General features: G+C 43.3%; 1 protein-coding gene across 1 annotated transcript; it reads right to left on the bottom strand.

Moving 5' to 3' along the window:
- Positions 1-14,701: 14,701 nt before the first annotated feature.
- TRA2A (transformer 2 alpha homolog) lies at positions 14,702-66,458 on the bottom strand. The gene is given in 9 exon segments (XM_073333721.2): positions 14,702-15,671; positions 15,875-15,942; positions 16,744-16,860; positions 17,388-17,503; positions 29,464-29,652; positions 44,126-44,297; positions 55,486-55,619; positions 66,113-66,394; positions 66,396-66,458. Coding segments are annotated over 9 exon segments (1,152 nt in total). The 3' UTR covers positions 14,702-15,660.
- Positions 66,459-72,089: the final 5,631 nt, after the last annotated feature.

Below are 72,089 nucleotides of genomic sequence, written 5' to 3'. Positions count from 1 at the left end.
TTGCATGTCCGAGAAGGAATGGAGTCAATAGAAGGGTAGGCAAATCACCCATTCCTCAAAGCTGTGTGGAGCTTTTAACAATCTGAGGCAAGATGCCAGTTTTCCTTCTTTGCTGCTGTCTGGATGTATAGATCAGTCAACTTTTAACGAGTGCACCCAAATGTATTTATTTTTTGTATTACCATAGCAGCACTTAGGAGCCCCAGTCAGGGACCAGGACACCGTTGTGCTAAATGCTGTACAAACAGCGATATCTTTCCTTTGTATTGCTATTCAGACAACAAGCAATATGTTTCAAGTGGGACCCCGTTGTGAGTAGAAGGGGCAGAATGTTGGCACTGATGTTCTGGAAGGTTCTGTGACATTTGGGATGGAAAGAGATACCTTAAGGAAGCAGAATGAAGGCAGCAGTCTCCACTCCCCCCTCCCCCAACCCATGGAGGAGACAGATCGGAAACAGGCAGTGAAAGAAGGTTCATAGGAAGCAGGGTGAAGTGTGTAGAGCAGCTGCATAAGGGAAGTGAAAAGTGCTCTGTAGCAGGGGAAAAGGAGAGGGACAGCAAAAGAAACAACCCATGGAACTAGGGAGGAAAGAGAACAGAGTAAGAAAAACAAAACTGCCCTACCTCCTCCCTGACCCCCAGATAAGTGATCTGCTCTTTGTTAGTGCTGGTTCATTGAGTGTATGAAGGGATTGAACTGCTGCATAACCACTCTTATTTAAATATGAAGGGTCAGCCTTAACTGCAGCATTAAGCAATTGCATATTGCATATAAAAACTCAGTGTTTTTTCACAGTTGAATGGTCTTGAAGGCAATCATTCATTCTGTGAGGGATAAACAGGTTTAGTGGTTATTACTACAAATTCTGAGGTATTTATGGATTGTGCTGTGGTTATTTGGGGCTGCAGCCATGACTCCTAGAATCAGGGACTCCAAATAATCTATTCTTTAATTATCATCCATCCTTAATTAAATGCATGTGGAATTCTTAAATGCAGGCAGGCACCTTGTCCAGTGGGCAGTAAATAATATTTGTCATCTGGACTAGGTTTTTGGGCTGTCGGGCTATCGTATATGCCTATGCCTAGCCTACCCAGACATAATCAAGCAGGGAGGAGGGTGAGTGTAGACTTATCTCCCTATCATGCTGTCCACCTGGTATTTAAAGGAAAGAGAGGATGCCTGCAGCAGAGGACTGAAACATTTTTGTAATTTGCACTCCACTCCTTGACTTGAGCCTATGCCCAGGCAAAATGAAGCACTGATTAGGGCATAGACTTCTGCAGCAAGCCCTGTATCAGCAGCAATTTCTGGAAGGCACAGGGCTCTGGTGACAGAATAATGGTGTTGTGACCTGTAAACTACTCTTCCCATGATAAGAACTCATTGGTCTGGAGGAAGAGGAACTGCTGGAAATAGTCCCAAGGAGTCACACAAATACTTGGAAATTACTGAACAATAAACCATTGCACACTGTATAACCCACAACCTGAAACTGCTACAATACATGGCAACTCTTACTGAAAGGGCAGGGTCTGTAGGACTGCTGGATTCTTGTTAGAAGACAAATTTAGAAATAATTGCCGGACAATTGTTGTGCCCTGGATTTTTAAATGCATACCAGACCAGCAGCTGGTTCTTGAGGTAACTTCCCCCTACCCCATTCTCGTACACAAAATGAGTTAATCTGGAGGAAGAGAAACTGTTAGCAATCAGAAAGCAGAAAAAAATGGAGGACAGATAAGAGGAAGAAATAGGAATATGAAGAAAGCATAGCACACTGCAAAATTCAACAAGTGAAAGACATCCACCTTATAGACAGCCATGTTGCTGCTGTCTGCATCATGTAATAAAACACTTTCTCATTGCCCATGTGGTAGCCACTGAACTAGCTGAATATGTCCTAATCCTTGATGAAGGAGTTTTATTGATCTTTTGTAAGATTAGCTGATAAAAAACAGTTACCTTTCCGTAACTGGTGTGCTTTGAGATGTGTTGCTCATGTCCATTCCACATTAGGTGTATGTGCTCGCCACGTGCACTGGGGCCGGAAGTTTTTTCCTCAGCAGTATCTGTAGAGGAGCAGCTCTGGCACCCTCTGGAGTGGCGCCAACATGGCGTGGTTAAGGGGAGCCTCTGGCTCCCTCCACCCTCAGTTCCTTCTTGCCAGAAACTCCGACAGTGGGGAAGAAGGGTGGGTCATGGAATGGACATGAGCAACACATCTCGAAGAACACCAGTTATGGAAAGGTAACTGTCGTTTCTTCTTAGAGTGCTTGCTCATGTCCATTCCACATTAGGTGACTCCCAGCAGTTCCTGTGGAGGCGGGTAGGAGTTCACAGCTGCGCAGATTGTAATACAGCTCTGTGAACCCAGCATTGTCTCTGGCCTGCTGAGGGATGGCATAATGTGACATGAACGTGTGGACTGAGGACCACATTGTGGCTCTACAGATGTTCTGGATTGGGATGTATGCCAGGAAGGCCACCGAAAACATCTGTGCTCTAGTCGAGTGAGCCCTGACGATTGGTGGCGGCGGGACCTTTGCTAACTCATAACAGGTCTTTATGCAAGAGGTGATCCAGATGGAAATCCTCTGTGAAGAAACTGGAAGGCCCTTCATCCTATCCGCCACAGCGATGAAGAGCTGGGTCAATTTACGGAAAGGCTTGGTACTCTCCAGGTAAAAAGGAAAGGCCCTCCGGATATCTAGCAAGTGTGGATGCCTCTCCTCAGCAGTCTTGTGCGGCTTGGGACAGAACACAGGCAGGAATACATCCTGGCTCATGTGGAAGGAAGAAGCCACCTTCATTAAGAAGGCTGGGTGGGGCCACAGCTGGACCTTGTCCTGATAACATTGTGTAAGGCGGTTCCGAGGTCAAGGCCTTAACCTCTGAGACTCATCTCACTGACGTCACTGCCACCAGGAAAGTGACCTTCCAGGACAAGTTGAAAAAGGGAGCAGGAGCCTAGCAGCTCGAAAGGCGGGCCAGTGAGTCTGGAGAGGACCAGGTTAAGGTCCCACTGCGGGACAGGGGCCTGTACCTGCGGGTAAAGCCTCTCAAGGCCCCTTAGGAAGCTGACAGTCATGTCATGAGAAAAGACCATCTGACCTTGGATCGGCTGGTGGAACACAGAGATGGCCACAAGGTGCACTCTGATGGAAGAGTGCACCAGATCCTGGGTTCTGAGGTGCAGTAAGTAGTCCAAGATGGACTGCACTGAAGAACGCTTGGGAGAAATGCCGCGTTCCGACGCCCAGCGAGAAAACCTCATCCACTTGGCCAGGTAAATTAGTCTCGTGGATGGCTTCCTACTTCCAAGACGGACCTGCTGGACCTCCTCCAAGCAGGTTCAACCACGGAGCATCCACGCCGAGAGGTATAGAGACTCGAGGTTGGGGTGTAGGAGCCGATCGTGATCCTGTGACAACAGGTCTGGGCAGTAGGGAAGGGGTCAGGGAGGGGCCACCGACATGTTAATGAGCGTGCCGAACCAGTGCTGGCGAGGCCATGCAGGGGCGATTATGATAACCCGTACCTTGTCCCTCTTGATCTTTACTAGGACCCAGTTGACCAGAGGGATCGGAGGGAATGCGTACATCAGACCCTCGGCCCACGACTGGAGGAAGGCATCAGAGAGGGAGCCCTTGCTCAGGCCCTGTCAGGAGCAAAACCAATGGCACTTTCTGTTTTACCTGGTGGCAAACAGATCTACTTGGGGAGTTCCCCACCTCTGGAAGATCATGCAGGCCACCTCCATGTGGAGCGACCACTCGTGGTGAGAGGAGAAGTCCCTGCTGAGGATCTGCCAGGGCAATCCTGATACGGGGGAGGTGACCAGCTTCCAGATGGATGCCGTGGCCAATGCTGAAGTCCCAGAAACGGAGAGCCTCTTGGCAGAGAACCAATGAGCGTGCTCCTCCTTGCCTGTCGATGTAGAACATCGAGGCCATATTGTCCGTCAGGATTCTCACCACTTTGCCCGACACGTGAGGCAGGAAGACCCCACAGGCCAGCTGGACCGCTCTGAGCTCCTTGACATTTATGTGTAACGTTGTCTCCTCTGGGGTCCACATCCCCTGGGTCTGGAGTTGTCCAAGGTGCACCCCCCAACTGAGGTCCGAAGCATCCGACACAAGCTCAACAGATGGAGTGGGACTGTCGAACAGGACTCCTTTCAGGACCTTCTCATGATCGGTCCACCACCACAGCGAGGTGAGAACCACCAGAGGAATGGTTATGATCTTTTCCAGGTGATCGCTGGATTGGGAATAGGTCGATGCCAGCCATTGCTGCAAGGGCCGGATGCAGAGCCTGGCATGGTGGACCACATATGTGCAAGCTGACACGTGGCCTAGTAGGCACAGGCACACTCTGGCCGTTGTCAGGGGAAACGCGGACACTTCTGCAATGAGGTCAGGACCTGAAACCTGTCTAACGGCAGAAATGCTCTCGCCCAGGTCAAGTCAAGCATGGCCCCGATGAATTCTATCCTTTGAACTAGAGCTAACATGGACTTTTCGTGGCTGACCAGTAGGCCCAAGGAGCGGCACGTGGCTTGTAGTATAGTGACATAGCATTGGACCTGACCCTTGGAGCTGCCTTTACCAACCAGTTGTTGAGGTACGGGTAAATCTGGATACCCTGATGCCTGAAGTAGGCTGTGACTACCACCATACACTTGGTGAACGCCCATGGTGCTGTAGCCAGACCAAACGGAAAGACCGCAAACTGGTAGTGGACCGAGCCAACCGTAAAACGGAGAAAGCATCTGTGTCCTGGGAAGATCACTATGTGAAAGTATGCATCTTTCAGGTTGAGGGCAGCATACCAGTCTCCAGGATCCAGGGAGGGCATAATGGAGGCCAGAGAAACCATGAGAAACTTTAGCTTCCTTAGGTATCTGTTGAGGTCTCGCAGGTCCAGGATGGGATGGAGAGCACCCTTGACCTTTGGGATCAGAAAATACCGGGAATAGAAACCCTTGTTCTGGTAAGGAGGCGGGACCTCCTCCATCGCCCCTAGCTGTAAGAGCCCCTGAACCTCCTGCTCGAGAAGATTCTCATGAAAAGGGTCCCTGAAGAGGAACGGGGAGTGGGGGTGGAAATAAATTGGAGAGCACAGCCGGGCGCCACCGTACTAAGGACCCAGCGGTCCGAAGTTATCGCCAACCATACCTGGAGGAAAAAGGAAAGGCGCTTGCAAAAAATTGGGAAAACTGGATCCAGGAAACAGACTGGTAGGTCGTCCCCGGGCACACCCTCAAAACGACTTTTTAGCTCCTTGCATGGAGCGGGTCGAGCCTGACTAGGCAGAGGGTGGGGAAAGGTGGCTCGTGCACCATCTGTAACCCTGTGGCTTTTTGTGCAGCTCATCCTGCCGTGGCTAACTCCCTTGTCCCTGGGGAAGTTGCAGTTTGAACCGCTTACGTGCCACGCCCAGAATGTAGAACCCCAGGGTTTTTAGGGTGGTTCTGGAGTGCTTCAGCCCATGTAACTTGTTGTCCGTCTGTGCCACAAACAGAGCCTGGCCATCGAAGGGGAAGTCCTGAATTGACTGCTGAGCCTCGGAGGACAACTCAGAGAGGAGCAGCCAGGACGCTTGCTGCATGGAGATGGCGGACGTCATGGTGCGGGCGATGGAGTCTGACACGTCAGATGCTGCTTGAAGGGCCGCCCTGGCAGTAGCCATGCCCTCATTGAGGATCGCTCAGAATTCTTTATGGGAACCTTCCGGGAGGGTATTCTCAAACTTGGCCGCGGACTGCCACATATTAAAGTCATAGCAGCCAAGGAGGGCCTGGTGGTTGGCCACTCTCAACTGTAAGCTAGATGAGGAATACATTTCTCGTCTAAACAAGTCCAGTTTCCTGGAGTCTTTATTTTTGGTGGTAGCTTTGGGTTGCCCCTAGAGTTCCCTGTGGTTAACTGCCTCAACTACTAGGGAATTTGGGGCAGGATGGGAATAAAGGTATTTGTTTCCCTTAGTTGGGACAAAGTACTTGACGCTCTGCCCGTTTTTAGGAATGGGGGACAGAGAGGAGGGGGTTTGCCACAAGGCGCTGGATATCTTCAATACCCCTTCGTGAAGGGGAAGGGCCACCCTAGCAGGGGCAGTGGAGGAGAGGATGTCAAACAGGGAGTCCACTTGCTCCTCCAACTCTTCCGCCTGCAGGCCAAGGTGGGACCCTCTTCAACAGCTCCTGGTGCGCCTTAGCATCACCCTGAGGAACCAGGTGAGGGGGCTCTGTGATGGCCTCGTCCGGTGCCAATGAGGAGGAAGCTGGTACCGCAGGTTCCATGGCACCCATTGGTGGTCCAGCAGGCTGTTCCCCTTGGTCCCCATGGACATGTGGGGTCTTATCCCCCGGGGCCTTAGGCACCGGAGGGGGTTGGGTCGTCAATGCCACAGGCCAGTCTGAGGCTCCCGAGGCCAAGCGGGTAGGCTAGGAGGACTGGGTGAACCCCCACAGGTGCCAGGGGTACCACGGGCCCAGTCACTAGGCCTGGGGCCATGGGGCAGGTTTCGGTACTGACGATACAGGCTGCACCAAGGGTCTGAGAGGCTGCCCCACCGATACGGAGACTTGCTCCGTACTGGAGCCATGTGCAGAGCGATTGCTGCCCAGTGACCTGGATCCACTGGAGCGGCGACCCCATGCCTGGCGATAATCTCGGTCGCGTCCAGAGGAGGACCAGTCCGAGCAGGACGTGCGCCTTCATGGGGACCTCGGTGACTGGCAGCTCTCACCAGATCCGCGACAGAAATCCGGCGATCCACACTTGTGCTTCAAGAACTGGTACCAGGATGAGGAGCGGGACTTGAAGATTATCGCAGGCCAGGCACTGCGGGGAATCTCCCCCCATATGGTGACACCTGACTCAGGGAACGTTGGCGGGGCTCCCAGCTGCGGTCCTCCAATCATTCCCGGGATCTGTAACGGCGTTCCGGTGACACGAAGGGCTGGTCCTGACATTCCTGCTGGGGAGTGCATGCCTCTGTGGGTCTGCGTCAGGTAACTGGCGAAGTCCGCTTCGAATCCCACTGCCAGTACCCAAGGTCTGGTGACCGTAGACGGCTCCAATGCGTCTGCCTCCCTAACTCCGAGGCATGACAGCTTTGAGAAGGTAAATGGTAGCAGGACATCCCTTGCGATGGGGAGCGGTACTGAGGCGAGAATGCACGGAAAGGTCCCAAGGTGGGCTTATCCTGAGGTCTGGGCACCGCTGGGGCTGGTGTGGGCAGGACTGGGAGAATCAGGATCTCCCGCACAGCCTGGAGCAGTTCAGGCATCAATGGCACCTGAAGCTGATGAAGGCCCGCTTCTGTGTCCAAGCTTCCAGGCAAGTAATGGGGTGGGCTGCATTGCTTGACATGAGCTGAGGCCCGACTTCCCAACAGGGGAGATGAGCCACCTGGCGCAGGTCTCAGCTCACCCCGAACCCTCCCCTTGCGGGAGTAGGTGACCATCCCCTACCAGCCTTCTTCGACTTCTTGGCCAGGGCCACGGATGAGCATCAGTGCCGGCTCGTCGATAGCACCGGCAGGGCACTACGTACTGATGCCGCGGTGCTGGGTGCTGAGTCGGACCTTTGCTCCGGGGCTGGAATGAGTGCCGACTCCATCAAGAGCACTTTGAGTCTGATCTCATGCTCTTTCTTGGTCCTAGATTTAAAGGATTTGCAGATTCAGCAGTTATCACTTATGTGTCCTTCACCGAGGCACCTGAGACAGCTACTATGTGGATTGCTCACGGGCATGGGCCGTTTGCAGCAATTGTAGGGCTTAAAGCAACAGGACAAACTCTAACTACTGCTAAGGGCCAACTAAGTCAATTACTATGTACGCTAACTTTACAAGAACTCTAGTCTGTACGAAGCCTAAGCAATGCTCGTAAGAGCAGCAAACATTCCATGCACCATCCCTGGCGGCAAGAAGGAACTGAGGGTGGGGGGAGCTGGCGGCACCCCTTATACTGTTCCATGAGGGTGCCACTCCAGAGAGCGCCAAGGCTGCTCCCCTATGGATACTGCTGAGGGAAAAACTTCTGGCACCGGTGTATGTGCAAGCACATACACCGAATGCGGAATGGACATGAGTAAGCACTCAAAGAACTAGAGTTCTCTCATAGGCAGATACTGTTTTTCATAAAAAGAGGTTACTTATAGATCCAAAGGCCAGAAGAGACCACTGAGATCATCTAGTCTGACCACCTGCATACACAAGCCACAGAACTTCCCCAAATTAATTCCTAGAGCATCTCTTTAGGAAAATACATCCAACCTTGATTTAAAAATTGCCAGTGATGAGAATCCACCATGACCTTGGATAAGTTGTTCCAATGATTAATTACTCTCACTGTTAAAAATGTATGCTTTATTTCCAGTCTGATTTTGTCTAGCTTCAACTTCCAGACATAGGATCGTGTTATACTTTTCTCTGCTAGATTAAAGAGCCCACTATTAAAAGTTTGCTCCCCATAGAGGTACTTAGAATGTAGTCAAGTTACCCCTTAACCTTCTCTTTGTTAAACTAAATAGACTGAGCACTTTGAGTCTATCACTGTAAGATATGTTTTTTAATCCTTAAGTCGTTCTTGTGGCTCTCTGCTGAACCCTCTCCAATTTACCAACATTATTCTTGAATTGTGGACATCAGAACTGGACAGTGTTTCAGTAGTGGTCACACCAATGCCAAACAGAGAAGTGAAATAACCTGTCTACTCCTCCTTGAGATTCCTCCATTCAGGCAGCCAAGGATTGCATTAGACCTTTTGGCCACAGCATCACACTGGGAGCTCATGTTCATCTGAATATCCTCCTCACCCCCCACCCCAAATCTTTTTCAGTCACTGATTCCTAGGATAGAGTCCCCAAGCCTGTAAGTATAAACTACGTTCTTTGTTGGCAGATATACGTTTACATTTAACCATATTAAAATGCATATTTTTTGCTTATGGCCAGGTTAACCAAGTGATCCAGATCTCTCTGTATCAGTGGCATGTCCGCTTTATTATTTACTACTCCCCCAATTTTGGGGTCATCTGCAAACCTTTATCAGTGATGACTTTCTTTTCTTCTAAGTCATTAATAAAAATGTTAAATAGGATAGGGACAAAAACAGATTCCCCACAGCACCTCAACCCAAACATATCTGTTTGATGATTTCCCATTTACAATTACATTTTGAGATCTATCAGGTAGCCATATTTTAATCCATTTACTTACCACAGTAGCTCTTGTTCTCTGTATGTATTGCCACCATAGAACCATGCTGTAGGGTTGCAGGCCTGGTCCCACAAACCTTTTATAACTGGATGGGCAGTTGGGCACTCACAAATTCCTAAAGCTTAACAGTGCATTGACCACAGATTTAAATATCCTACACACCCTCCAAACCGCCTTCGGTCCCTCTCTCCCTCCAGGAGCTTCCAGGCTTTAAGAGTGAAGCAAAGAGGAGGGTCAGTGTGGATCTGTGGAGGTGATGCTGTTGAAGAACATGTTGGTGCAGTAGACGACCCTTTTTTGCTTTCAACAGCACTATGCTATCGAGAACTAGCTGGCAGTGACAGGCGTCAGGAGGTGTGGGCTGAGACCACCACTTATTTGTTGAACGTTAGCTAAAGCACTGCCATTTTTGAAACCAGCATCTTGTTCTTTGTGAGAATAGTGATTTGTGAAGATGTGAACCAAACTCCATGGACTAGTGGGCTCTTGACATAAGATAGGGCCCCACCTCAGAAGCATTCGTCAAACAACAATTGATGACAGCATAACTGTACAAAACTCATTTGTTCTAATGAAACAAAATCACTATGTAAACAGGGTGCCTTGCAATGAAACTTTGGGTTTGTCCTGCCATGACTTCCCCGAAGCATCGTGTCATGACCAAGAGAACCCGGCTCCTCCTTACCCGTGATCAACCTAGCTGGCCACTAGATTGATCCAGACCCTGGCCTGGTAACTATAATATCGACTGGTGGGACAGTGTGTGTGTAGTGTGATTGAATACATATGCTAATTGTTGTATCTTCAGTAAATGCAGTGTATTGCCTTTTCCCCTGAAAAAAATCCTGTGTGCTGCTTATAAGCATAACAATGTGGGGACTGGGATTAGCCAAGATGAGCATACAGATATCTCCAGGAAGCAACAGAATCACAACATACGGGGCTGTAAGAATAATACAAGGCAATAAGAATTCTGCGGGCTGAGTCTGCTCTTCTTAGCTACTCATGCCAACAAAAGACATACACCAAATAGTCTATTTGAGTGAGAATACAACTCTCTGTAGTCTCTATATCAATGGTGGCCAACCTGAGCCTGAGAAGGAGCCAGAATTTACCAATGTACATTGCCAAAGAGCTGCAGTGATATGTCAGCAGCCCCCCAACAACTCCTCCCATCATCTCCCACCCACTAGCAGCCCTGTTATCAGTGCCTTCCCGCACCTACTGATCAGCTGTTTTGTGGCATGCAGGAGGCTTGGGGTGGGGCGGGGTGGAATGGGGGCAGGGCCTGTGGCAGAGCAGTGAGCACCCCCCAACACACTGGAAAGTTGGCACCTGTAGCTCCAGCCCTGGAGTCGGTGCCTATACAAGGAACCTCATCTTAACTTCTGAAGAGACCCATGTGGCTCCAGAGCCACAGGTTGGTCACCCTGCTCTATATCCTAGAGCCTTGATCAAGAAAAATGCAGTCTGATTATTGCTTGAGACAAATAAGTTGATTTGAGGCCCCCGCTCCCCCAGTTTCTCATAGATCTTGATCAGTACTGTATATTTCAACTCCAGTTCCCTTGTGGAAGAGTTTGGTAAGTTAACTAGTCAACTTGAAGGCTGACCTTGTACTTGACATCTGTATCCGAGACAGGTTTCCCATACACTGGGGATTTGCAGAGTAATATTTGATGGAATAGCTGGCTCATCTGTTGCTCTGAAGCAGGATGGAACTAAATTTCATTTGCAGGCTAAGGGTCTCCAACAGCATTGATCATTGCCCTGACTCCAATTTTTAATCTTGCTATGTTTCTTCCTGGTCCACCTACCATAATGTGTGAAGATCCATGAAAGTGCCTCACCCCAACACTGATGTATCCACAGTTATCTTTGTGGGCAGCATCTCTCGTCAGTACTTTCCCCTGGGATAAATCTATCTTGCTCCACCATCTCAAGGATTATAGTTACTTGTGGAGAGCATTACCTTGTGCCATGGATTCTTCTTGGCAATCCACTGTGTTAGGAAGGATTACAGGTCTGATGCAGGACAGCTAGCTGAATTTTGTCTGCATGCATTAGGTCCAGAAGTTTCAGCAGCTGACAATTTAGGGCAGTTGGGATTTTGTACAGAGGATCTGCACCCTCGTCCTTAATCTCCTGCTAAAAGGAATACAAGATCTGGATCACGAAATGGGCTGATGTGGTGATCATGCTACCACTCCTCTTCTGTGCCCAACATTCACAACTATTCTCGCTCTCTGTTGTGGCAGTGTCTGAAATGCCAAAGTTTGGAAAACATCCCCTTAAAGCAAGAAAGGGAGGATTTATGTATGAGATGGCTGCTCTTGTGACTGCCTGAGAAGCACTGTAATCCTCCTTTGAAAGCTTAAGTGCCTACCCTTCCACAGGGATTACTTTGGTATGGGAAGATTTATAACTTCGTAGGCTTTAGTAATATGGCTTTCTATTTTCTTTATATTTTTAGCTGTCACCTTTTTTAATGTTTTCCCCAAATAGGAATGTCTGTCCATTTGGATGTGCAGAGTATCTATTGGGAATGACTGTCAACCATCCATGATACAGCCACAATAGCCTCCCACGTGGCTAGGATGCAATCATTCTGCAGGGGGTAGCTTCTAATGTTTTCTCTATGGAATCCTTTGGTAAAAAGACTCCCTGACCAAGCTGATCATGTCTTTTGTCAGCAAGGCCACAGCTGTATTAATCTTAATCACCTGAAACTAACACAAGTTCTAAAATGGGTTTTTGTTCGGCCTTTGTTTTTCTAAGTGTTTATTTAGATCTCATAATATTCATAAAGTTGTGAAGGAAAAATCTGCAACCATCCTAGCCTGAATAGTAGACTTACCCTTGGTTTTGAGGCCTTCTTCCTCTATCACTAATGTGGCATCAAAATAGTTGGATGGAAAGAATCTGACCTGAGTATTTGATTCTGATTTGGACATGTCTAATATAGGCAACTGTGCAAGGGCAGGGTGTATGTGTGTATAAGAACTACCGCCACTTTGGGCTTTTTCAGTACCCAAGGCCTTTTAGTGTGTTTCAGCAACTCCTGCTGTCTGAAGAAGCTTGCGTAGCAGTGGGAGGGCGGTATCTTGTGCTGTTCAGACAAGGTTCCCTTAATTGCTCTTAGGTGGGGCAATGTATGTTGTACATCTTCAACTGGGGGCAGACCAATCCAATAGAGGCACTGGACAGTGTTCCTTTGGGGGTAGGAAGAACCACTAGGGAGTCCTGGGATCTGAAAGACACTTGTCTGCTTCCCTAAGCCAGTTAGCTCCCATTTAAGTACTTTGAGGGACCTAAGTATCCTAGGTCCTTTTCAAGTAATCTGTGTTTGGTACATGAGAAGGTTTTTTGCACTTAGTGTTCCTTGGGTGCCCCTGCATGAGAGCCAGAGTCCTTTATGTATCTTCTTCTGGGAAGAGGCCACCCAGAACAGTCCCTGTGCTGTGTGGAAATTGGGGGAGGGAAGGAAAAAGGCTCCTTTTGAGCCCTTTTGCCAGCTTGAGAAAACAGATATAGCCCCGCCCCACTTTCTGACGCAGCCTGTGGAGGACTTTGCAGATATTACATAGAGGACAGCATGCCTGACAGAAGGCACTCCAGAAGAGTCTGTGCTTAGGTCATTTGCCTAACAAATAAAAAATGCTACCCCTTGTAGGGAGCAAGGGAGAAGAATGGGTTTCACTTGTTTTTGTGCCCATCAGTTGTCCAGAAAACGTTAGTTCCAGAGAATTTGACTCCTACCATGTCACTGGAGAACTTCAAGGTAACATAAGATAGTGCTGTGACCAAGTGGAGTAGATAGTTAAGCAACAGTTTGAGTTTCCTCTGCAGCAAAGCAACAAGCCAGTATTGCAGACTAGTGGTGCCCTGAAGCAGAAATACTTGACATTTTACTAAGAACCTAAGAAACAGAAGAGGGGAGATGGACAGAAGGTTCAAGCCAAGTATTTCTGGAAGTGTTAAGCAGCTGAATGCATCAAGACTGCTTCATAACTCACATTGCTTCTGTTTTTAAAGCAACTTACTTGCTTCACATGTAGTGAGACAGGACATTGAAAACTCACATTTTCAAGCACAAAGTATGGGTATACAGTATAAATGACATTTTTAAAATGGTAGCTTCAGTAAAGCTATTTCCTCTCATAGCAAACACTTCTAAGGTCCAACTACCACCAATTTTCTGATTATTTGTAATAAGTTATACAGAAATTAACTGCCACTTGCTTTTCACAGTAAGTACTGAAAGAATCTACATTGGTTTAACACATATTTATGCTATCCTGGGTAATTAGAGGTTGTTTTGGACTCAGTGCCATTTGCAAAACATTTTTCACAACCAGTACAAAATACACTAATGAAACCTTTTCAGACTATCGTTAGGTGTTTACATAAAAATGGCACCTTCTATGTCTATTGTGGTCCTGCCCCAAAGCCACTGATCAAGGCCTCCTTATGCTAGGACTGGTAATGCATAACCATTATGCTCAGAAAAACTTACAACCAAAGCTCACTGAAAACAACCAATCCCTGATTAATGTCAGGTCTGCTTACTTTAGTAACAATACTTTTTACAGCTTTACTCTTGTTACCCTGTAGAATTAACATAGCTACTGGATATGGATTTGATTCCTTGTGCCTAAGAATTATTCCATTGTTACACCAATGCAAGTGCAATGAGAGTTTCACAGGTGTCACTGAACACGAATCTCTACTTTCTTTTCCGGGGCACCCTCCTCCCTACCTCAGTAAAAGAGGTTTATTACTTAATTTCTTCACAACAGAGTTAGGCTTAATTCTATTTTTTAAAATTGCTTTGAGAGTCTCAGTTAAAGCACTATACACATACAAATAACTATTACTGTGGGAAGTTTTGATGGTTTGGGAATTAAAAGGAGAGCTAATTTCAGCCTAAGTTTAGAAGAGTCAAAACCCTAAAATATGTAGTTAAAAATGCAATACAAATATTTTGAACATTCCTCCTCCATGCTGTTGCATCCAAAAATTTTGCTAGTGAACAAGATCATGTAAATGAGGGAAACTATTTTAATTTTCTAAATTTTGTCAATCATTTGGGATGGTTTCTTGGGAGACATTTACTTCAAATTGGTAAAGCTTTCTGCATGTGACCAGAGCTCCAGCTGTGCATATGTTTTACAAATCTAAAACTGAATGAAATGCAAAAGGAAATGAAGTAAATTAACTTCCACAGTTAATTAGTAATAGTTAAGTTTAATTAGTTGAGAGTATTCCTTGCTAACTTTTCCACTAAGTCAATACAAATAAAGTGTAATCTAAATCTAGTCATGGGAGCTGGATGATTCAGAAGATTCTTGGAACGTGGATCTTCTCCATCTCTAACTCACTGGTTAGAACTTAGCCCATAGTATTAGTAGTAGTACTTTTTGTTACCAGATGACATGTAAATGCAGAATAAAAGACATGAAAATCCATTACAGTGTAATTAACTTTATTTTGAGGAAGAAGTTTATATGTAACTGTAATTTTTCTATCCATACCAGCAACTCCAGAAGGACTGAAAACTAGAACTTCCTTAACCATCATTGTAATACCAACATGAGTTTGTATGAACAGCAAATTATATAACTAATTGCTATGTTCAATAAATATTTTTTCTCCTGCACTGATTAAGGGGAAACACTACTTTAAGTTCAATTAAAAAAAATCAGTTAGATTTGTATGGTTTTAACTTCAAATGTTATCCACTGAGTAGCAGTCTAGAAACTTTTCATCTATAAAACACAACTTTTATCTTCAGTGTACAAGAATCTGTTTTTCCAAAGAAGTTAAACCAAATATGAAAATTTGCTATCACTTTAATATTTTACACAAAGCAATTTAACCAAAAAAAAAAAAAACCCAACAAAAAAACACCTGTCGGGTTCATGACTATCTAGTAAAATTTGTCATTACAGAAAAGGTTCGGAGACGTTACTTATTTTTCAAAATTAACAACCAAGCATTAACAGAAAGATTAACAAGTTATTTTTTGGAAACAGGTTTATATTAAAGTAGCTGAGTGCGTATATTACACACAACATGCAAGCTTTAAAAAACATCAATGCTCTCTTCTCCTCATTAGATTAGCCAGGAGTACAACTGTTTTAAAAACAAAAACAAAATGACTTACAAAATGTAGTAACACTTTGGGATTTCTATTTAGTTTTGCTTAAGATGTTTAACTACACAAAACTACAACAATTACAATTTTAAGAGTATTACAATAAAAGGGGGTGGAAAACAGCAATACTTCAACTGAAAATATGTATCTTCTAAATGAACCAAAGATCTTATAAGAGAGATTTGAGGGGAAAGGAGGGGGAGACCAAAGGGAAGCTAAGGGAAGAACTTTATTTAAAAATCATGTCCACAACTGTAATTCTTCCGTTCTTCAGTAGCGTCCTGGAAAAAGATAACAATATTACTATAAAAATCATGTACATTTAAACATTCAAACTTGCAATAGCAGAACTTACACCAAGGTGAATTTTCTGTTGCCACATTCAAAATTTCTCATTCATCACAAGTCTATTTTCCATTAAAACTAACAAATCAAGTCCAGATGCACTAGCATGGTTCAATACGAACTATTTACATACACTTACTTGGGCTATAGGAGCGGGATCTTGACCGTGATCGGTATCGGCTATAATAAGGTGAAGGTGATCGTCTCCTTTAAAGAGAATATAGAAGTTGTAGCTTTGTTATGAAAGTGTCTTTATACAATCACTTCTATATGATGACAGTTGTTCCCTTGACAGTGGAAGATCGGACTGTATGGTTGATTTAAATCTGATCTGGCAGAGACTCACAATGAAATATTTAAGGAGCTTCCTAGCTTCTCTATTCCAAGTATGGTATTTAAACTTATGAGTTTATTTAGAATATGTTTATTATCCTATATGGTGCTCCGAAGTGTGCACAGCACTTCTGCAGACATGTAGAAACAAGTCCTTACCCCAAAGAACTTAGTTAAACTATACAACTTTGACAAAGGAGAAAGATTTTTAAATGGATTTGACCTCATGCTTAACCATCCCTTTAGTGGCTTTTACTTTCAATAGGACATATTTTCCATTTTGTTTTAATATTTCCCATTAATTATACTTGCACCCCTGCCTATTTACATCCATTCTTATTAACTTGGGCTCAGATCTTTTTTCTCCTCCTCCCAATTATGAAACCTCACCTTTTTATTACATTAGCCTTTCCTCCAGCTCCCTACTAACATTATTTCCGTTTCCCCCCCCCCTTATTCCTCTAGAAATTAGTATGTGGACTGCTAAATATGCTATTTAGTTGACATAACTGTATTAGTAAGGCTACAAGGCTTGCTTCTGCTGATCTCTCTCCTAGGGGTCACTTGAAATTTAAGGACACCAGATATGTATGAGAGTCGCAAGTCTCCCCACAGCAACTACCTTTATTAAAAAAATTAAAATGAAAGAATCAAATAATTAATCCAACTTGTTACCTGTACCGGTAGTCATATTCTTCATATCTGTCATATCCTCTATCATATCCCCTATCGTAATAGGAATCACGACGACGACCTGCTCCTCCACCACCACCGCCACCGCCACCTCCACTGCTATTTACAAAAAGGAACAAAATGGAAGCACAGAAATCTGCATTCTTTCTTGTGAATTTTAAGTTCTCTAAAATGATCTTCAGCATCCTCAAATGACAACTACTCCCTGGACACTTTCTGTCTCAGACTCAGTAGATTCCACATTTTAAAAAAAATCATTAAGTGCATTAATTGACCGGAGTGGGGAGGGGTTTAGACATTAAAGAGCCCTGGAACAATTCCCCCCCCCCCCCCATCTTGTTTATTTTTAATATATTCCTCACCCAGTAAGCTCTTGGGCTATAAAAGATGTTCACCTTAAGTAAAAATACCATACTAAAAGAGGGCTTAATAGTGTACCTCAGGATCAACTGCAACAAACCCACCCACCCTACATTAGAGATAAGGAGCAGCTTAAAAAAGGCAGACGACTGAAATCCTCACAATAAATACATTGCTCCTAGTGTCTGCAGTTCAATCCGAGTTCAAACATTTAGTTTAACTCGATCTGAGGGCCGTTCACACAGAATGAAGAGTCAATTCCTTACTGGGTTGGCCTGCCCATGTAGATGCCCGGGGTGGGGGTGTGCGCCCTCTTGGTGATGGAGTAATCCACGCGAATCCTCCTGCCGTCCAGCTCCATGCCATTTGCATGTTCCATCGCCTGCAGGGGAGACAGGGGCCCGGCCATTAGCTCGCGAGCTGCTACACCGCTTCATGAATAGGAGATAAAATGAGCGCTTCGCTTCTCAGTACGCGGCGCAAGCCCTGAACAACGGGCTCCAGTCAGGCTGCTTACTAGCGCCCCGCTGTGGCGAGCAGCGCGTCTCGTCCGCCGACATGCCCGTCGCAGGCGGAGTGTTGCAGCGCTGCCTGCACTGGGGCGCTGGAGTTACGTGACACGCGATCCCTGTGCTGGCCATTAACATACTGACGCTTTCCCCAGACTTCGACATTTAGCCAACAAAAAAGTTAACAGGCAGCAAAGCAGCTTCCCCTGCAAACTGCATCCTTCCGAGCGCCTGCTCCGACGCGGAGGGGACGGGCTCATTGAGAAGCCGCGCACACAGTGGCTTCCTACGGGGTGCATATGGCCGCATTACTGCTAGTCGGCTGCCATTTCATGCTCTCTCTGCCTCCTGCCATCTCCCTTACAAGGACCTACTCCAGCAGAGCTTAATAAAATGGCGGGCTTAGCCTACATGGATACCTAATTACAACCTTCCTCCCCACTCGCACTCTGAGCGGCTCGCTAAACCGATACACATCGGAGACTGTGCTGGAAGGCTGCGCCCCCAGACAGGGCTGAAACCCGCGCACGCCACTCACTCACTGGCCCCCTGCGACTCTGAGTTTTGAATCAATACAATGGCCCCCTAGCCCTATTCCAAATCATGCAAACTGGAATTCAAAGGTGCATAACACACTTTAAAGAGTTACGTGAATATAATTAAGACTTCAGTCAAAGAGATCAGAGTTAACCGCTATTATTTAAATAGATTTATTAGGTTACAATTAAGTGCTACTTGCAATAAGCAGCAATTTCTGGACCCTTCCATCTAAGGGTGTTCTCAGCTGCTAACAGGTCTTTGGGCAATCGGTTCATACTAACAATTAGTTTACCTTATTTAGATTGTATTTTCCTTCTCCTATGTGAGCTAAATAGAGTTTTATTAAAATTGGCATACCAAATTGTGTTCCCATTTTATGGATTTTAAGTTAAACATCACACACCACACAAAAGCTTTCTTGTAAATGATACACAAAGCATTCTCTTTTACAGACACTAAAATTGTAACCTTTAAAACAAAATTAGATTAAGAAATGGTTCCTTTTCAAGCCCTCTTTTTAGCCAACAATTTTATAATTTAATGTTAAAATCAATGCAATAGGAATCTACAAGACACCACCATATGGTCACTGTTCATATCCCTACCAAACTGGAAATAACACGATTCTCCACTAACCAATTTAATCCCACTTAGTTTGCTCTTTTATAATGCTGTTTATATCTAGACTATATTGCCACCTAGTGATATCTATTCAAACTCAAAAATAGCTAGATTTAGTACACTGAATAGCAGAGCAAAACCATAAGGGGATAATAAGCAAGATCTCAATCTTTCAACACTACACTTAAACATATAAATACAAGGTTTTGAAGTGGTTGCATACCCATAATCTTTTAAACTATTCCTATAATGCCATAAAATAAATATGCTGTTCACCAAAGATGTGCTAAGATATAAAAAAGCAACTGGCTACAGAATACCCTAGAACTCAACAGGATTCTCAACTGGTGTCATTTTGACCATAGGCATCTCAGAAACTTGATAAAGTGAAATTAGGTATAAAAGGTGGGGTTATTTTATATTGCAGTGGAAGATGTTTTAAAATCTCAGGAAACATGAGGCAGCAATTTTGGTCAAGTCTTACAAAGCAAATATGGCGGAAGTGACAGCTAGCTCACAAATACAGACTTCTGATTGAGGTTTTTGTTTAACTGAAGAACTAACTCTACAGGAAAAGGAACTTCTAATTCAAACGGTCCCTTCCGTTTCAGGGAGAAGTCAGCCTTGAAGATGATCCATTTTGAGAGCTTTTATATACCAGCAACATACCTAAGACACTCAAACCTTATTTGCCAGTTAACTGGAAGAACGTCTTAGAACCACCATTAAGATAGGTACCTCTGTATCTAAAGAGTGTAATTCTAGTGTCATATTTTGACCCAAAATATTCATAAACCGTTTCCCCAAAGAACATTACGCTTTAATATAAAGATTATACAGTTTAATTTTTAATTCCAGAGCTCTTCAGAAAATCTGACTGGCCTGCTTAGTGTCCCAAATAAATGTTTATCAAAAACAAAACACAAAGATCCCCCCAAACCCCCCATAACACACAAAACTAAAAAAGTTGAACTGTCAGCATCATGGTCAGGATTTTTAAAATAACTTTAAAGCAATTTCCTTTTTTACCTATGTGTATTACAGTTTGTATAGACATCTATTTACCCAACAGGCAAGAACAATGGGGCCTAGTTTTTTAAAATGTAATTTAAGTCAAATAATTTTTATAACCTGATCCCACCTTCAGCCACTAGCAATTCTTCTTAATGATGCTCTGTACTACTCTTAATAGCACAAAGCAACAAACAGAGAAATCCATGCAATAATAGTTCATGGACTGCTTTTGGCATCTAAGGATCATTGCAAAATGACTCAACTAAGGCCACTTTGAAAATCTGCTTCCATTTCCTGCTTCTAAACGGTCCACAGGTGAAAGTGTCTTAAATTTGCACAGACATTGTCAGGGACACACATTAAGAATGCTAATAACTTTTGATATTGTTTGCATTTCTGTATCTCAAACACATTAGTTTTTATGGTTATTTTGTATTTATATGCAAAGCGTATATTTACTACTTACTGTAAAGTATATAATAAAAAAATGTTAACTTGCCTAGGGAAAGTTTCCCATAGTTAATTAAATTCTTTAAACACATTTGTAGCAAATATATTTTCAAATAGGATTGCACGTCCATACGGCAGAGTCTCAGAAATTCAGTTTTTAATCAAAAGGGAGGAAAACAGTATTGATTTGAATGTCTATACAGATGCCCAAAATCTAGAATAGATGCCCAAATTTAAGAAGAAAATTATTAAACTTTAATTTTGGTTTTAAGCATCACTGTTTACTACCTTTCAGAGGCATAATATGTTTTCCCCTGTTGATTTTGTCCTTTTCTATTTGAACACTGATTTTCTCCCCAATGCCTGAATGTTTCTACTGGACCCGAAATCATCATGGCTTTTATAAGATGATGTAACAGACAACTCTTCTACAGAAAGAAGTTTTAGTAGTTTACTTGTGTAGATTACACGGGCAAAACTTGGTAAGTCACCATCTTCACAGAGGGAGAAAGAGTGGAAGCATATGAACATTAATTAACCACATGTGAATCCTTCAATTCTAAATGATCTTAAACATGGAACAGCTTAGTAGCTGTTTAAAGCCTTACAGCTGTTCAGTGGGCTATTAACTTCTAAGCTGGTAGTTTGTGTAGATCTTAGTGGACTGGTATACCACCTTTACCCTAGGTGACAATGGCCAAGGATTCAACAGGCAGAGAATCAACTACACTTTCATCCCCCTACAACAGAGGTTTCCAAACAGTGGTATGCATAACCCTGGGGATACATGGGAGAAATTGTGCAAGGGTGGATTTTATTTATTATATTATTTATTGCATTTTCATAATAAACTAATCAAAGCTTTAAAACTGTGGGAATTAGTTATATAAAATACAGTAGTTAATTTACTCCAAGATGTACCAAAGAGAACACAGATACATTGATGTACAGAGCCCTCACCTCCAATCATCCTACAGCATGAGTTCAGTTGCCCACTAGAGGGGAAATATATAAGCTCAAGGGTAATTAAGGCATGGTTCCCTGTAGACTAGGGAAGGTGGCTGCAGGTTAACTGGAGCACCTGCAGTCAATTAAGGCCCTGTTAGGAACCTAATAACCCCTACCAGCACCACCCCCATCAGGCAGTCAGGGAGAAGGAGGAAGGAGAAAGGACTGGAGCTTGGAGGTGTGTTGAGAGGTTTGGAAGACCTGAGAACTGAAGCAAGGGAGACCCTGCCCAGCAGGACAGGGAGACTCCCTTCCCCCCAGCATCTAAGGACCAAGGGTAACCCCACCTAAGGGGGACGAGGGTAAGAAACCCACAGGGGTTGAGAGGGGCTGGGACTCAGAGTGAGGAGCAAACCCAGACCCCTCCGCTGCTTCCCTCCTCTACCACCTTCCCGGGCTAGTAGCGGGGCCCTCAGCACTCAAGAGCAGGGCAAAGGGTGGCATTTTAGCTCCCCACCAAGAAAAGCCCAGGATCCACCAGACTAAAATCAGACATCTTACCACACCTTACACACTGTAAAAATGTTTTAAATAAAAAAGCTTCCAGCTATAGCTTCTAAATAGTAGTCAATGCCTTTTGGGACATTCAAATATTTCTACATATATTTATTTTCAGTATTTCTTCACGAAGAACTGAGATTACTTGCATAGAAAGACTTTCTACTAAGTCATTGGCTTCTGTTACCTATTTCTTACCTGAAGTCCTTCCTATGTCATAATCACTTCCACAAAAAACAATTGTGATGCAATGGACAGAATTAAAAAATGTGATAGGACTACACAGTCACAACGAATGAATTAAACTAAAGCTTTTATGAAACCAATATATTGTTTAATACCTAATTCAGATCAGAATAAAAAATGCAAACAAATTAAGCATGTAAAAATAGCTTTTTATACTGTAATCTGTGAAGCCTTACATTCAAGACTATTTCCTTATAAGACTGAGTCAGTTTCCTACTCTGGTGCAGGTATTTGTAATGTTAAATATGTTAGAAATTACAAGCAAGCCTGCATTTTACATATTTAAACATCCTGCTAAGAATTTGGGATCCTGTTTTTTTAAAAAGCTTTAAAGAATTTACAAGTAGATAAATACAGGGTAGAAAACAAAATTATTTTTAACTGGAATGCTTTTCTAATGTTTCTATGTTGTGTCAGCAATGTCAGGACATTTTACAATCAGCAAACATGTTTTTAAATAATCATCCCATAGGTCCAAAACTCTCTTAATTTCTGCTGGTGCATTTTGTTCTCAAGAGTTCCTTCTTTATGATTTTTTTAAGCACTCACTGAATAATCTGTATGAGAATTTTCAAAGTCTGTAATAAACTACGTAAATTTATTTCTGAACACACCAACAAGCCAGCACTGGAGAGAGTAATTAGCACTGATAATTCATAACAGTGGTCTTAAATAATGTAAATATTTGGTCAGAATATTTTTGTGATTTTTTTGGAATTAAGTTCATGTTTCAGTGCTTGGGAAAGGTGATGAACTGACTGCCCTTAAGTTCTCTATCTGCAGAACAAAAACACAAAGTACATCTAGCAACAAAGTTCATGCTTTATCAATGTGTTATGCTGACCCAAGGAAATTAATCTACAAAGGTCTAAAAAGCAGCGCAGTCTCTATGCCTACACAATCCTTGGTGCCTTTACTTAGACTGCCAAGAGTGTAAATTACCACCATTTCTAAAAGTAGTTTTGTAAGATTAACAAAACTGTAAATTCCATACAACTGGCATTGATAAAATTGAAAATTTTCCATATAATTACCAATACCCTGAATTATCCAGTCTCTCACAGTTAGAAGTTTCCTGACCCATTACTGAACAAATACACAATGTTACAGATATTCCACCTCGGATTTTAGTGAGAGGGCATTCCACTTCCCCATATGTGCAGCATTGTTACTGAAAGGTGTTTTAGCTATGAGTGCGGTAGTAGTTTTTCCCACTGCTATATATATTCTTAGTCAACACAAAACATTCCTGAGGATGCATGTTTTTTACAACGGAAAAGTGAACCCCAAAATGCAAATAGGAAGTAGGTGGATAGGTGAGAATGGGCTAGAATTCCATCAAGGTTTTTAAGTAACAATGCTGTAAATAAGTGGAGGTAGACTGATTTTTCATTAGAATTTTATGATGGAATGCCAATCCTGTGAATTATCTCCAAAGGGAGAAGATTACAGATGTGATAATCCCTTGTAATCAAATGCCATTCCTTAAACATCTCATTCTTTGAGACTGAGAAACTCCAGGAAGATCAACGCAAGTGACCACATACTGCAACAGACAAGACAAAAACAAATATCTTAAGAAAATATGTGAGTGATAAAACATCTCCTTTCCTCTAAAAAGCACAATCAGACAGAACCTCAAAGACTGAGCCCTCAGAAACCATACTTGTTTTACAATTGATCTTACTCAAATAAGAAACATCCTGGATAGGACAAAAAAATACTCTAGCAGGTAGAATACTTCAGGTACCTCTGCTTTGAAAATAGCAACTGAAGACCAAACTGGACCCTTAAAGAGTCTTAGTAACATTGTTTTGAAAAAGCATACAGGAAGGACCACGTGCAAACTTTGCATATATTTTGAAGCAAAACAGGTCTTAGGTTGGCAAGTGAAACAACCCAGCCTTATGTAACAGCATGATAGTACAGGACTGCTAAAAGCTTATAGCAGCAAGAAATACACTCAACACAGCCTTTGTAGTAATAGCAACACCTATTCAATTGGTGTTAGATAGAAGAATCTGGGTGGATTAATGCTGTTCAACAGCTGATCTTTTGGAAACATTGGAATAAAACTGTAAAGTCATTTATTGCATCTATTGAAAACAAAGATGGGTTTTGTCAGTTGACCCCATGGTGTCTTGTAAGCTCAGCAAGTAGATCTTTACAGTACTCCACATGAGAGCTCTTTGGAAAGAAATTACTCGCTTTGTGAAGTAACTGGTTCTTTGAAATGTCTCCTCCTTCAGGTGCACATTCACCCCTCAAAGCCCTTGATCAGAGAGAGTTAGCAATGTCTATTCAGCCCATGCACATGCCCATGCCTCCTTGTGCCCAGTACCAAGGCTACTGAGGGGCATGCAGGTGAATCGCCCTTTCCTCTCCACCCAAACAGGAATAGTCTGAAGCAGAGGGGAAGAGGGGTGGGTAGTGGAGCACCCACAGAGAGAGACATCTCTAAGAACCCAGTGATGCTGGAACAGGAGAGGCAAGGGGGCTATAGCCCCACTACTTTTAAAAGTGGGAGGGCATACTAGCCATAAGGGCAAGCGACCCGGGGGGTAGGGGGGAGGCAGAGCCATGGCAGAGGGGACATAGGGGAAGGGGCCACAGTTCAGGCGCTGGTGGTCCCCCCACCTTTAGGGAGCTTCTGCCGCTCCTGAAATAACCAGTTACTGCACAAACTAACCAACATCATCTTCTTTGAGAAGTGTTCCTATGAGTGCTCCACTTCAGGTAACTTCTGAGCAGTCTTCAGTGGAGGAGGGAGCTTCAGAAGAGAGTCCGGAACTGAAGACAATACTGCAGAACCAAGCCTGAACAGCATGGAGCAAGGCGTAATATTTTGATAACGTATGTATTGAAGCCCATGTAGTAGCCCTACAATATTTCAGATACTAGTACACTCACTCAGTAATGCCACAGATGTTGCCTGAGATCTGGTTGAATGTGCTATTACCCTAAGGGGCGGGGGTGGATGAACACCCTCAGCATCATAACAAGTGATAAATACATCTAGATATCCATCTTGATAGCCTATGAGTATCGAGAACTGATTGAGAGATCGAGAACTGTGTGGCTCTATCTACAAAGGAAATAAAGAGCCTAGGTGTCTTCTTAAATTGCTTGGTCCCATCTAAGTAGAAGGCCAATGCCCTTCTGACATCTAGGGTCTAGAAACAAAAATCCTGTAGAGAACTATGTAGCTTTGGAAAAAACACTGATAGATGAATGACTTGAATATGATGGAACTCTGATAGAACCTTAGATAAGAAATTTAAGATGTGGATGTAAAGAGAACTTACCCTTAAAGACCACTGTAAATGGGGGGTAGGGAAAGGGAATCTGCCATTTAGGATCCAGTCTCCTTAACCTTATGGCTGACGTGATGGCTACTAAAAAGGCTGTCTTCATAGACCAAAGCAACAGAGCAGGTTGCTACTGGTTCGAATGGAGGTCTCATAAGGTAAGTGAGTACCAGACTGAGATCTCAGGTTGGGGCAGGGTTTCTAATCTGGAGATAGACATTCTTCAAACCTTTAATAAACCTAGACCACACTGCATGAGCAAATATGGAAAATCGTTCTAGTGGAGGATGAAAGGCTGATATTGCCTTAGTATATATCTGAACTCCTGTGGTACCGAATAGGGGATCAGTACTGATACAGTAGCGGAGGCCATGGTCGCTAAAGTAGATGGTACCACCAACTGTGGGCATACTGAAACAGAAGCTGATGGTGTGTGGTGCTGTTGCTTGCTGGTGCCGAATGCATGGGTACTGACAGTTGGGCTGAACTTGATGGTGCCAGTCCTGAGTGTCTGTGCTTGCCCTCCTTGCTGGTAGAAGGTACCAAGTCCTGATTGGACCTCTCTCCTTCCTTGGTGCTCCAGGACTTTACAGCCTCTCCAGTACTGGATGAGGAGTCCTTCAATTCAGTGGTAACGATTCAAGAGGTAGAGCCTTCAAGACCATAGATCTCACCAGGGTCCTGGCACAGGGATGGATGAGCAGATTGAACGGACATTGTTAAGTAAAAATCTCCAGTCATGGGCTCGACAGGAGCACCCATAGGGACACCACTTGAAGAAGAAGAGGAGCAGCTTTCTAACACCTCTATCTAGGTCCTGTTCAGTTGGAATGAGTGTAGTGTTATGCCATGCAACAATAGAATCAAAAGCCAAAGTAAGGCTGAGGTTTGGCTTTTATCCATACTGGAGAGTGCCATTAATTACTGCTACAAGGACCGCCTCTTTCTCAAGTCCTATCTAAAGGATGACAGAAAAATTCAACATGTCCACACATATTAATTATATTTAATTTCGTACGGCCTACGAGAGACACTCATGTACCAGGACCCCACTGACAGGCGCTCCATAAACACAGAACAAAAAAGAAGGTTCCTGCCCCAAGGAGCTTACAATCTAATTATACAGCAAGAGACAGAGGGTCACATGAGACAACATTCGCCAGCCTCACTGGCTACTGGTGTGCTGAGACCATAGCCCAACTGTTAAGCTTTTTGGGTGCACCATGGCATAGGAGAGTTTTAAGGACTGATCTGAAGGAGAACACTGAAGTGGTTTTGTGGATGTTTACAGGAAGCTCCTCCCAAGGGTGAGGGGCAGCATGGGAGAAAGCATGAAGGTCCTTGTTTGAAAATCTAACAAATGGGTAATGGAGGCTAGCATCATGAGCCAATCAGAAGCAGGAGTAGACATCTTGATACTTAATGAGAAATGATAGGGTGGGGCTATTAAGTGATGTTGAGTTTGGTTGTTACCACCTATGATGTTTTTACTTAAGTAGAGGGAGACTGGATAGGATATGGAGAGATGGCAGTTACGTGTACTCTGAGACATGCTGGATGGACCTAAATTCTACCGTGACAGAAATTTAGCACTCTGGTAAAAGACTGGAAATTCTGTAGCAGTTTCACACTGAAGGAGTATTTTACAGAATTAAATACAAGCACGTTAAATTCAATTAAATGTTGCACCATAATTATCAGTTTTTTAATCAGCTGCAGAATTTTGTACTGAAAATACAGAACTGCATTGTGGAAGCTGGAGACTATCAACGGTTAAGAGATAGCTGGGGCTTTTGGAAACTGGGAAAACAGTTTATGATTGTGAAATAAGCATAATAGCTAGATGTTTCTGCTAATGTGGTCAGCATCATTATAGTTAATAAGGCTGACACAAACTGTCATAATTAGGTTCCAGAATTAACACTCCATTGAGCAGGAAGATAATTCATACTTAGACCTACACACTTAGGAAGACAACACGGAGACAGTTTACACTCATTTCATATTCTCTTCATAACCACGAGGGCTAGAAACTTTAAAATAAAATCTTAAATTTTGCTTAAGGTAGGGTCTGTGTAGCCAGTTACTCAGTAGCAGAAAACACAGGTACTAAATAACTCAAAAGCTGATCAGCTTTGGCAGGGTCACATTAAAAACTGAAAAGAACCTTAGTGAAGTTTCAGACATGTCAGAATGCACATGAACCTGCTAATGGTCCAAAGAGACACTTGTCTACTTTGGACTAGTTCACGAAAGACTAAAGCATAACTCCATATTGAACAGGAAAGAAAGTTCAGCTGTTTACATGGATTCACTTTAAGGGACACATGCTGGCATGCATGACTTCTACATATGGCAAGTAATTCCCAAAGGTATGTAAAAAAGTGCTCTGCTTCCAGTTACTTCAGCCGAACTGGCGAACAAGAGGGAGCATGGTCTAGTACTGTGGATATGAACTGTTCCCATTGAGGATCCAACCATCAATCACACTTCTTCCTGCAATCCAAAATCCCACAAAACTTTGTGGCCAGAAAGAAGTGCAAATATGGGCACCACAAGAAGAAACTGGGCCTCACTTTGGAGACTGGGGGCAATGTGTTGAGTAAGGTGCTGATAATAACGATGATTTCCCCCATTCCCCAACCTCCTTCCATCCAACTGTTTCAAGTTATTGTGGAATAACAAAGTGAAGTAACTGCAAGAAAAAGAAAGGAAGCTTCTCTTTTCCTCACTCCTAAAAGCTACAGCCTCTGGTAGCTTTCTTCCTATCTCCCATTCCTCTCCCATGAGTGCTTAACAAAAAACATTAATAAACTGATCTTCTACACCCATGAGCTATTCTCCATTTTACAATCAAGAAACTTAACCTGCAAATTACTCATCTGTAGTTACACAAGAAATCGGTGGCAGAACCAGGAACTGAACCAAGATCTCTCAAGTCTCAGTCCAACATTAACTGCTAACCCACCCTTCCTCTTAATCAAAATGCCTTCTACGTTAGCAAAGGAAGTTTTCTGTTTCTCAGCCCCTGGAGTGCAATCAATTGGGTAGCTACCCCGTCATGACCCACTGGTGGGGAGAGTAGGGGAGGTGTCACATCCCAGCATTTGAGAAACTAGTTTAAAGGAAGCAGCATTGACTGCACACTTGAAACTGCTGATGTGGTGTCTATTGTTCTTCATTTTGACAGAGCATTGTTTAGAAAAACTGGAGATACAGTATCTTTAATTGAGGTGGCCTCACAGCCACTAGAAATTTCAATATAATTTCATATCTCGGAAGAAGTAACAATACACCTCTTTTTAAAAGAGACACTACTTTTCTAGGGTGTTCTGTACCCCTCGTGCAAAAATCAATTTAGATTCTTGGTTTCCATTCTTTCCTCCTCAACTGACCATATCATGGATGGAGAATGATCACTCCCAGGAGCAAGGTATGTCTTAAGTGTTTTGCATTGATTAGTAACCCACTGACCAATAAAGGCACATACTGACAAGTCAAAGTAAGCTTTCCAAATCTTGTTCCTTAAAACAATGGTGACAGACAAAAGCTTAAGACTATGAGGGAAAACAGTGGTATCTCACAATTCTGACAGATAAGAGACTGCTCAGGGGAAGAGAGAAGTGACTTTTTAAAGGTAGATGTTTAAAAAGTTTAATAGTTTAAAAAATCCATGCCCTCTAAAGATTTTATTTCCTTTTTGTAACAGATGTAGTGAGGCAAAACAGGGCTTGCATTAGTGAGTAGTTATGGTTGTGTTAATGGATGTATAATGATTTTACTTTACAACTGTCAAGCCCAATAATGTTTGCAAATTAAATCCCATTGCTTAAACAGTATACTGGTATATAAAATTACAGTATTTTATAAACACTAAACCATTACTTCTCATGAATTTGACCAATGTACTATTTAAATGGCGATTTTCAGCATTTATGAGATTCACAAAATACAATGCATCCGATGAAGTGAGCTGTAGCTCACGAAACCTTCTGCTCAAATAGATTTGTTAGTCTCAGGTGCCACAAGTACTCCTTTTCTTCTTATAAAATACATTTAAATTCTTTAATTTATAAAAATATCTGTAAAGATTTTTACAAATCTGTAATAAGAATCAACTACAGTCAAGAGCAACAACATTAATTTACCTCTTTAGAATCGTCTATTCTCTCAAAATAAACAAAAGCGAATCCTCTTGATCGTCCAGTCCGCTGATCATAAACCACATTGACGCCACTCAAAGGTCCGTAACGGGAAAAGACTTCACGCAAGTCTCGCTCAGTGGTATACAAACTGAGGCCAAACACTCCAAGGCATGTGTTAGGATCTGGATTAGCCTGTTAAAACAAAAGTTCAAAATATATTCCATTAAAATGCTATTACTATCATATCCGCCAACTACTATTTGTTTTCCTGGTTATTCAAAGCTTAGCATTTCAACCTTAATAAACTAAAAGATATTTTCAAAAATCAAACTTTTTTTGATAAAATCTATTACAGCAAATTAAATATTGGCAAACAATGCTGAATTCACAGTACTGGAAACCGAAGCCCTTTGTTCACCTACAGAACAAGTACAATGTAGACGCCTACTCCAGAAGCTTTCCGATAGCTGCCCCTAGCTGATATGCTACTGGCCTGATTTGGAAGGACAGACACTAGTGGTAAGAGTAGCACTACTCTCCATTGAGATTCCATCCTTGACCTCTCTGCAGAGACTGGAATGTCATTTAACACTCTATTCATGGATATTTAGCATAGGGATGTCTGAATTCCTAATTTATCTTTTGCTAGATATGGACATCTCAACTATTACTATATCTGTAATCTCCCCCAAAGACTGAATATTTCTGTCACTTTCCCCCATAATAGTTCTATGTCTGTAAATAAAAGGCTCAATTTAGGTTTGTAAGGTGCATCTCTCTAAATTGTCCTATCCCTCTAAACTGACCAAGATCACAAACTCATCTTATCTAGATAGTATAGATGTGCACTATTTTAAGGGACCTTGGCACTCCAGAGCCAGCAGGACTAGAGTTCTGCAGCAAGATGCCAGGATTCTTACATGGTAGACTGGAAATTCTTTGGCACCTCCATTTCAGTTGCACTTTACTACTTTTACTTAACCTACTTTTTTAAAATATAAAATTGAACCATACAATCAGTACAGTACTTCCTTTTATTACATTTATTTTATGTTGTCTCCACATTTTCATTTTTTGATATGCTGGATATTTTAGTTTTAATACAATCCATTGTAGAAACTGTTTAGAAACTTTTGGAGCTGTCGAAGCACTTTAAGACTGTAGGATTAATTGCAGTAGCTGAATGTTTCAACTACAATGATCAGCAGTGAAAGTTAATAAGACTGAAATTTAATCAATCATTTTTAGATAGGACAATGATATGAATGGAGCAGTTCACACTTTTCAGAACTATGGTTTCAGATTTTCTATCCACAAGAAGTACACTGGTTTACAGGTAATTTTCTTCACAGCTCCAGGGATCAGGAACACCCCTCCTCCCATACACACACTTTGGAGCATAATTCCACAGCCATGAAATAATTCACTGACATTTTCAGTGACTACTAACTTGATGCAAGTCACTGATTTACATAAAAAAGTGTAATTTCATTCCTTAATTCCCTAAGGGATCCCACATCTCTACAATTGGCATGAACCTCTTATTCATGTCAGTTATTCTAAAAGTAATACTGTTTGTGACAATGTGTGGGACCTGTGCAATTTGAAATGAGGTTTCCATTCTGTGTAAGGCATAAATACACATTAAATTTAAAAATCAAGCATCTGTATGATAATTTTGTTCTTGTCATTGTTAGAATTTAAAATTACTAACTGAAATTTTAGTGAGAAAATTTGTTTGTACCTTCAATTGGTTTACTTTATTCAACAATGTCAAATGCACAATCAGTTTGAATTATTTCTTTGTGTAAATCTTATACAGTAAAAGAGAATGTTTAAAAAGAAAATGCAATTGTACATGCCATAAAAACTGACAGGGGATTCCTGGACAGACATGGGTTCCAAAACTACTACTATAATGACCAGATCACAAATTTATGGTGTTTCTTTAAGCACTGCTCCTGACTAAACCATTTTCTAGCTGGTTTTCACACTTGTTTATAATTTACACAGCTTAAAGTTTTCCGTGTCTGAGTGTAAGCTCATTTACAATATTATATCGCAATGTTTATAATTCATGGTGAGAACTGATACAGACACGGACTTAAAAGCCAGAACGGACCATTGTAATCATCTAATCTGACCTCCTGAACATTTCAGACCACAGAATCTCTCACACTCACTCCTGTAATAAGCTCATAAACCTCTGAGTTACTGACGTCCTCAGATCTTCATTTAAAGATTTCAGTTTCAGGGAATCCAACATTTACTCTAGTTCAAATTAATTAGTGAGTGACCCATGCCCCATGCTGCAGATGAAGGCTAAAAAACCTGTCACTCTCACCTGGGGAAAAATTCCTTCCCTACCTCAAATATGGCAACTGCTTAGGCTCTGAGGATGTCAGCAAGACCCAACAGCCAGACACCTGGGAAAGAATTCTCTGTAGTAACTCAGAACCCTTCCCAGCTAGTGTCCCATCTCAGACTGTTGGGGATAATTGGTACTAGGAATAGTGGATGGGCCACTGCAGGCTATCATTATACCATCCCCTCCGTCAACCTATTAAACTCAGTCTTGAAACAAGTTAGGAAATTAGACAAAAGTTTCTAGCCATCAGAGGAGTGAAGTTCTGGAACAGCCTTCCAAGGGGAGTAGTGGAGGTGACCAGGATGGTGATAGTGACTGTGAAATGCTCAGGGAGATTAAAGAGGCTATTAAAATATAAAACTCAGTAATAATGGGGGATTTCAACTATCCCCATATTGACTGAGTACATGTCACCTCAGGACAGGATGCAGAGATAAAGTTTCAGAGTAGCAGCCGTGTTCATCTGTATTTGCAAAAAGAAAAGGAGTACTTGTGGCACCTTAGAGACTAACCAATTTATTTGAGCATAAGCTTTCATGAGCTACAGTATCCAATGAAGTACTCCTTTTCTTTTTGAGAGATAAAGTTTGATACCTTGAATCGGGGTGGGCAAACTCTTCAGCCCAAGGGCCACATCTGGGTATAGAAATTGTATGACGGGCTATGAATGCTCACAAAATTGGGGGTTGGGATGCAGGAAGGGGTGAGGGCTCTGGGGTGGGGCGAGAAATGAGGAGTTCAGGGGGCGAGAGGAGGTTCTGGGCTGGGGAAAGCCGTTGGGGTGCAGGCTCTGGCTGGGGGTGCGGGCTCTGGGGTGCAGGAGGGTGCTCTGGGCTGGAACCCAGGGGTTTGGAGGGTGGGTCGAGGATCAGGGCTGAGGAGGGAATTGGGGCTCAAGAGGGGGTCAGGGGTGCAGGCTCCAGGTGGCGCTTACCTGAAGCAGCTCCTGGAAGCAGTGACATGTCCCCTCTCCAGCTCTTAAGCAGAAGTGTGACCAGGTGGCTCTGCGTGCTGCCCCGTCTGCAGGCGCTGCCTCTGCAGCTCCCATTGGCTGCGGTTGCTGACCAATGGGAGCTGTAAGGGCAGCACCTGGGGCAGGGGCAGCATGCGGAGCCCGCAGCTGCCCCTCTGCATAGGAGCTGGAGTGGGGGACATGCTGCAGCTTCCAGGAGCCGTGCAGAGGCACACATGGAGCGGGGCAAGCCCTGAACCCTACTCTGCGGCAGAAAAACACAAGAGCCCAACACTGTAGCATTTAATTTCAGAAAGGGGTACTACACAAAAATGAGGAGGTTAGTTAAACGGAAATTAAAAAGGTACAGCACCAAAAATAAAATCCCTGCAAGCTGCATGGAAACTTTATAAAGACACCATAGAGGCTCAACTTAAATTTATACCCCAAATTAAAAAACGTAGTAAGAGAACCAGAAAAGAGCCACCATAGCTAAACAACAAAGTAAAAGAAGCAGTGAGAGGCAAAAAGGTATCCTTTAAAAAGCAGAAGTTAAATCCTAGTGAGGAAAATAGAAAGGAGCATAAACTCTGGCAAATTTTTAAATTATATTTAAAAATATAATTACGAAGGCCAAAAAAGAATTTGAAGAACAGCTACCCAAAGACTCAAAAAGTAATAGCAAAAATTTAGTATATCAGAAGCAGGAAACCTGCTAAACAACCAGTGGGGCCATTGAACTATCGAGATGCTAAAGGAGCACTCAAGGACAATAAGGCCATTGCAGAAAAACTAAATAAATTCTTTGCATCAGTCTTCACTGCTGAGGATGTGAGGGAGATGCCCAAACCTGAGCCATTCTTTTTAGGTGACAAATCTGAGGAACTGTCCCAGAATGAGTGTCATTAGAGGTGGTTTTGGAACAAACTGATAAACTAAAACAGCAGTAAGTCACCAGGACCAGATGGTATTCACCCAAGAGTGCTGAAGGAACTCAAATGTGAAACTGCAGAACTATTAACTGTAGTCTGTAAACCTATCATTTAAATCAGCTTCTGTACCAAATGACTGGAGGATAGGTAATGTGACACCAATTTTCAAAAAGGGCTCCAGAGGTTATCCTGGCAACTACAGGCCGATAAGCTTGACTTCACTACAGGGCAAACTGGTTGAAACTATAGTAAAGAACAAAATTGTCAGACACATAGATGAACATAACTTGTTAGGGAAGAGTCAACATATTTTTTGTAAAAGGAAATCATGCCTCAGCAATCTACTAGAATTCTTTGAGGAGCTCAACAAGCATGTGGTCAAGGGAAATCTAATGGATGTAGTATACTGAGATTTTCAGAAAGCCTTTGACAAGGTCCCTCACCAAAGGCTCTTAAGCAAAGTAAACTGTCATGGGATTAAGAGGGAAGATCCGCTTATGTATTGGTAACTGGTTAAAAGATAGGAAACAAAGACTAGGAATAAATTATCAGTTTTCGGAACGGAGAGAGGGAAACAGTGGTGTCCCCCAGGGGTCTGTACTGGGACCAGTCCTAGTCAACATATTTATAAATGATCTGGAAAAAAGGGTAAACAGTGAGGTGGCAAAATTTGCAGAGGATACAAAACTACTCAAGATAGTTAAATCCCAGGCAGACTGCAAAGAGCTACAAAAGGATCTCTCAAAACTGGGTGACTGGGCAACAAAATGGCACATGAAATTCCATGTTAATAAATGAAAAGTAATGCACATTGGAAAACATAATCCCAACTATACATATAAAATGATGGGGTCTAAATTAGCTTTTACCACTCAAGAAAGATCTTGGAGTCATTGTGGATAGTTTTCTGAAAACATCCACTCAATATGCAGTGGCCGTCAAAAAAGCAAACAACGTTGAGAATCATTAAGAAGGGATAGATAAAAATATAGAAAATATAGAAAATATCATATTGCCTCTACAGAAATCCATTGTACGCCCACATCTTGAATATTGCATGCAGGTGTGGTCGCCCCATCTAAAAAAAAGATGGATTGGAATTGGAAAAGGTTCAGAAAAGGGCAACAAAAATTATTAGGGATATGGAATGGCTGCCGTATGAGAGATTAATAAGACTGGGACTTTTCAGCTTGGAAAAGAGACAACTAAGGGGGGATATGATGAGGTCTATAAAATCATGACTGGCGTGGAGAAAGTGTTATTTACTCCTCATAACACAAACTAGGGGTCACCAAATGAGATTAATAGGCATCATGTTTAAAACAAACAAAAGGAAAAAATTCTTCATACAACGCACAGTCAACCTGTGGATCTCTTTGCCAGAGGATGTTGTGAAGGCCAAGACTGTAACAGGGTTAAAAAAAAAACCAAAACAAAAACAAAACAAAACAAAACACTAGATAAGTTCATGGAAGATAGGCCCATCAATGGCTATTAGCCAGAATGGGCAGGGATGGTATCCCTAGCTTCTGTTTGCCAGAAGCTGGGAATGGGTGACAGGGAATGGATCAGTTGATGATGACCTGTTCTGTTCATTCCCTCTGGGGCACCTGGCATTGGCCACAGTCGGAAGACAGGATACTGGGCTATACGGACCTTTGGTCTGACCCAGTATATCTGTTCTTATGTTCTTTTTGTTTACAAAAACTGGTTATCTTCTCAAAGAAAGATCAGGTTAGTCTGGCATCACTTATTTGTAAAACCATGTTGTAATTTTATCCCAATTTCCATTTACCTCTATGTCTTTAATTACTTTTTCAAAATTTGTTTGAACACCTTGCATTCATCTGAGGTCAAACCAACAGGCCTGTAGTTTCCCAAGTCCCACCCCCACCCCCCTTCTTAAATATAGGCACTCTATCTGTAATTCTCCAGTCACATGGTATGACACCCAAGCCTACGGATTCATTAAAAATCCTTGCTATTGGCTAGCAATTTCATGAGCCAGTTCCTGTAATATTCTTGGATGGAGATTACCCAGGCCCCTCGATTTGATCTCCTTAAGCTGTTTTGAGTTTGGCCTCCCCGTACAACGTGGTAGTTTCTACTTCCATATCCTTGCTCCTATCAGCAACCCTACCACTGCCCCCAAGCACCTCATTATCCTTATTAAAAACTGAGGCAAAGTATTTGTTTAGGTGTTGGGCCATACTTATTTTAATCTCCAGCATGTCCTCAGTGTTTAGCAGTCCCACCTTCCTTCCTTGTTTTCTTTTTGTTTATATGGCTAAAGAACCTTTTACTATTGGTTTTAATTTCCTTTGTAAGGCCCAGGTCTGCTTGACTTTTGGCACTTCTCACTTCATCACTATGCTTTCTGACCTACATTGGTGGGTCAAGGAAAATTGTTTATTCTCTCAAATATACAAATAAATAGGAAATCAAGTCTATTCAAAGTATTTAAAAGGGGAGATGATGAAATGTTTAGATCTATCCATAAAGTTAAACAGAAGAAAAAAAATGTGTAAAAAATGCACAATGCCACGTACTATTACAGGAGGAACTGGTGGTCATCTCTATATTTAGGCTTCCTTACGCTTTCCATTATATCAGATTCTTATAACTCTTTTTCCAGAAGCTTTAACACCTACATTGTTCACAGCAGGCTTTTGCAATTTGACAACTGAAAAGCCCTTCGGTAGAAACACGTCTTTAATCCCATGAAATTCCTTTTAGATTTAAGCAGCGTTATAAACAGTTAAATAATTTCCCTTCTTTCACTAGCATTCCTCAGGAAAATTCTGTCTGCATGCCAAAATATTAACAGAACACAGACATTCTAATGAATCAGGCTGCTACAGCACACGACGTACACTTCTATCCTGACATAACGCAGTCCTCAGGAGCCAAAAAATCTTACCACGTTATAGGTGAAACCGCATTATATCAGACATGCTTTGGCCTCGAGCATTTCTTTTATTAATGGTCACTTCCCATCCCCTGACTGATCCCTCTGAACCCCCAACCCATCCAACACCCCCCCCCCGACTGCCCTGACCCCTATCCACACTCCCGCCCCCGACAGACCCCTACCCCCCGGACTCCCACGCCCTATCCAATGCCCCCTTTCCCAGTCCCCTGACCGCCCCGCCCCCCAGAACCATCCAACCCCCCCCCCCCCCCCCCAAGACCCTCTGCCCCTTATCCAACCCCTCGGCCCCAGCCCAGCACCCTAACACGACACTCAGAGCAGCATGTCAGAGCCAGACACACTGACGCGCTGATCCGCCAGAACGCACAGCCCCACTCCGCAGAGCGCTGCTTTACTGCACTATATCGGGGTAGAGGTGTATTAGAAACACCTGGGCCCTACCAGAGCAACCTAGTAGTGCTGTTTAGGGAAGCAGCTTGACCAAGCCCCCTAATTCTCCAACCACATGGGTAGAGCCCTACAAATCTGTGGATATCCACAGACGATGTTTGCAGATTGGACACGGATAAAATTTTATATCCATGCACAGCTCTACACATAGGACTCTGAGGCCATGATCTGGGTCTCTCCCCATCTCCCTGCCCTTGGGGGCATCATATGAGACAAGAACTCCCTCAGCTCCAAGGGCAGTTGGGAAGAGAGTAGAGACAATCAGACCAGGATCCCCCATCTACCTCACTGACTCTGCACATGGCACCTGTAGCCCACTCCTGCTTTGGGATAACAGTCTTCTGCTGATGCCAGTTAATATGGTCAGTTCTTAAGTGGTAGAAATTTTGCTGCACTGCTGAGGGGTTGAGGTCTCAAACTTTCTTGATTATCCATGATGGTGATTGTTACAGCCGTACAACCTGCTTTATATTTTTCTCTTTAACAAACCTAGCGAAGTGCAATACAAATAACTGCTTCAAAAGAAAACTGTTTAGGTTACAAAACCAAGAATGCAAAAGTTAAGAAGGTCCAGATTTATAGTTGCCTGTGCAATCTTAATTCTGCAACTTTGTGCACACGCATTTTGACAATCTTTAATCACATTTTCCACCCCCCAAAGACACCTACCTCATTTAGTCCACAGATTGTATGCACAAGGGGGAAGAATTTAGGTTGCATGGACAACTGTGAATCTGACATTCCCCAACTTTCAAGTTATTTGCTTTGTAACCTAAATAACTAAGGGTAGGTTTTTTAAAATGTAATTTCCTTCAGTGTTTGTTAACATACTTTTAAACCTTAAACAACCTTTTTTAATGCATTTTTGTATATATGCGTAGAATGCATACACTACTCATAAGTGTGAGTGCCTAAAAAATTGCCACTCAAGTAAAACACATACTCATGTTGTACACATGTTCTAGGCTGAATTTTATACCGAAAATGTTGTATTGTGCAGAGTAAATGAAATGGGCATATCGCCATATCCGAAATGCTTTCCTCATTTGAACCTTCTAAAATATTTTAAGGTAGCAAGGGGGTCAATAGCCACTTTTGATATGGAGAAATGTATTGTCTTATTTTGGACTGAAGTTAGCTACCATGGTTACATAAACTAGTGTATTTCCCAAGTTGAGCAATTTAGACTGCTTATTGATAACTCCAACAATAATGTAAAGAACATGTAATCAGGCAAACTGAAGGCAAATGAAATTTTGTTCCACCTTACATGCTGACTTTCAGTGTAGCACTAGTCTGGAATTTGAAGCTGCTATGTTTTTTTACACCACAGATTGCTAGATGCTAGCTAAAAGCCTAAAAACCATTTGACACCACCCCAAAGCCCTAGCTGAAGTTTCAAAAGTGTGAAACATCTAATTTAAAAAACAAACAGAACTCTGAAAAATACCACTAAATAATGGCTAATCAACAGGGGCGTCATGATAAATAGGTCTTTCTGATTCAGTAGGATTTATTTCTGCTGTAATACGTGGTCACTGTATGGAATCGGTTGAGAACCAATGCAGATGACTGGATAAACCAACAGAGGTTTATACCAGGATGGGACTACCAGAGAGATTGTCTCCTTTGCAAAAGGTAATTTACATGACATGACAAAAAAAATGGAGGTTATGTAGGAGCAGGATTTTATAATTGTACTATAAGAATAGAGGTACTAATGTATGTCTTGATTTCATTTTACCAGCTACACCATTTGAATAGCAGAAAGGAATGACCCTCTGGGACATTGGTAGAAATGCATCTGACAGACTGCCAGTGTCTGTACTGATGTTAAGGCAGGGACAGACCAGAACAATCCTTATGACTGATTATGGTCACCCTTTTGTTTTAGGATAAGTTATGATGTCTACTAGGATTTCCTATATTTTACAAATTATGCACTCTAGTTAAATGTACTCTACATTTCTTTGTTTTAAGGTTTAGTAAGTAAGAGACAGGATCTTGTATTGTGTCTATGTTAAGGAGATCCAAAATAAACTGACACTATTGGTATTCTCAAAGGTCTCTGTAAAAGACTGTTTGTGTGAATGAGGAATGTATGCATCAGGAAAAGATAAGGTGTGAAGGCCATTGTTATAGCCAGATGGTCATGGAAGAAGAAGTGAAGAGACTTAACGGACACCAGAGAATCATCAACATACATCCATAATGAAGGAAGGGCAGACTGACGACCCTGAGATGAAGGCTGGATCAGAACCAGGACAGGAGGACCCTCTCGGAGGTGTATTGGAATGTTTACATCAATTAAGGAGTAACCCAGTCACAAACTGACACAGCAAAATCCACAGACTTCAGAGAAAAAAAAAGACGGTAAGAACAGGGTGCTTGGCCATGGAACTTTGGGTTCGTCTTGCCACACTCCAGGAGCATCGGCTCACGACCGACAGAGCCCTACTCCCCTCTGCGACCAATCTGGCTGGCCACTAGATTGATCCAGACTCTGGACTGGTAACTATAAACATCAACTGGCAGGAGTGTGTGTGTGAGAGAGAGAGATTGAAAAGCATATGCTAACTCCTGTATTCTCAATAAATGCGGTGTTCTGCCTTCTCCCCTATAAAGATCCCGTGTGCTACTTATAACAGTTAGAGCTGCTCATCAGACTGGAATCTGGACTATGTCTAGTAATGTACCAAGTGAACCAGGGTAGGCAGAGATAGGAGAACTAGGTATTGTGCCTGAGACCATGGGTAAGCAAAGGCCAGACTTCAAACAGGCTCAACGGGGAACAGTTTGGTAGGAATATTCTTTGCTGTTTTCAACAACCTTGTGACTTGGGAGAAACCCATTATGAGTACCCAAATGCCCATCAGGACAGACAGATAATCCCTGGAAGCCTTAAGATCAGCCCTTTAAGCCTCCTTGGGAGACAGAGCCAGAAACTAGGGACAGATAGGGAAGTATTATTACCATGATACAAGCCACTGGTGAAATCTCATCTGGAATAGCATGTGCAATTCTGGTCTCCCATGTTTAAGAAAGATTAATTCAAACTGGAACAGGTGCAAAGAAGGGCTACTGGGATGATCAGAAGAATGGAAAATCTACCTTATGAGAGGAGAATCACAGAGCGTGGCTTGTTTAACCTAGCAAAACAAAGGCTGAGGGGAGAGATGACTGCTCTCTATAAATGCATCAGAGGGAAAATACCAGGGAGGGAGAGGTCTTTAAGTTAAGTGCCAGTATTGACAAGAACAAATGGATGTAAACTGGCCATCAACAAGTTTAGGCTTGAAACTAGACAAAGGTTTCCAACCATCAAAGAGAAGAGAAGTTCTGGAACAGCCTTCCAAGGGGAATAGTGTGGCAAAACAACTAAATTGTTTCAAGACTGAGCTTGATAAACTGACGGAGGGGATGGTATGATGAGACAGCCAACAATGGCATGCAGCCCATCTGTGACAGCAACTATCTCCAACGGCTGGTGATGGGACACTAGATGGGGAGGGCTCTGAGTTACTACAGAGAATTCTTTCCCAGGTGTCTGGCTGGTGGGTCATGCTGACATGCTCAGGGTCTAACTGATCATCATATTTGGGATCAGGAAGGAATCTACCCCCAGGTGACATTGGGTTTTTCACTCTCCTCTGTGGCATGGGACTTGGGACACTTCCTGGTTTAAACTAGAGCAAATGGTGGATTCTTTGTAACTTGGAAGTCTTCAACTCACGATTTGAGGACTTCAGTAATTCATCCAGAAGTTATGGGCCTATTACAGGAGTGGGTGGTTGCAGTTCTGCAGCCTGTGATGTGCAGGTCTGACGAGATGATCATGATGGTCCCGTCTGGCTTTGAAATCTGTGAACTTCTCTCTCAATCTGATACTAATAATAGGAGTGGGGGGGGGGGAGAAGGAGAAAGGGGGAAGGGTGTTTTGTGGTAGGATGGTTGTAGAGGCCTTTGAATTTATCAAGGTGGAAACTACCTTGCCTGACAAAGCCTAGCAAGCCAGAGATTCTCTTTTGCAATCCAGATATTTAAACAGCTTTTCTAGTACCTTTTCTGGTAGTCAACACATGGAGGCTTTGACTCAAGACTAGGAAGGACATCTATTCTCCAACAGGATCATCCTGATCATTTCTACCAAATTGGGGGTGATCAGAATCAGAGCCACTGAATTCAGTTTCCTCAGGACCCAACAGATCAGAGAAAAAAGGTATACATTAGATGAACTTCCTAAAGGATCAGAAGTACGTGAGTTGTCCTTTATAGTAAGTGGATAGCTGGACAGCGTTGGTATTCTTAGTAGTCACAAATACATTTGCAGGAAGAGCTCCTTTCAGCTTTCATTCCCCCTGGCAGTAAAGACTTAAGTCATCCATTTTAATCAGATTAAGCTTGCTGACTCAGTAAATCATCTCGCGGAATACCAAACAGCATATTGCCCAGCCCATCAGGATCACAGGTTCTTGTTGTCATCAGACTTGTGGGACTCTCTTGGTCTTGAAGGAGGGTCAAGATCCTGTGGGCAAGCTTGCCGCAGAATCAATCAGGCATACTCCAGTCACTATAGTGCCCCATGTTTCATTTGGATCTTGCTTCTGCTGCCATAGCTACAGAAGTGCTGAAGTAAGAGTGCCTGACTCACTAAACTAACTGTCAACTGGAGCTGACAGACAGAGGACTACTGATAGGAAGGGCTCTGATGTGGGCTAAAAGCCTATATGGGAGGTAGAGCTACTTGCAACAATGTAAAGAGCAGCACCTCAGATTTCAGACTGGCAGATTTCTTCCAGAAACTAAAGTAAGTCAGACAGGTACTGATTACTCTTGATCATGGATCAAAGTGACACACCAAAATGTATGATAAAAAATAAATCTTATCCAATTCACATTTACACCAATGCCTGATATTCCCCAGAAATTTTTGTATACTTTGCCTTTTTGTTATTTCCTTTGATCCAGAATGGCTTCACTACTTTATTTAATGTTTCAATATAGTTTTGTCTTGCTCAAGTCTGAGTAATTTGAACAAGGATGCCAACTCCTCCTTTGGAAGATTATTGCATCAATTGCATGTTTAAGCATTTTTTCCCCTGAAGTTCAGCCTAACTGGCTCCATTTCACTCCATAATTTCCAGTTATTCCTCCCTGTACCATTAAGCAATTTCTTCTTTATCCTTGACACCCTTAATTATTTGTGTTTGTTACAGCATGGCTTTAGTAGTTTTTTTAGCTTAATAAATATTTCTTCTAGCTTTTCTTCATGGGCAAGTCCCTCTATACATACTGCTATCTGTACTGCCCTTCTGTAAATCTCCTATTTGCACATAGTATCCCAAAGATGGCTCAACCATTGCTATTACCTTTCTAACGTGCGAAACAGACAGCTAGATATAACAATAACTATGCCACTGTATCACATTGCAAACTTATGCAATAGGTTACAATCCCTGTTACAGGAGGGATTAATTTAATATTGCCTCCCATCACCATAGTATGTGAGAAACCTTTCACGTAAAACCAACGGGAATAGTGAAATTCCTAGTGTTTTTGATAGCATCTCTGGCACTTGTCCATATAAAGAAAGAAATTCTACTTGGGTCTTTTGTTTTCAATTTTTTAGACTTTATAAATTTACCTTTTTGGAGACTCTAGGAGTTTTACCTGGGTTGAAGGGGGCGGGGGGGGGGAGGGAAATCAGTGCTGTGAGTGCCTTTCTTATGGTAGAAAGACCTTTTTGAAGAGGAATGATTTGCACTGTCTTTTCTAAAGTAGTAGCAGAATTTACTCTTGCATCTCCTTTCAGCCCTCACTTAAGAAGATAACTAGCATATTTCCTAAATTTTATTATTAATTCCAGCCAATTTTTCTAAGCGTTATTTAAACATGTATTCTCAATATTTTAAGTGTATACAACTCCATTTGGCATGGTCATCTGCAAATCTACTTAATTCATCCCCAGATCATTGATAAAATAGGCTAAAATCAATTCCTACACTGACATTTCAAGAAGTCCTGCCAAACAGTTAATTCAGACAAGATGGTCAAGTCAAGCAAGATGCAGAATTACTCCTTAGTTACATCCTGTCATCTTTTATTCCTTTTAATTTTGTATTTGTCCAATACAGTGAAATTTCATTAGATAAAAATTAATTTGAGGCATATTCAAGTGTGTCAGAGAAGTCTAGATATCTTTCATAGGAAATAATGTCTAAGGGTTTAAGTAGAGAACCAGGAATCATGATCCAATCCTACCAATGTAATGTCTAATCTTAGGTAAATAATTTTAATCCCTCTATTATCCCCCCTTGCTTGTCTTTAAAATAGGGGTTTGGTGTGTTTGTAAAGTGCTTTGATATACTTAGATATTGCCTTTCATAAGTATACATAATAAACTAATGTTTACACTGTAGCTAAATAAAAGTGTAGTTTATTTTAAAAAACTTATAACAATGTTTATTCTTCAAAAATCCATGCCACTTTTATTCATTCAATGCCAACAGATTTGTTCCCCCTTACATGCTATCATGTTGCAGATGAGACTTTGTGGCAAGGCTAGATTCTTTACTCCTCCGGCTGGAATCATTATATAGGCAGATTCCTACATTATGTTCCCAAATCCCATCCAGCCAAAGCACTTAGCAGAACTGATTAACTCCAGATGCACCAAGACGAGAGCCCATAGAGCACCTCCCTCAAGAAGGCGGCACAAGAAATGCATCCTAATCATAGCCCTTCTTTAGCTGTTATTGGACATGAATAGTCACAAGTGCCCTGAACACAGTACACTGCAAGCTATGCATGGATAACCAATCCAGAAATCTCTTACTCCTTCAGTCAGGCTTAGAGGCAGACATCTCCTAGAGTTTCTCTTGCCTTATTCATCCACATACACAAAGAAAATACAGTAAACTCATAAGCACTTTAAAAAAAGAAACTAGCCTCCCTTATGATAGAAATGTCCACAGCGAGCGATACCTTACATCATTTATTTAAAATACTCAGCCTTGATTAATACCACATACTCTGCTGCCAGTGTGCCTTCTTCGGTTAGACATTGGAGAATGACTGCGGCTCCTTCGGCGACGATATTCGGGTGTGTACGATCTGCTTCGAGATCGTCTCCTATGCGAATGAGAATGAGAATGGGACCTGGAGCGAGTGTAACGTCTGTGAGAATGTCTTCTTGATCTGGACCTTCAATGAAGAAAAAAGTTTTCAGAGGTATATATAGAAATTATATATATGATATGTATGTGAAATACACGCAATAAATTAAATTTTAAAAAGTACATGTCCCTAAAGGAGATTTCACAAATTCACTATCACCACACACAATAAATAACATTTAAAATATTGTTTAAATTCTACTTCTTAATGTGCCTATAGATTTGACAACTGCAGATTTGTAGTAGTTTAAAACTGGACTGAGTCTGATCAGTAATGTGATTCAAACTCACATGGCAAGTACACTTTGGCCATGTGAACTGGAATATATTTTAAATTAGAGAAAAGATTTCTAATCTTACACTCACAGCATGTTAATATAAAATGACATCTTTAACATGCAGTGATATGGAAGCCCAATATACTATGTTTTAAGGAAGTCTTACATCAGCAGGGATATGGACAGATCTAGCAGGACTTTTCTGTCTAACTTTTATGATTGAGATAAACCTAAGCTCAACAGTAATCCAAAATTAAGGCCAGAAGGACCATGCTAGTTTCAGGTAGGTAGGTTGTTCTTCACATCATTCACACATGTCCAGCTGTTCTCAGTAGGATGGTACAAAACTGTTCAAAGTTATGTGATTTCCACACACAAGTATCATAGTCACAGGTAGGGTACAGTCCTCCTGGCCTAACAGTCCAAGAGAAACATACTGCAACAGCCAAAGAATGCCTGACAGTTTGCAGAGTTCAATTCATGGTCTTTTGGCATTCATATCGTTTATGCTCATTAAGAAACCTATGCTCTAACACCTCACAACTAACTGCAAGTCAGAGGACCTGAAAAGTTTTGGTAAACCACAGAAATTGTCTGACAGTAATTATAAAGAAACCAGTTTGGTTGATTTGAAGTCATTGATCTCAATTACATAAGTTTAGAGATCATCCTCAGAAATGCCCTTTACAAAAACTTCACTGTGTCATTTAAAGTTTGGTTGTATTCAGGCTTCTACAGATTTGACCGTTTAGTGATTGCAATTGACAGCAACCTTTTCACATTCAATCATTCTCGTAACATAGCCACAAAGCTCCTAAGAGCTTCCAACTCAAGCTTCTTACCTTCGTCATCACTCTGAATGGCCTTCGTGGCTGTTTTTCCTAGATTCTAGCTGTGGACACTTCCCTGCTGGCTAAATATCATTTTGCATTCTAACTGTGAGTACCACCAGTCAGCCTTAGGGTACGTCTATACTACATGTGTAAGTGCAATTGCAGCGCAGGCAACTATACCCACACTAGCTTTAATCTAACTAGTGTGGGTAACAGTGGTAGGTAGTGAGGATGTGGTGGATGGGGGGGGAGGGAAAGCTACCGCAGTACAAGCCCTCCTGGGACTATGGCTACTGCAAGCTATGCATGGGTAAAACAGTCAACAAATATATGCACCACTCTTCCAGTCATTCCAACCCTTCTAGACTGAAGTTAGCACAAGTATGCCTACCCACATTACTATGTCACATTTATTTGTGGTTCAGACATATTCCTCTACTCTTTACACTCCAGATTTCCTTCCAAATAGCTTTCTCCAAAGACCACAAGTCCAAGTTTGCCTTCATGCAGAGCGATAAAAACTGCCTGCCAGCCTAGCAACAACTGCTAGGTAAAGCATAAATTACAGCTCCACCAAAAAAGGATGAGAACCTTTAATAAATGGTGTAACATCCTATGTAATTTAATTTACCCCTTCTGTTTGAAACAGTCAGCAACTATACTCATGAACCATTATCCCTTGCTCATTTAGCCCTAAGATACTTTTGGTATGTTTTTCTCTCTGGTTCATCAGGGTATTTTTATTCTACTGAATGCAGTATCATGAGTGGAGGAACCAGGAAAACAAAACCTCGCGGTCCCAATTATATGACCTCATCCATCTCGCACGAAAGTGGTTACGAACCGAGTCCTGGAGTCTGGAGGAGATACTAGAGGTTCTGGTCATCGACTGGTACATGAGGGGACTACCGCCAGACCTTCGTGCCTGGGTAAGCCAGAACGAACCTTCCACCTATGACGAGGTTGTCACACTGGTAGAAAGGCGAAGGACAGCGAGGGAGCTGACCCGACCAGTAAAGGAAAAAGCACCCCAGGTTAAACTAGCAGCACCATGCCCTAGCGCTCGGGTGACTGGGCCACCAGGAGAACCCAGGTGGAAAAAGAGAGGGGCTGAAGGCCCACCAGAAGCCACAAAGAGTCGGAGCACTGAGGGGGAAGAGGATCGTGATGTTAGACTACCCAAACTAAGAGACCGGGGAATGCCTAGGGCTCCATACAGATGTTTTGCCTGCGGGGAGTAGGGACACACAGCTGCACAGTGTCCCAATGCCGAGGAGCCTATGTAGTGTAACCTGGGGAACTAGGCAGACCCATGCTCCCAAATCCACCTTGTGGGGGTCTCACTAACCCCACATATGTATACTAGACCAGTGAAGCTAAATGGGGTAGACACCACAGCACTGGTTGATTCGGGGAGTGCTATCACGCTTGTCTCGGGGAAGCTCGTGAAGCGCAGTCAGCTGCTGTGGGCTATGCATATGGGGATAACATGCGTCCATGGGACAGTTGGTTATTACCCCACCATCCCAATAAAAAAATCGAGATTCAGGGGAACACTACTGAGGTAGCAGCAGGTGTAGTCCCTAAACTCCCATACCCAGTGCTCATCGGGAGGGACTTCCCAGGGTTTGGAGACTTACTCCCGGTAGGAGAATTGGAGAAAGGGGGAAGCCCTGAAAGTAATGAGGCATCCACAGTAGACTGGCAACCCCCAACCTTCTCTGAAATATCCCCCGATTTGTTATCCACTCCCAGTCAGCGTAGAAAAACAGAAAGGGAAAGAAGGGCAGCTAAGGCCTTGGGAACCCGAATACTGGCCCAAAGCCAGAGGATTGCTCTCATAGGTAGGCGGACCCGAGCAGCTGCAAAGGAGGCCACCCAGGAGGGAGAAGCACCCAAGTCTGACCCACACCCTTTCGCCTCTGAACCAGTAGAGGCAACAGAGACTGGCCCCTTAGATCTTGGGCATATTAGCCCCAGGAGAGAAAATTTTGGACAGTACCAGGCTGAAGACCCAAGGTACGACAACATTAGGAAGGAGGTGACTGAAATAGGTGGGGTCCCCGTGGAAGGGAAAACCCAGGGACCAGGACCCTACTTCATAATGAAGAAGAATCTCTTACACCAGGTTGCACCAGTACAGGGGCAGAAGGTACAGCAGATCCTAGTACCTCAAAAACACCAGAATGCTGTATTAAGTCTGGCCCATTGTCATCTTTTGGGGGGGGGGGGGGCATTTGGGGGTAGAGAAGAGCCTGGAACAGGTCCTGTGATGATTCTTCTGGCCCAGAGTATATGAAGAAGTGCGGAGGTACTGTGCGTCCTGCCCGGAGTGTCAGCTGCACAGTCCCCGTCCCCAACTGAGGGCACCTTTAGTACCCCTTCCCATGATAGAGGTCCCCTTCGAGAGAATAGCCATGGATCTAGTGGGACCCCTGGAGAAGACAGCCCGGGGCCACCAATATATACTTGTTCTGGATTATGCTACTCGCTACCCAGAAGCTGTCCCCCTGCAGAACACGGCCTCTAAAAAGATAGCTAAAGACTTGGTGGGGATCTTTGCCTGAGTGGGGCTACCAAAGGAGATATTAACAGACCAAGGTACCCCATTTATGTCAAAGCTAATGAAGGACCTCTGTACGCTGCTCCATATACATACCCTGAGGACTTCAATCTATCATCTGCAGACCGATGGGCTAGTAGAAAGGTTTAACCAAACCCTCAAGGCAATAAGGAAAGTGGTAAATCAAGACGGGAAGGATTGGGACACCCTACCTTATGTTTGCAATCCGTGATGTACCTCAGGCCTCAACTGGGTTTTCCCCCATTTGAATTATTGTACGGACGCCACACCCCATGGCATACTAGATACTGCAAAAGAAATTTGGGAAGAGGAACCCAATGAGGGGAGAAATATAATTGACCATGTGTTGCAGATGCGAGAACGGATAGCCCGGGTCACCCCTATTGTATGAGAACATTTGGGAAAGGCGCAGGAGGCCCAGCGAACCCATTACAATTGCCAGGCAAAAGTCCAACAGTTCCAACCAAGGGATTGGGTGATGGTGTTGGTACCCACGGCAGAAAGCAAGCTTTTGACCCAATGGCAGGGGCCCTATGAGGTCGTTGAACCTGTGGGGGAAGTAGCCTACAAGGTGTGGCAGCCAGGACGCCGGAAACAAGAACAAATTTATCACATTAACCTCTTAAAGCCTTGGCACCAACGAGAGGCGTGTGTAGTGGCCCAAGAGACACCGATCCAGGAAAATAATATGCAGGAGCAGATCAGGATATCCACTGATCTGACACCAAACCAGAAGAAGGAGGTAACTGAGATGATCAACAGATACCAAGACGTGTTTTCAACCAAACCAGGCCGGACCACAGAAGCATATCACCACTTTATCACAGACCCTGGGGCAAAGGTAACTTTAAGGCCCTATCGGGTCCCAGCAGCAAAAACGGAGGAGATCAAGGCAGAGGTAAAAAGGATGTTGGAGCTGGGAGCCATCGCAGAGTCCCACAGTCAGTGGTCAAGCCCGATTGTGCTGGTGCCCAAACCCGATGGCACCACTAGGTTTTGTAATTACTTTCGCCGGCTGAATGAGATACTCATATTTGATGCATACCCCATATCAATGAGTTAGTTGACTGCCTGGGCAATGCCCGATTTTTGACCACCCTTGATTTAACAAAAAGATACTGGCAGATTCCCCTTGCCAAAGATGCGAAAGAAAAGACGGTACTCTCTACACCAGAGGGTCTGTTTCATTATACTGTTCTTCCTTTTGGACTGCATGGGGCACCTGCCACCTTCCAGCGTCTTATGGACAAGCTCCTACAGCCCCATACCAATTATGCAGTGGCTACCTGGATGATATGGTTATTCACACCCCCGACTGGGAAACCCACCTAGGAAAGGTGGAAGCGGTTCTGGACACGCTAAGACCGGCTGGCCTCACAGCCAACCCAGCCAAGTGTGCTTTAGGGCTAGCTGAGGCTAAATACCTTGGCTACATTGTAGGAAGAGGCATGGTCAAGCCCTAGCTAAACAAACTAGAGGCTATCCAAAATTGGCCCCGGCCGAATCAGAAAAAGCAAGTCCGGACATTCCTGGATGTTGTGGAGGTACTACCGACTATTTATTCCCCATTTTGCTACCAGAGCGAGTCCCCTGACAGACCTGATAAAAGCCCGGGGTCCAGACATGGTGAAGTGGACAGATGCCGCAGAGAAAGCATTCATGGATCTACAGACAGCCCTCTGCAGTAACCCCGTGCTTATAGCCCCAGACTTCAACAAAGAATTCATTTTACAAACAGATGCATCTGAAGTAGGATTGGGAGCTGTCCTACTGCAGATGGTCAGAGATGAAGAACACCCAATCCTCTACCTCAGCAGGAAACTCCTCCCAAGAGAGCAAAAGTATGCCGTGGTTGAAAGAGTGCCTAGCTGTGAAATGGGCCATGGAAACACTATGTTATTACCTTCTGGGATGACGGTTTACCCTTGTGACCAACCATGCACTCCTCCAGTGGATGCAGCGAAATAAAGAGAAGAATGGAAAGGTGACCAGATGGTTCCTGTCCCTACAATCTTTCCAATTCACCATACACCACCAGGCTGGAAGCCACCATGGCACCGCAGATGGCTTGTCACGAGTACACTGCCTGATGTCCCAAGTTGCCCAACCCCGTAGTGGGGGGGGGGGTATGAGACAGGGTCGGACCAGATGGCTATAGGAGGGTAACAGAAGGCAGATATTAGCCCCAGGCTAAGTAGGTCCCTTTTCCCTGGGTAAGGTAACAGGGATGGTTCCAGAACAATCAGGAACCTCTGAAGACAGGCTGATTAAAAACACCTGCAGCCACTCAAGAATCTGCTAGAATCTATTAAGGCAGGATAATCAGGGCACCTGAGTTTTAAGAAGGAGCTCACTTCAGTTTGTGGTGTGCTTGTGAGGAGCTGGGAGCAAGAGGCACTAGGAGCTGAGAGTGAGAATGTGCACTGTTGGAGGACTGAGGTGTACAAGCATTCTCAGACACCAGGAGGAAGGTCCTATGGTGAGGACAAAGAAGGTGTTGGGAGGAGGCCATGGGGAAGTAGCCCAGGGAGTTGTAGCTGTCGCACAGCTGTACCAGGAGGCACTCTAGACAGCTGCATTCCACAGGGCCCTGAGCTGGAACCCGGAGTAGTGGGCGGGCCCGGGTTCCCCCCAAATCCTCCCAACTCCTGGTCAGACAGGAGAGTCGACCTGGACTGTGAATTCAGAAAAACGGCCAAGCTGACGGCTGCCGTGAAGCTCCAAGTCACCAATAAGCGCAAGACCCACCAAGGTAGAGCAGGAACTTTGTCACTATATATATACACACACACACACACACCCCGCAAGCTGGGTTCTCAGACGAACTAGCGCAGCTCAGATCGCTCCACAACTTTTCAGTCAAGAGTATGGGATGTTCCCAAAACTATAATTTATAAAACCTTTTACCAAAGTTGGAAGTGAAAACAGTACCAAGCACATTAATTATATTATGTATACCACACTGTCAAAACAGTAGCTACAGAGATAGTGTTTGCAAGACTGTTTTCTGCCCCTGTATAGGAGTACTTCTTAAGAGGATGTGTTTGGGCCAGGTAGCTCTTTTGTTACTGTCTGTATAAACAGCGCATTAGGGACAAAAAGCGGAAACTATGTCCCAATAACAAACAAGAACAATGACAATCACAATAAGGTATTTTGGGGCTTCTGTTTTTCAGGTTTGTTAATTGGGAAGGAGGGGGTGTTATTTTATTTTTTTTTTAGCAATTTGAGTGTTATGTAGTTGTCCAAACACTGGAGTTTCACCAGGACACTCTCTTTGTATCTATTGTAATGAGTAATATTTGTAATTTTCCCTAGTGTGCTTTAAGAGACAGTTACTCACCCTGTACAATAACTGAGGTTCTTCGAGATGGTTGTCCCTGTGGATGCTCCACTTCGGGTGAACCTGTGCCCCTGCGCTTTTAATAGGAGTTTTTAGTAGCAGTACCTGGTTGGGTCGTACATGCGCTGTCCCCGTCTCACGCCGCCTCCGGTGGCTACATAGTGCTGTGTGACCAATTGCCCCCCCTTCGGTTCCTTCTCTACTCCAGTCTCTGGTGTGAAAACGCTGATGTAGAGGGGAGGAGGAAAGGTAGTGGAGCACCCACAGGGACAACCATCTTGAGGCACCGCAGTTACTGCACAGGGCTAGTAACACTTTCTTCTTCAAGGAGTGTCCCTGTGCAAGCTCCACTTTAGGCGACTGTAAAGCAGTGCCCCTCCTTGGTGGAATAGAGGGGCTTTGGAGTTGCAGTCATGGCAGATAATAAAACCACAAGTTCCAGTAGAGCGTCTGATGATGAATGCAGCTCTGTGACATAGTGCTATGTAAATGTATGGGCTGATGCCCAGGTTGCTAGCTTTGCAGATGTCCATAACAAGCACATTGTTGAGGAAGGCTACTGATGTGAAGAATGGTCTGGTGGAGTATGTACGGGTCCCAGGTGGGAGTTGTAGCTGTTGATGGCAATAAAAGTCAATCCAGCTGGTGATCCATTTCCACAGCCTTTGTTTGGATATGGTGTCTCCTGTAGATCGTTCCGTGATGGAAAGAAATAACTTTGGTAACTTCCGGAAAGACTTGATCCTTTCATTGTAAAAAACTAGTGCCCGGGATGCCCAGGATATGAAACGTTTGGTCCCATGAGGTTCTGGGAAGAACAATGGGAAATGGATGGGTTCATTCAAATGTAATGATGAAACTGTTTTAGGTAGGAATTTGGGATATGGTCACAGGGTAACTGTTTTTCAAAAATTTTGTGCATAGGGAATGTACCATGAGGGCCCCCAGTTCTTCTCCTTGTCAGGCAGATCTGACAGCAACAAGGCAGGCCATCTTCACTGAAAGGCGGAGAAGTAAACATGTCACTAATTGTTCAAAAGGGGCCCCCATAAGGCATTGCAGCTCCAACCTGAGGTCTCATGATGGAGTAGTGACTCGTATTACGAGTTAAAGATTACGAACACCCTTGAAGCATTTTAGTGGTAGGCTGGGCAAAGATCAAGAACTCGTCCACTTTGTGGAGGAACGCCATGATTCCTGCGAGATGTACTCTGATCGAGCTCATTGAAAGACCAAAGTTCCTTGAGCTCTAGTATGTAATCCAATACCACTGGTAAAGGAGCGGTAGTTGCCATTGTTTGCCTATTCTGGCATCATATATAGCATCTTTTCCATTTGTGAAGGTAGGAATATCGTGTAGTCAGGGCTGACCTTTAGGAAAATGGCACCCTGTGTCCACTTGTATTTTGGGCCCCCCAGGCATGATGCTTCCCCCATTGCCCCAGGTATGAGATTGTTTACCTCCTGTCATAGTAGGTGTTCATGAGAAGGATCCCTAATGAGAGGCAGAGAGAATAGGTAAGGGGAATGGAGACAAATTGGACAGAAGAGCCAGTCTTGATGATTTCCCGTACCCATTTGTCTGACATGATGTTTTGCCATGCTGGGTGGAATGGAGTCAGACAGTCTCCGAATGGATGGATGGTGCTGGATGGTTCCAGCAATAGAAGACTCTTGTGGGAGGTATGTTTGGTCCTCGACTGAATCCTTGAAACCATTGTTTAGAGGCAGGTTGTTGGGATGTAAGGGGCTGAGAAGAGAGTGGTCTCTGTCTAGTGGGTCTTTGTCTTTCCGGGTCATAATGCCTCTGAGGTTGGGTGTAGAGCTTGTTCTTTACGCCAAATAATACTTCTATTTTTTTCTTTTGAGAAGGTATGTAAATGCCCAATGATTTGAGAGTCACCCTGGAGTCTTAACGTGTGAAGAGACTCATCAATCGTGGCTCCAAACAGCTTTGGACCCTCGAACTGGAGATCCTTGACAGTAGATTGTACCTCTTTGGGAAAACCAGAGAGGTGGAGCCAGGGAACTTGTCACATGACTATGGCTATGGAATGTGCTGCTATGTCCAGAGAGGCTTGTAAGACTGTTCAAGCGAGAAGGTGGGCCTCTGATGTGGTTGCTCTTGAACTGCCTTTTTTTTTGTCCTCAGGGAGATCATCAATAAATTCAGACATTTTTTCAATAATTTGTGTAATTGTATTTGGCCATCGGTGCCTCATAATTGGCAATCCTGAATTGTAGGGTTACTGACAAGTAGGCCTTACGCCCAAAGAGGTCTAACCACTTCCAGTCTCCATCATACGGAGTGGTTCTAGAGTGATGTTGCCTACCCCGCTCATTCACAGCCTCTACCACCAGAGAGTTTGGTGTGGGATGGGAAAACAAAAATTCCATTCCCTTGGAGGGGATGTAGTATTTTTTTATCCGCTCTTTTACAAGCGGGTAGAATTGTTGCCAGGGTCTGCTGGATGGTCTTGACCATGTCCATGAGTGCCTCGTTTATTGGTAGGGCAATCTCAGAAGAGGCTGAAGTCTGGAGGATGTCTAACAACTTATGTTGGGAATCTGCAACTTGTTCCAACAGAATCTCTAATAAATCTGTGACTCTCTTAAATAGTTCTCAGAACTGTTTAAAGTCATCCCCCCCTTGTGGATGGTGGAAGAATGACAGCTTCATCCAGAAAGAAGAATGAAAAACTGGTATCTAGGGTGACTTCCCTCAACTGCCTCTTCCAGAGATGCAGAGGGTACAGGTGCAAAGGGTGATAAGGAATGCCTCATCCTCTCTCTGTGAACTGGGAGGCTTAGGACTGGGTTTGCAGTACACTGCCCATGAGTCCCAATAAGACCACTGTGATGGAAATGGCATTGGTGGCAGCATCCATGGGTGTCTATACCATCCTTGAGTTGGTACTCCTGTTGTAGTGGACCTGGTCTGGTGTGGATAGGTGAGGAGTAGTGGGAAGAGTAGATTTTCCCTTCATTATCATTAGCATCATATCTGGATAAAGGAGGAGCTGATCTTGCTAGTGTGGTAATTTGGTACAGTACCAAACATGCTGGAGTAAGATCAGTACTGAGGAATGGAGATTCCAGTGCTGTTGAGACTAAAGGGTCCTTATGCCAGAGGAATTGCTGCAGTACAGAGAGCATCAATACCAAGGAGGGTATTGTCAGCGGTACCAGCGCCTTTACCTCAGCTGCTGGTGCCGAGGGCCTTGCACTATGCACTGTGGAGGCAGGAGGTAGTGCCATAGATTGTAGTAGTGCCAAACTGCTTAGTGCCACATTTGATTAGCTTTGGCAGTACCGAGGCAGGGATTTCCCTGTTTTTGCCTTTTTCTGAGCTAGCCCTCTTAGGGTCTTCTGTTCGCACAGTACCGAACGGGCCCATGTTAGAGGTGGATGGTCTCGGTGCAGTCAATACTGATATGTCCGAGAGGCTGGAAAAAGTCTCTTTTTGGCAGCTTCCTGAGACAGGAAAGTTGGAGCCCATTTCTCTGTCGCTTTTTTGGGGAAGTGCTCTTTCCTCTGAGAGGGTGGTAGGGACAGCTGATCATGCCCCTTAGAATACGGTTCTCCCATGAGGGAGGGTAACTATACTACACTAAGGAGTACACTAATAACAAACGTAAACTCCTAAAATAAGATTTTATTATTTTTTTTTTTTTTTTTTTTTAAAGAAAAACAAACAGGGAAAAGATAGGGCAGTTAACTATGAACTAACTGGGTTATAAACTGGTACTCTGAGATGGGGACAGCACACGTGTGACCCAACCAGGCATGGATACTAAAAATCGCTGATTCCAAGCACAGGCGCGCAGATTCACCTGAAGTGGAGCATCCACATGGACACTCCTCAAAGAAGAACATGGTGCTGTTTGAAACAGCCCTATATTAAAGTGCACTAGGGATTTTAGTGCAGAACAACAGGGCCCAGTTAATGCCCAACATGTTATGCAACAGTCTACATTTCTGCTTCATGTAGGCAAGACTTCAGATACAAGTAAACATTTCTGATGTTTTTCCACTGTTTATTGGGTGTAACAGATTTCTATATTAGAGAGTTTTAATGTGTTTCTTGGTTGAAACTAAATATCAGAAGCTCTAGGTATCTTACATCATACCCATGGATATATGATGCAGAATTAATTTTTATCAAATTCAGTACATACCTGGATTTTGACCTCGACCGGGAGTGCGATTCAGAATGTTTGGAAGCCCTCGATGGACTACGAGATCCTGACCTGCTCTCCGATTTTACACGAGCAGGACTCCCAGCTGGAGATTTTGACTGGGAGCGAGACTCCTAACAAAAAAGATAGTATTACAAATGGTACTGGTCACATAAATGCCTAACTCCTAACATTTAAAGTACCGTAATTATAATATTTTGATTGCTCCTGAAAGACAAATGGTTAGGCAACACCCTCCTGAACAAATTTCAGTCTGTTAACCCACTGTTAATATTGTATGCTTTCCTCAAATAATTCCCTACTTGAACCAGATCACCAATTCTCTATTAACTAAGTAATCATGCAAATTCATCTACAACTTGATCATACAGACACTGGAACATAAACCATACATTTACTTAACCTAGGACCCATTCATTCTTCCAGATTCTTTTAATTCTACTTCACTCTTGCTTTCTACTTTTCTTCATTCTTCATTGAGTTTTTCATTTTTCATACTTCGTGTATCTTCCCCAATTCAAACAATTCATTATAGCCTTAAAAAAACATTCAAGTGCTTCTATCTGACCAATCTTCTGTTCAATTTTTTCCCCCATTCAATTTTAATTTTCTGATCTTTAATATTTTTCATTAGCCTTCTTTTATCTTGATTTATCTTCCACAATCTTGGAAAAAACTCTTCAATTTCTTCACGAACATTAACCTTAATGGAAAAAGAACATTTAGTATATTTAAGCACTAGGGATTATAAAACTCTGCTGGAGTTCAGAATGTTATCTACCAAAATTGAAAAGCCAGCAGGTAAAGTGCAAGTAACTATTTTTATAAAAACATTTTTTTTTAAAAAAAATCTTTAAAATTGTATTATTTCTAGGTTCTGACAATGAGTTTACTGATTTTCTCTAAATGTTTCAAAGCTGCCCTCCTCCCCTTTCAAATTATAGAATTATCCTTATTTTTTAGAATTTCTACAAGATACAAACATGTACTAAAAGCTTAATTTGCACAAATATATTAAGATGTTCTGATATAATCGATTTTTCCTAATATTAAATTTGCGCTTTGATATTAAATACCTACAAGGCTAGTCTTGTAATAAGCTTTTATTAAGCCATGTTTAGTTCAACAGAATGTTAAAGCAGAGCTTTCCCAGTCAAAAAAAAAAAAAATTTGTCTATGCACAGAGATATATACAGGGCCCAAACTAAACCTAAAGTTAAGGATTCTCTAATAATATTCTTTTCTTCCTTATTGTTATCCTATTTTCCTTGAGTATTAAAGCCATATTTAAAATAAAATGTGTACTATAGTACAAAGCAACCCAAGAAGGGCCATTTTTACTGTATAAACGCACACAGGAGAAATAACCAGGAAAACAAGCAGAGCAGGATAGGATTTTTTTTTCTAAAATACTTTTTTCCAGGGAGCTTAGCCATATGTGGCTTAAATTTGCTTTAAGTAATTGTAAATGTTTAGATATGGAGAAGTATTAAGTATGACAAATTTCGATTATGAAAGCATAGCAAGCTTTCCCCACCTTTCAAGTTTTTTTATTTTCTTTGTTACATTCTGTTCTGGTTTTCACTGTATCTCATTCTGTTTTACTAATTGTATATCATCTGCTAATCTTATGGGATGTTGCCAAATACATCTCATTCTGTAGTTAACATGGTCAGTTTCTTTAGTGCCTTTCCTCCTTAAAGAGGAGAGTTTCCCTTCTCTTACCTTTTCACAAGTACTAAAATGACCAGATAGTAGAGGATTTTAACTTCTATCTCTATTTAAGCCTCATAACATAACCTGAGCAACCTTCCCCAAAATACCTCAACAAGAATTCAAGAGAAAGAAGGGAGAGCTACATTCAGACTGCTAACTATTCAGAATGCCCTCTGATGTCTATGGGAGGCTTCCATAGAGATCACGGGAAGAAGGTGGCCTTACATATCTTTATTCTATTCCATGCCTTATTCTCACATCCAGAGCTCACTCAGAAAACATGCTCCCTTTCAGGCCCACAACTATTCCTGCCTTTTCTTTGTTTCCTATCCTCCTTACTCTATTTCTCTGCCCCTTCATTGTCTGAGAGCCTCCTCTAGTCTTTCCTCTACACTTTATTCCCTGCAGCAATTCCCAATACCTACAGCAATAATTCCCACGCCTTCCTCATTAAAAGTGATCAGCAATTAAATTTAATGTTGCAGAAGTGTCATTGACAAATCAAATTAAAAAGGGAAAGGTGTGGCCCACAGGCTATATATTTGACACCTCTGTTATAAGAGTTTATCGTTTAGTATCCCTGTCCATTCAAACTTAAAACTCTGCTGACATTGCCAACATGGTTTCCAATTAATGCCATATTGACATGAATGTATCTACCAGATATTTGAAAGGAAACAATACCTCATTTCAAACTATAATCCATTTGTTTTATTTTTAAAATATTTGTGTGGATCCAGAACAGTTCAAATTCACAGGATAGTTCAACTGTTCAAATTTTCAAGTGGCAGTGAGAGCACAGGTCCCTACAAGTTTCAAACCTCTAAAAATTAACAACAATTGGAGATATGGACTGCAACTGAGGAGACAACTATTATCTATCAGCAGCTGCATACTATAGGTCAATGCCAGGCATTCACAATTTTCTGATGTAATATAGACCACTACTCCCACAGAACTTCAAAGAAAGTATTGAAGAAATCTGTACAATGGTTTTATGAGATAGTTTAAGAATCTAAGGAAGGCAAAGCAGCTAAGAAAATATTTCCTCTTACTTGTGGTCTTTTGCTGAACTAGAACAGGTTTCCAACCCCTGGTGAGTTACATAATATGGAATGAAGTCTTCTGTTGGGAAGGATTTTTTCCCAGAGACCTCACCATTCCTACCTTCTTTCCCCAAACTCTCCTCTCCCCGCCTCCCCCAGCCCCAAACCAATATGGCATCTTTAAAGTTTTATCATCTACAACACAGACAGAGCAGACCTGATGGTTTTGTACACAAGCATTTTATGGCATGGATATAATCCACAAGCCTCATATATTATGTATTGTTCTACAATATATGTTGTTCCTGTCCCAGGAAGTAAGATTTTTCCTTAGCACATAATCTTTAATGGATGGGGGGGGGGGGGGTGGAAATCTCCTGGGTGATTTGAATTTTCTATGCAGCCACCAGGTCATAAAAACGATAAAAAGCACACCAAAAATAAGGGCTTGTCTACACTAGAGCAATCAGTTATTGTTCTTCAACTGGTCATACAGGACTGATGGAAATACCAACACTTGAGTCCACACTTGCCTCCCTTAATTGGTTTAAGTTTTGCCCTTGCGTCCACATTCATCATGGCAAATCGTAAATGAATGTGGCCTTGCAGATCAAAAACCACCTGCATTGATCTGAATTTACATGAAGGCTGCCCTAAAATAAAGATGTGGACAGTTATCTTTCACTGCTGCCTAAGACAGCACATATCCTTACTTGCCAACTAAGAGTCCCCTCTCCGCCTTCCTCATCCTTTCAGTATATCCTGCTCCATAGAAATGCCATTGAGATATGCCCTCCCTCCTGTTCTGAAGGTCCTCAGTTTGTGACCGACCACCAGTTAAGGCTGTATTTCTTAAACCCCATTAACCTCCCATCCCACTGCCACCACTGGACAGAACACCTACACTAATGCCTCCACCTCTATCTGCTACTCAGTGAGTCACTAATGGTTCACCAGTCAATCCTCTTGCTCTAACAAACTACAGGTAGTTTGTCAGAGTGAATGCTTCAGATTGCAATCCACGGATGATTCTCCAGCTCTAGAGGCAGCAAGAGCACAATTGGTAGCTGTGCTCCTTACAATACCTCAGGTACCAGATTCTCCCTAACACTCCAAAGCTAACAGAACACCTTAACCAACTCTACTCTCCCTGTGGCAGGCCCACATTATGGCTGACATTCTCACTCTGATGAACCACAAGCAAGCAGTGGCATAGTCAGAGCAGGGGACATTACTGGAGGTGAGTAGAAAAGCTACAGAGTACAGTTTCAGCTACTGAGCTACAGGTGCTTCATCAGATGAGGACATACAGAGCCAGAGGTATTTCTAAAGCATACAGAGGGGCTCTTCTGTTAAGTGAGGAAACCAGAGGCGGGAAGGGGGCCAAGCAAGGGCAGAGAGGGAAAACTCACAATCAACAAACTGAGGACCATTCACTAGCTGAGGGTATTGTGAACTCTGATAAGTATCAGTTGACAGGGCACCAACTGTGGCTGGGTCTACACTGATACACAACTGGTTGAGCCACGGGGTTTATCCGTACAAATTTCAGATATAAGTTACACTGACTGTTGCCTTCGCAATAATCCATGTTATTTTCTCCAGCACAGATAAGGCTTTAAAACAAGCTTTCCAAGTACTTAAACTATCCCACTGAATCTTTTGCAGGGTTTTTTAAAAATGCTATTTCAAATTTCCAGGGGTGGGGAAGAGAATGAGGTAAGGGGAAAAAAGGGCAAAAAATGAGTCTTGCGGGAAGGGGTATTTCCCAAAGAACTGTGGGACTATCCATGTGTGAAAACTGCCATTGCTATCTCCAAAAGCTGCAACAGAATATGTCCACACCGTTGTCCTCTGAATTCTTGTTGGGAGTGTCTGGTCTCTACTGAGGCAGTAGACTGTCCTTGGAGAATATGTTCTGACCCCAACCAAAGGTTACAGATACAGCCTTCCCTAAAATTATCTTTGAGCCAATGAGAGGACCACAAAGAGAACAGATGACCAGATTTCCTTAACTTGTATATTTTTAAGATACACCTGCAAAGTCCTCTTTTCAAGCCAATACTCCTTTCACAATTTCTCTGATCCAGAAAAGCACTTAAGCACATAAGTAAACACATAGACTTAAATGAGACTGCTCATGTGCTTAAAGCTAAATACACACTTAAGCACTTTTCTGGACTATGGCCATTTTTAGGATTTGTACAGAGTAGGAAGAGATCTCAATTAAAATCAAAGGTACTGACAAACTTAGGAAGAAGAGAAAAGATTTGACTACTACTTTGACTTGGTGAAAAACTGAATAGCAATTCCTACAAGATGTGCCTATCACTCCATGACTAGCAAGGTACACAGCAGCTGAAGACACCATTTTTGAGTGACAGAATCCCAGTTGTCTATATCTAAAAGAATGGTTTTATATATTACTTATGAGATGACAGGGATTGAGTAAATTGCAGTACTGCATTTTTAATGTACTCTCCCTGCTGTGCATAGAATGATCTCGGGATGAAATAAAGAATATGGTCTTATTCACCTCTTTGAAAACAAACAAACCATCTGGGATTAGGAATTAAACTGAGATCCTGAAATGGAAAGGAAGAGTGTAGTTTAGAGCACTGATTCTCAGCCAGGAATACTCAGAGGTCTTCCAGGGGCTACTCAATTCATCTAGATCAATGTTTCTCAACTTCAGGGGTTCAGCCCCCTGGGGTGGAGGGTCATCAAGAGATGTGTTGGGGGGGGTCACAAATGCAGGGGTTGGCAAGCAGGGCAACTGCCCAGGGCCCCATGCCACAGGGGGCCCTGCAAAGCTAAGTTATATGCTTCAGCCCCAGGCAGCAGGACTCAGTTTTCAGATAAGGCTCACAAGCCAAAAATAGGTTTCAGAGTAGCAGCCATGTTAGTCTGTGTTCACATAAAGAAAAAGGAGTCTCTAAGGTGCCACAAATACTAACAAATTTATTTGAGCATCAGCTTTTGTGAGCTACAGCTCACTTCATCGGATGCATTCCACTGAATAAATTTGTTAGTCTCTAAAGTGAAAAATAGTCTCAAGTGTCACACTGTAACAACCAGCTGAACGTAAAGACTCAAATCTTAAGTTCTCTGTAATTTAGTAAGAATTTGTGCAAATTGTGCATAAGAGGTGAATACGCCCATGTTTTTTATTTCACTCTGAAAACATCCTATACACAGCAGGGGAGTATATTAAAAATCCAGTAATACAATTTACTCAACCCCTGTTGTCTCATACATAATATATAAAACCATCCTTTTAGACATAGATAACTGGGATTCTAGTGAAGTATTGTTCCCTGAAACAAGGAACACTCCCCTGACCTGAGGAAGGACAAACAATATTACTTACAGTTTTGGGAACCAAAAGGTAACAAAGGCCAAACTGGAGCTACCAGAATGAAAATAGTTCTTCGTGAGTACATGAGCATAGGGCAGTGGTTCTCAAACTGTGCATCAGGACCCCGTTTTAATGGGGTTGCCAGGACTGGCATTAGACTTGCTGGGGCCTGGGGCTGAAGCCAAAGCCTGAGCCCCACTGCCTGGGACCCAAGCCCAAGGCTTCAGCCCTGGATGGCGGGGCTCAGGCTACAGGCCCCCCGCCTGGGGCTTAAGTCCTAGGGCCTCAGATTTGGACCCCTCACCCAGGACTGTGGGGCATGGGCGGGCTCAGGCTTCGGTCCGCCCTCCTGGGGTCATGTAGTAATTTTTGTTGTCAGAATGGGGGTCATAGTGCAATGAAGTTTGAGAATCCCTGGCCTAGGGACTGAGCAGAAAATGGAACTATGAACCAGACTTAAATCCAGGGATATGACAAAAAAATCCACTCTTGACGATTTCCTAGAAGCTGGAAAAGGAAGACTTCATCTTAGTATTGCAATTAGCAACCACCATATTCATTTGGAAGGTATTAGTGTTTGCCACATCAATTAGCACCTTAATTGAAAAGGTGAGGATATTTAATCTTTAATAAAGGCTTCCTTTATATATTTATCCAAAATATCAGGTGTTAAATAGTTTTAGTCTCTCTGAATAAAAATCCTTTTCAAATTGCTCAACTTCCACCATTTTGGCTCTAATGGGGCCACCATTTCACTAGTTTCCCAGTCAGGGTCTTTCAGCATAGAGGTCTTTTGTTATTTTTAATGTTAAAAAAACAAGAAGGATTTTTTTTTCTTTTAAAACATTTTCCTAGTCCTCCATATACATCATATATAAAATATGCACATGCCCTTTTTCTCGCTTAGCAGATGACCTTTAAGAGAGGCATCAACTTAGAATCTACTCAACTTCAACAAAATAATTTTAAATAGCTTCAATTGCTATAATTGCCAAGTTATGGAAATTTCCCTAATAATTGTATTAAGGTTTGCCATGACTCAGTTTCCATACAAGCATTCCTTTATTAGTTCAAAGGCCACTTGGGTGCAAGTTACATCCAAAATAGCAATATAAGAATATATCCTTATATTCTATGCCCTAACAATAATAGAGTTATAAGCTTTGGCCAAAATGCTTATAAGTAGTTCAGGCTCAGGAGCCACCTTCCCCAGCATGCCTCCAGAAGGCTAAAGAAAACACTGACAAAAACTCTAGGAAGCCTTACTTTTTATGCACTATAACAAGTGATATCACTGCCAATTATTGGGCCTTCGCTAAAATCAGCTGAAGCAGTTCAGGGCTGCACCATACTTTATCATCTCACTTTGCCATATTTTTCCCTAGCTGCAAGACTTGACTAAGCATTTGTAAATTATTATTTACTGCAGCTGGTGCTCAATTAACCATGTTTTCTTTATTTCTATTGCTTAGCTCAAACCCTCAATAAGGTAACAGGGTATTTCCAGGGCCATTACAAATTTTAAGATAAACAATCCCTCTCATTTTTTCTGGTTGCATGCTTCAGACTTATCACTTTGGTTAACATCAAAATAATATAAAATCATAGTTTACTTAGGTCTAATGTAGGCCTATAGGCCTACACCAAGACTTCCCAATTTTGTGGCTTTGCAAATCATATTTATCTTTACTGTGTTTTCTAGCCTACCATGTGGATGGTTAAGACATCCCTAAAAACCAAGTCTTACTGATTATACAGGGAAAGAAGTGAAACTGACTATATATAGAGTGATGTCAAATGCAAAGTAAAACTGAAATAATTCTCTAGCTATTTCTAATATTTCAAGTACAGTAAACTTAAGTGTCATTTGCAGCAATAGTACATAAAATAATTTCAGAAGTGTGATTTTTTAAAATTGAAGTCTTATTTTAAATTGAATGGTTTATCACACATTGTTGGGCAATTCTTAAGGTAGTCTGCAACACTTTTTTAAAGTTACTTTATCATAGCTAGGCTTTTATGAATCCACAACAGTGGCAATTCAGTTCAATTCGTACTATTTTAGAACACAATAAAACACTCAGAAATGCATGTATCAAGGACACATGATGATTAAGGTATGGCTGGTTGGGCTGACTAGTGAAGAACACATACTTAACTAAAAAGAAAAGGAGTACTTGCGGCACCTTAGAGACTAACACATTTATTTGAGCATAAGCTTTTGTGAGCTGCATCTGATGAAGTGAGCTTATGCTCTAATAAATGTGTTAGTCTCTAAGGTGCCACAAGTACTCCTTTTCTTTTTGTGAATACAGACTAACACGACTGCTACTCTAAAACCTGTCATCATACTTATCTAAGCAGCACCATACAATACTTCAATTTTATTTTAATTAACTTTAGTGTAATTGTTTAGTGTAATTGTTTTGTTGGATTTGGGAGAAGTGTTCAACAGATGGATCTTCAAAATCGTTCACAAGCGAAAACGCAAGTCACAGATTTATTGCATCTTTAAAAAAATGTTTTACACAAAGCAAAAGAAAACCAGATGAAAAATAATTTTAGAATACTCCTAGAGTAACGGGAATTAGTGTGTGTTTTCTGTTCTGATACATATGAACAAAAGTAAACACATCACTAGTTTTCTCTACTACTGCATTCAGCTGAATGGAAGACCATAAAATGGAAAATATATTGCCATTTGCTATGCTGGTTAAGAAATTTCCTCATCATTGGAAATAAAGATAAGTATACTCCCAAAAGAATTGAAGTAAGGCTAATGGCACACACTGACAAGTAAACTTTCCCCTCTAATCAGAGAGGGGACCAACCGCAACAGCCGTCACAGAAACCTAGCTTCAGAAATGCTTAGAGTAGACCCTCCTATTTCAACATCAGGCAGTGGAAAACATACAGTAACTCTGAAACCCATCAGTTTCATCACCTCCCTAACAACAACTGTTCTCTTAAACCAGAGAAAGTGATGAGAAAATATCTTTGACAAGAAAAGCAAGATACCGAAATACACAGTAAAAATGAATGGTAAACATAATAAACTGTAAAGAATTACTGACAAGCACCTTAGTTTGAAAAACTTGGGTAACAATCTAAAAATATAAGTTCATTTTCCATTTACTCATTACATTAATTAAAACAGAAATACCACACCTAACAAAGCCACTTTTGCCTGAACAATCCACACTAGAACTGTTTTTGTTTACCTCACCTGAGGAAGCAGCAGCCAACACTACAATAGTGTATGGTGCTTCTAGCCCAGAGACTATTTTTATTTAGTGTTACAAAAGTAGCACTATTTCAGTAAAGATACTTGTTGGAATACAACACTGCACTGTCAGAATTTCATGGGTCATTTTCCTAGGCAGCATCAGGTTGCTACAAAGCTGCTGCCACTGGTTCATCAGAGGAGATCACAAAAAAGATCCTCTAAAGTTCTCTTCAAGAGCAACTCTTGTGAGGACACCAAATATTTCCTACAATAAAACAGAGGTAAACAGGGATGGGATGAGGGCAGTGACCACATGGACGTGAACATCTGTCCCATGTTTCAAATAGTACCAGGCAGTTACTAATTCCTGCCTTTGTCCATCACTAAAAAATGTACAGAGACTATTCACACGTGTACAGAAAGACTGCAGCAACCATTAGAGGGTGAGTGAGGGAGTGAGGCGCTCAGCCTAACGAGGCCAGGGGCCACCACACTCCAGTAGGTGGCACCGGGGGAGAGGAGGGGTACAATCGGATCACCAGTGAATACACAGGGCAGTAGCGGAGACCGCCGGTGGCATCGGGAGTCTGGCTCAGAGGAAATCCCGATCACGGGCCACCGGAATGGTAGAGGCGGCTGGTCCCTGCGCTCCTCCGGCAGTGACACGGCCCGCCTCTCACACAGGCGGAGCCATTAACTGCCCGCCAAAGAAAGCGCAACCAAACCAGCGCTGACACGTCGGGATCCCCCCCCCCCCCGCCCCAAGGGCAGACACAGCACCGCCTCCAGCGCCCAGGCTCCGGGTAAAGAAGCTCCAGGAGCGGGATCCCGTAGTCCGCGGGGGGCGGGCGAGCTGGACTCGGAGCCCGGGAAGGGGAGAAGGGCTCCGGCAAAACGCAGGACGCGCTCCCCAGGGCTGCCGGTGAGAGGAAGGGACCCCAGGCAGGCTCAAAGGGAGGTGGGCAGGTAGCACGGCTCATCGCCCGCATCAAGAAATGAAGGGCGGGACCAGCAGGGCAGGGCGCCCCATAGCTAACGGTAGGGGGGCAAGACAGGGCGGAAGGGCAGCGGGGCGCGGCCCAACGCAACGCCCGCCGCGGGCGGGAGGCTCCGATGGCTCAGCGCCGCCGAGGGGAGCCATCTTAGGGAGAAGCCGCTGCGCCTCCCAGCCCGCCGGAAAAGAGCGCCTCTCCCCTCCCCCACTCCCTGGAGGACCGGGCCGGCCTCCCCCAGCACGGCCCGGGCGGGCTCGCCACTCACCCTCCCCTCGAAGTTATTCTCCTCTACGTCGCTCATGGCGGTGGGGTGCTGGTTGCTGCGCTCAGCGATCGGGGACGCGAGTCCCGGGCAGCGGCCTCCTTCCTGCCTCCCTCCCCGCAGAGCCTCCGGACCCGTCCTGTAGACAGCGGCGGCAGCGCAAAATGGCGCCTCTGCCTCCTCTGCGCCCGACACCGCGCAGGGGGGCGGGGCCGCCCCGCCAATCACAAAGGAGGCGCCCGCTGCGGGCGGGAATGGGGAGGTGATTGAGGTGAGGCCCCGCCCCCGGCCTTCCGCCGGCCCGCACTGAGGCGTCGGAAACTGGAGCGGGGAGAGGCGCTGTCCTCATTTATCCTCTCGTGCCCGCACCGGCGGTGTGCACCGGCCCCCTGCAACACACAGGGGACTTGTACGATTCCCTCACACAGTCAACGCGCACCGCTGCGTACATGCCGCTCCCCGCACCGCAGTTTGTACAAGCTACCCCCTAAACACACAACATATACCACCATGCATGAGGCGCCCTACACACAACACACAGCAGCGTGTATGAGATCCCCGCTCCCCCCCGCAGCCACAACACAGCGTGTGGGGACTCCCGCATCTCACAGTGTGTGTATAAGAGAGTGAGATGAGAGCCTGAGCAGGCCACTACGTGTGCGGGGGCCTCTGGGCATGTGTATGCGCTGTGCTTTTTTTTTGGAGGGCGGGGGGGGGGTTGTGCATGCTAGCGTGTGTGTGCGGTTGTGGGGGCTTTGCATATGGCAGCATGTGGGCGCATTGAGGAGAGCATTGTGTGCAGGTAGATGTGTGTGTGTGTGAAGAGGAGACGCGGCGCACACTGGTGTAGGGGGTTGGGTATGCCAGTGTATGTTGGAGGAGAGTGTTGTACAGACCAGTGTACGTGTAAGGAAGCAGAGCCTCATAAACATTAGTGTGTGGTGAGGAGAGAGAGGTGGGACCTCATGAATGCCAGCATCTGTGTGTGTGTGGAGGGGATGGGCCCCCACACACACTTTTGTGGGGGGCTTCATGCACACTGATTAGGAAGACCACCCATCTTTTATTTCAAAGGACCATCCATATTTCATTGATTTGTTCCTTAGGGTTACCATCCATCCTTTATTTTAAGATTAATTGAAATGTATTAAAACTGATAAGTACCATTTTAAACATTAAATTGAAGCTTAAGATAATTGCATTGTATACTTGAGGGCAGTAGAAATATACACTTGAGAGGAAAATACATGATATGCTAAGGAAAAAAGTGTTTCCTTAAAACATCTCTTAAAATAAAGCGTTGACCCTTATTTTTCATGTGGTTTTCCCTTATTTCTATCCAATAAAGGTGGTCACCCTAACACTGATGAATATGTTGAGGGAAACTCTGGACATTTCTGTGAGGGAGAGGAGGACTGTGCACATCAGCATGTGTCTCTGTGACAGTAGTGAACTCCTACACATTGATGTGTGTGTAATGGGGGGTTTTACACACGGCAGTATGTGATGTGGGCGCTTGCCAGTGTGTGTTGTATGTGTACGTGGTAGGAGGCTTGTACACACTGATTGTGTGTCGGGGCAAAGGGGCTTGTACGCACACCAATGTGTGTGGTGAAGGTATAGGTGGTAGAGAACTCATACACATTGATGTGTGTGATGGGTGACGGGGTTTGTACACACTCGTGTGTGTGTAGGGGGCTTGTACACAGTGATGTGTGTGGCAAACGGGTGTGTACTGGAATGTATAACACTCTCCCCCAACGTACACTGGCATACATAAGGCACACACACACACTGGCATACACAACACTCTACACCAGTGTGTCCCTGTCCTCTTCACACACACACACACACACACACACACACAGACATCTGCCTGCACACAGTGCTCTCCTCAATGCGCCCACATGCTGCCATATGCAAAGCCCTCAACTGCACACACACGCTAGCATGCACAACCCCCCCCCCCCGCAAACTGCACGGACATACACATGCACAGAGCCCCCCACAACTGCACAGACATAATATCCTGCTCAAGCTCTCATCTCACTCTCTTTTCATACACATATAGGGTTGACAACCCTCCAGGATTGGCCTGGAGTCTCCTGGAATCAGCATCGATCTCCTGATGACTATTGAAAGCAATCCAGGAGATTTTAATGGGCTATTTTAAGAAAATGACATCATGTCATGTTAGGGAAAAAAAATCTCCCGGAATAGCTTCAGTCAGAGTTGGCAACCCTATACATACACTGTGAGATGCAGGAGGCCCAATATGGCATGCAGAAGGCCCCCTTATGCCGTCTTACTGCAACCCCCAACATACCAACACCTTCTTGCACAGGTGTGTACATATCCATCTTACCTCGTACACATGCTCCAGTACACACATCACCTATACTTTCTCCTCATCTCCTTATCAATTTACTTCAATCTCACCTCTGTGATGGGTTCAGTCACAGAGACCCCATTGGGACTGTCACCTGATATGCTGAAATTACTGTTGAGCCTGATTTCCCTGCCAACTTGGGACTTCCAGAATCCTGTCTTGTTGAGCCAGACACACTAGCCTGCTGCAACACAGACCCAGGGTTTGGTCCACGCCCCCAAAGCTGCAGACTTAACTGAAAACAGCTCAGCTCTCTCCAGCATCCAGATACACAGTTCCCAATTGGATCCAAACCCCAAATAAATCCGTTTAACTCTGTGTGAAGCGTATGCAGGGTAAATTCATAAATTGTCTGCCCTTTATAACACTGATAGAGAGATATGCACAGCTGTTTGCTCCCCCAGGTATTAAGCACTTACTCTGGGTTTATAAATAAACAAAAGTGATTTTATTAAGTATAAAAAGTAGGATTTAAGTGGTTTCAAGTAATAACAGCCAGAACAAAGTAAGTCACAATGCAAAATAAAACAAAACACGCAAGTCTAAACCTAATACAGTAAGAAACTGATTACAGGTAATATCTCACCCTCAAAGATATTCCAATAAGCTTCTTTCACAGACTAGACTCCTTGCTAGTCTGGGCCCAATCCTTTTCCCTGGTATAGTCTTTATTAGATCCAGCAGACATCTCAGGTGGTAGGTAGGGGTTTTCCCATGACTGGCAGCCTATTTTGTCCTGTTCCACCCCCTTTTATAGCTTTGGCACAAGGCGGGAATCTTTTATCTCTCTGGGTCCCCACCCCTTCTTCTAAATGGAAAAGTACTAGATTTAAGATGGATTTCATTATCAGGTGACATGGCCACATGTCACTGTAAGACCCCTAGTCTCCATTCCCTATGGGCTGGCCCACACGTACACAGGAAGGCTTTCAAGTAACTAAGACCATTTACAACTGATTGTTTCCGGAGCACCCTTAATGGCCTCCACTTAATATGTTTACATCAGTGATACAAGTTTATATCTTATTATTCTAACTCCAGATATAGAAATAATACATGCAAACAAATAGGATGAACACACTTAGTAGATTACGAGCTTTCTAACAACACCATACAAGGGGTATTTAGTGTAAAGCATATTCCAGTTATGTCATATTCATAAGCATATTTCCATAAAGCATATGGAGTGCAACGTCACAACCTCCCTCCCATATGTTTATATAAGTCTATTTAAAACTTCCTCATCTCAGGTCCCTATTGATTTCTCTTCCTTTCTATGTTCTTATATAAATTCCCACATCTCCCTCTAACACCTCCTCCATGAACTTTCAAACTGCCTTCATTCCCATTGAGAAACACAAAATCATTCAGCCTACACTGTCGTCCCCTTCCACTATACATATACAAACACAGTCCCTTTTGCCTCTTGCCTTTTTCACTCTCTCACATGCAAATCTCACTTTTGCCTTTCATCCTCCTCTAGTTCCACATCTTCTACAGTTGTCTAATCACCTGCGCTTCCCTTCCACACGTACACATGTCTTCTCAATCTCGCCTTTCCCTCTCCACATAGTGCTCAAATGCACTTAAAGATAGGGTGACTGTATTTCCTTATGCTGAATACGGGACCTCTGGTAAAATTACTCATATTCAAGCGAGTTCAACGGCAATCAATCAGAACTATGCAGCATAGGTGCCGACTCCGTGGGTGCTCCAGGGCTATAGCACCCATGGGGAAAAATTAGTGGGTGCTCTGCATCCACCGGCAGCCAAGCTCCCTGCCCCGCCCTGCCTCACCTCTTCCTCTGCTTCCGCCTCCTTCCCTGAGAGCACTGCATCCCCACTCCTCCGCCTACCTCCCAGCGCTTGCCACAGCCAAACAGCTGTAGCAAGCTCCAGGAGGGAGCGGGGAGGAGCAGGAATGTGGCGTGCTCAGGGGAGGAGGTGGGGAAGAGGTGGGGCCAGGGCAGAGATTTGGGGAAGGGGTTGGAATGGGGGTGGGAGGGGGCGGGGAAGGGGTGGAATCAGGGCTAATAGTAAAAGTGGAAAAGCATAAGGTGACAATGGCTGAAGTACCAGGCTGGAAATAGATGGATCTACCCCAGGCATAAAAATAGACGTCCACAACACACAGAAAAATGCCCAGTCCTTTAGAGGGATGGGCCACTTGTAGTACATGGTTTGTGGCCAGTTTTAGCAATAGTGTTACATCTATTACCGGTGTGTATAAGAAGGTAGTTTAAAGAAACTACTGTCAAGAGGCCTTCCATTTTTTGGAACAGGAGCTGATTAAAGACCTAGTGCTAATTAACCTAGATTTTGACAAATCCTTCCTGGTGCTCACAGATGCTTGACACTGGTTTAAGGGCTCTCCTGACATAAGTACAGAGGGATAAGGAAAGAAATCCTATACAGTGCATGGATCATCATTTTGTTCTGTGTTTTTGCAGTGCCTAGCACAATGGGGTCCTAGTCCATGACAGGGATTTCTAGGTGCGATCACAACATTAATAATAATAATAACAATAAATAATCTAGCTATGCAAAAAATACTATTAAGGGAGAAAAACTATGCTACTATTGAAAAAAAAAGGAGTACTTGTGGCACCTTAGAGACTAACAAATTTATTTGAGCATAAGCTTTCATGAGCTACTGCTCACTTCATCGGATGCATGCAGTGGAAAATACAGTGGGGAGATTTTATGTACACAGAGAACATGAAACAATGGGTGTTACCATACACACTGTAACGAGAGTAATCAGGTAAGGTGAGCTATTACCAGCAGGAGAGAAAAAAAAACACACCTTTTGTAGCGATAATCAAGGTGGGTCATTTCCAGCAGTTGACAAGAACATGTGAGGAACAGTAGGGGGGAAAAGTAAACATGGGGAAATAGTTTTACTTTGTGTAATGACCCATCTACTCCCAGTCTTTATTCAAGCCTAATTTAATGGTGTCCAGTTTGCAAATTAATTCCAATTCAGCAGTCTCTCATTGGAGTCTGTTTTTGAAGTTGTCTTGTCATAATGCAGGGTCTCAACATATTACAGCTATCTCATTATGGGAGGAGGTTTACTGAATATATAGACCAGCAATCATATGATCACATGATATGAAAGAAGCTAATGCTAAACTGTTGTGAAGCGTCAACTCCACAGATCAGCAGCCATGCCCCGATTAGTGGTTGGGAGTGTGTATGTAAGCAAACAGGAAGAAGCTAGACTCTCCACCCTCAAAGCGTTTTGGTTGGCTAGAGAGCTGGCAGGTAATTTTGTTCCTGCTTCTTACTGCCAGCTCTCCTAGGACTGGAGAAAGAATTCAGTGGGCTGTTGGAAAGGGCATGTGCAGTTGGCGGCTGGTGAGAAATATTTGACCAAGAGTCTGAGCTCTAGATTTGCGAGGAACAGGGCAAGGGAGCAGCCTAAACATGTGGCTTCATTTAGTGAATATGCGAGATTCAGCTAGAGCCCACAAGCAGGAAGACGGTATCCTGAGTGTCTTAGGCTCACAGTCACTCAGACATTTTGCTGATAAAGCTGACTGTTGCTGATAATGTGATTGTTACTTATAAAGGAGTTTTAGTGACTTC

This window comes from Lepidochelys kempii, chromosome 2 (assembly GCF_965140285.1).
Source record: "Lepidochelys kempii isolate rLepKem1 chromosome 2, rLepKem1.hap1, whole genome shotgun sequence".
In the NCBI taxonomy this organism is placed as follows: domain Eukaryota; kingdom Metazoa; phylum Chordata; order Testudines; family Cheloniidae; genus Lepidochelys; species Lepidochelys kempii.
Note: the sequence above shows the minus strand (reverse complement) of the source record. Positions and strands in the feature narration are given on the sequence as shown.